Here is a 71,435-nt window from a genome sequence, read left to right as displayed (position 1 = left end):
AAGTGTAACAGTTTTCTTCAGTTTTATGTTTACTTTTTTTAAATGTAGTTTTAGAGTATACTTAATATTATATATGAAATGGCATAAAAATGAATTTTTTAAAGTATTCTGTTTTGGTCAGTGTTTACACATATATTGTCACACTGGACTTATTTTCCAATTGCTCTCCTCAGTCACTGATCTATGATGAAGATATTTTTAGTCCAATATAAGTAGATCTACAATATTGTCTGAAACATCGCGATTTACTCAATGGAGATTATTTTTCAATTTAATTTTTATTTTTTAATTGAAGTTTGGTTGATTTAAAATGTGTTAGTTTCAGGTGTACAGCAAGGTGATTCAGTTATGTATATAGGTATATTTTTTCAGATTATTTGTCATTGTTATTTATTACAAGATATTGGATTTAGTTCCCTGTGCCATACAGTAAATCGTTGTTGCTTATCTATTTTATGTATAATAGTTTGTCTGTTAATCCCATACTCCTAATTTATCCATCTCCCCACTTTCCCCTTTGGTAATCATAAATCTGTTTTCTATGTCTGTGAGTCTTTTTGTTTTATATATAGATTCATTTGTATTATTTTTAGATTCCACATATAAGTGATATCATATAATATTTGTCTTTCTCTGTCTGACTTACTTCACTTAGTATGATATTCTGTGAGTCCATCCATGTTGCTGCAAATGGCAATAATTCACTCTTTTTTATGCCTGAGTAATGTTCCATTGTATATATGCCACATCTTTTTTTAAAATTTTTTTTAACTTTTATTTTTGGCTGTGTTGGGTCTTCATTGCTGCACATGGGCTTTCTCTAGCTGCGACAAGCAGGGGCTACTCTTTGTTGCAGTACGCAGGCTTCTCATTGCGATGGCTTCTCTTGTTGGCAGAGCACAGGCTCTAGGCGCACGGGCTTCAGTAGTTGTGGCTCACAGCCTCAGTAGTTGTGGCGCACGGGCTTAGTTGCTCCGCGGCATGTGGGATTTTCCTGGACCAGGGCTCGAACCCGTGTCCCCTGCGTTGGCAGGCGGATTCTTAACCACTGTGCCACCACGGAAGCCCACCACATCTTCTTAAGCTGGTCGTCTGTTAATGGAAACTTGGGTTGCTTCCATGTCTTGGCTGTTGAAAATAGTGCTGCTGTGTACATTTGGGTGCATGTATCCTTTCTAATTAGAGTTTTCATTTTTTCTGGATATATGCTTCTGAGTGGGATTGCTGGGTCATATGGTAGCTCTATTTTTAATTTTTTAAGGCTCATCCATACGGTCTTCCATAGTGGCTGCACCAGTTTACATTCCCACCAACAGTGTTGGAGATTCCTCTTTTCTCAGTGGAGATTATTAATGAGACATCTTTGTCAAAACACTCCCTGTTTATACGTTTAAAGAGTTGAATGTCAGCTGACACATCATGGGATGTGGATAGTTGGCCGTGTTGCCTTGTACACACATGGATTATCTCGGTGGTTCTGAGGAATGGGACTGCTTCACCACCATGATTCACAATCTCACTGTGGGTGCATAATTGCTAAGTTGCTCTTGCAACTGGCTGTAAAATGTAATACCCTACCATCTATGTACCCACATACTTGCACCTTTCTTTTCTTCTTTTTTTTTTTCCTTTTCTTTTTGCGGTACGTGGGCCTCTCACTGTTGTGGCCTCTCCCGTTGCAGAGCACAGGCTCCGGACGCGCAGGCTCAGCGGCCATGGCTCACGGGCCCAGCTGCTCCGCGGCATGTGGGATCTTCCCGGACCAGGGCACGAACTCGTGTCCCCTGCATCGGCAGGCGGACTATCAACCACTGCGCCACCAGGGAAGCCCCCACCTTTCATTTAATTATCACTTTTCATTTTGAAAAATTTAAACATGTGGAAATTAAAAAATACAGCAGGAAATACAGACCTACAGAACGTTGAACCTACCGCATACTCTTGATCTAGATTCACCAAACATTACTGTTTTTTGCAAACATAACTGTTACCACAAGTTTTTTCACCTGTTTGTTTTTGCTGTTTCATGTGCGAATAATTTGTACACATTTTGACAATTTGCCTCTTGATATCTGAATATTTACCTCCTTATTTCGAGGTCATTCTCTTATCTAACACAATAGAACCATCATGCTTAATAAATCAACGCTATTGTGACACCATCATTGAATAGCTAGTCCATAAACAGATTTCCTGCAGTGAGACAATGATATGTTTTCTATCTGCTTTCATAAATCTAGGATCCAGTCATGGTACGAGGATTGCATTCCATTGTCTTGATTCTTTAGTTTCTTTAATCTAGAATACTTGCAGCTCTTTTTTTCTTCAGGGATACACTTTTGAAGAATACACGCTCACTGTTTTGCAGAACATCCTTCAGTGTAGATTTCTTTGATCATGTGCCTCATCTTGAGACTCAGGTTTAACATTGGAGTAAAACTTCTACACCCAGATGATGGTGGAACCTTCTTGTTGCATCACCTTGGAGGCACAGATTAGGGATATTTTCTGTTATTGGTGATGGGTTCGATTATTTGGTTATGACTGCATACTAGGTTTACTATTTTTAGAGGTGACTTTTCCCTGTGTAAGTGATAATGATCCCTGGAGTGATACCTTGAAGTTGCCTGAACAGCTTAAATACTTTGACCAAATTATTCTAGCATCCACTGTAGATATTTCATCTGAATGCATCATCAGATGATGATTGCAAATCATTTTTTAACATCCTCCCATCTCATATGTATATTAATTGCCATTGCTCGGTAATGAAGAGGTTTTTCTTTTACCTTTTGATAGTGGATTCAAGGATTCCTTTTCATTTGAAGTGTTATAATATTACTATAAGTTTCCTTTTTGGTGCTCAGATTTTCCCAGGTTTTTCCACTGGGAGATTCTTCAGCCTGGCTGTATCCTGTCAGGATTTTTTTGTAAAAATTATTATTGAGTTAAAATACACATAACGTGCAGTTCATCATTCTCAGGGGTACAATTCAGTGACCTAGAGTACAGTCACAGTATTGTGCAACCATCACCACTGTCTCCTTCCAGAACGTTGTCATAACCTCAAAAGGATATCTAGTTCCCTTGAGCCATACACTCACCCGTTTCCTCCGTCACCCTGCCTGTCCTGTCAGACCCACCGTGTTTGATCTGATACACGGTACCCTGAAAGAAAAGAGAAAATACTGTTGAGTGTTGCTCACCCAAAATTTTAGATGCTGTCCTCTCTTGTAGCTTCCATTGAAGGGTACTGAGGGGCATTTTATCTGAGCAAGGTTTTTGCCCATGAGCTGAAATTAAAAACCATAAGAAACGAAAACAGCTTATTGAAGAGGTATCTGCAAGCCCTTGTTTATTACATCATTTTCACAACCTCCAAGATGTGGAAACAACCTAAATGTCTGGCAATGAATGACTGAATATATACTTGTATAGTATACACACAGAATGGAATATTATTCAGTCAGGACAAAGGAGGAAAACCTGCCATTTGAGACAACAAGGATGGATCTTGAGGACCTGCTAAGTGAGATTATTCAGGCAGAGAAAGACAAACACTGTGTGATGTCATTTATATGTGGAATCTAAAGAAGCCAAACTCATAAAAACAGAGTAAAATGGTGGCTACCGGGGTGGGAGGAGGGAGAATAGGGGAGTTGTTGTCTAAGGGTACAAAGTTGAAATTAGTAGGCAACTAGGGCCTGGAGATCCAACACACAGCATAGTGAGCCTAGTCCACGATATTGTGTCTTACTCATCCAATGTAATCATTCTAACGACCTAGAGGAAGTGATCATTATGTGATACAGGTGCTATCGCTCAATGGTGATTAGATTACAATTTATAAAGACATGAAGTCAACACATTGTACACCTTAACTTTACACAATGTTATGTGTCAAATATAGGTCACTAAAAAAAGGAACCAGGACTTCCCTGGTGGTGCAGTGGTTAAGAATCCGCCTGCCAATGCAGGGGACACGGGTTCGAGCCCTGGTCCGGGAAGATCCCACATGCTGCTGAGCAACTAAGCCCACGTGCCACAACTACTGAGCCTGTGCTCTAGAGCCCGCGAGCCACAACTACTGAGCCCAAGAGCCACAACTACTGAAGCCCGTGTGCCTAGAACCTGTGCTCCGCAACAAGAGAAGCCACCGCAATGAGAAGCCTGCTCAATGCAACGAAGAGTAGCCCCCGCTCACCGCAACTAGAGAAAGCCCACGCACAGCAATGAAGACCCAACACAGCCAAAAATAAATTAAAAAAACAAAAAAGGAACCATAGATGACTGCTGTGATTTGATCATAAATGAGGGACTAGATGGAAGGCATCATCAGTTAGAGGCCTCCAGTCTCCCTCTGCCACCTACATCACTCCTGTCTCATCCATGCTCTCACCCTACCTGTCTTCCCCCTGCTACATCCTTCATCTCCACCCTGTGATGTTTAGGCCTCCACTCAACTTCCTCCTGCTCTCCGACCTCCATCCACCTCCTTTAGGGTTCTGTATTGCACTCTGTACCTCCATTCAGGGACCTTTTTGATGTCCACCCCTCCATGACCACTATTCTAGGGACCTCAGTCTAACCCTCCTCAGCTGCATCACCCCAGCAAAGTCCATCGTCCGTGTCCTCCTTCCTCTTGCTGTCCATCTGCGCCCAGTTCAGAGATCTCATCCCATGCCCTGTGCATTCTGTGCGCCTGCACTCTCGTTTGCCTTGGCCCTTACCTCTCATCGTCACCCCCATGGACCCAGTCCACATGCTGCATCCTTTGTCCTCAGCCCTGTAATCCCTGACCCTTTGTCCTGGACTCCTCGATTCACTCAGTGCCCACTGTCCTATCCAGTTCTCTCATGTCCTTTGCCCCTTATTTCCCCTGGGCTCCATCCCCTTTCCCACACTCTATCTCACTGGGACTGTTATCTTCTACCAGGACCTGCCTACCCCATCTGAAGTCACCTTGTCCCTACAAGGGTGACTTCAACGGGGTTTTTGAAACCCATCCCACAACTGACCTTTGCTCACTTTTGCCCATTAACTTCTCATCCCCATTGGAACTTTTGTTCCCATGACTCTGTACCCCTTATCCCGCAGGTCCCCATAGTCCCAGTATCTTCCTTGCCCACTTTGCCCACTTACATTTTCATCCCTGGCCTTGCACTTTAATACTTAACCAACGTTAAAAACTCTGCCTTTTTTCTCTCTGCTTTCTCTCTTCCCCTGCACTCTCTATAATCCCCTGCCCCCAGGCTCTCTTCACCACCCCCTTATCCTATGGCTTCTTTTCCCTGTGGCCTGTTCATAGTCCACTCTATCACATACCCTCACACAGTCACTCCCCCAAAGACTCTACGTTTCCCGGAGTGTGTCTTGACATTAGGTGGCAATGTTCACTGCACATTTTAGGTGCTGTGCGTTATAGTAAATATTGTCCTTGTGATTGTTGCGGGGTTGGAAGAAACGTAAATTGTAGGAAGGCTCCCCCTTTCAGGCGTCCAGAAGTTTGGAGATACAACTATTTTTCTGTGTAAGATCACGTCACTCACACACACGTACATGTTGACTGTGCTTTTATGAAAGAGTATAATTCTGGGTTTCTGTGTATGTGTTTATGAGTATTTGTACATGTGAGAGGGAATTTTCATGTGTTCAGTGTGTGCATTAATGCTTGTGAAAGTGCAGTTGAAACTGTATGAGGACGTGAGTGATTGTGTATGTGCATAAGTATGTGAACGTGTGTGACTATATGTTGGAGTGTGTGAATGACCCTGCATGTGCGTGTAAATGAATTTGTGTGCATGTGCATGTAGGATGGGTTGTCCACCATTATGGCTCTAACAACTGACTTAACTATTGGGAGTGAATGTATAGTGACCCTGGATCAAAGAGTTGAGTTGTGTGTAGGTAAAACCTAAAGAATTAAATTCAACTCATATCAATATTTTTTCCTTGACCCTTCCAGAATGTATTTCTTTTTTTTTAAACTTTTTAAAAAATACATTTATTTATTTATTTATGACTGCATTGGGTGTTCGTTGCTGCGCGCAGTCTTTCTCTACTTGCGGTGAGCGGGGGCTACCCTTCATTGAGGTGTGAGGGCTTTTCATTGCGGTGGCTTCTCTTGTTGCTGAGCATGGGCTCTAGGCGCACCGTCTTTGGTAGTTGTGGCTCGCAGGCTCTAGAGTGCAGGCTCAGTAGTTGTGGCGCACGGGCTTAGTTGCTCCGCGGCACGTGGGATCTTCCCGGACCAGGGCTCGAACCCGTGTTCCCTGCATTGGCAGGTGAATTCTTAACCACTGCACCACCAGGGAAATCCGGAAATGTATTTCTTAATTTAAAAAGCAATCACAATTCCCTAATGAAAATTTTGCACAACAGTAAGTGTGGAGGACCATATTGACCTCTTGATGGTCTTGAATTAAGTGAGTAGCATTGGCTTATCTGACAGATATGGGAATAGTGGAATCTCCCTGGTAAGCCATCTGATGCTGGTGCTTTTATTTGCAAGGGTCTCTTCTGGAACCTTTTCTCTTTCTTCTATGGATATCATCTACTTCTGCTTCTAAAACTACTGTAGTTCAATATCAGTGAAGTTTATTTTCCTAACAATTTACATATTCACTGATATTGAGTTGTGCAAATAAGTGCGGTGATATCTAATGTAGAGTGTTGGCATCGTGCTTCTTGTTACTCGTATCTGTTTTGAAAACCTTCTCAGATATTTGGACAAATTCCATTTCTTTGCTGATATGTTAATTGATGGTGCAGCTAGCTCAGTTGTATGAAATTCGGAAAGAACTCTCTCGGGTAGAATTTCTCAGTGAAGCAGAACCGCCATTGAGACACATACTTGCAGCCAGTCTCTTACCTGTCAATCCTAAGTACTTCCTGCTCCCTACATGTGTGCCCTGTCTGCCTCCAGAGATCATGGAAGAGTAAGTGGCTTGTCACAAATCCTACAACAGCCTCTTAAGACATATTGGCTAGAAACATAATTGTCCTTGGTAATTAGCAACTGGGAAACTGTTTTCAAAAATAATCACAGCTCCCAAGCCTGTTCCTGCCAGTACTGCTCCAGGTGAAGTGATAATTGCAGTTCTGAGGGGAGGGGAGGTCGCAGGATCACAAACTCATCACAGGGTGGAGCTACCCCTCTTGCGCGTGTACTGATTGCTTTGACCTTCGCACTGAGCGCACCATCCAGGCGGCAGGAAGAAGTTGATGGTTTTCTCTGTGTTCGTATGAGAAGTAGCAACTATAAAGGAAGGATTTGTATCAGGAATCTGGTAAGTGAACATATTGGACAAAGGGAATGTCCCGTGTATGAAGCTGGTCCAGCACCAAAGCCATGAAGGAAAGTAAGATAAATCCTGAGGTGTGAACTGAGATAGTAAAGGGAGACGGGGTCCTAGACCTTCACCAATCCCTGGTGGCTCCTAATGTAATGTATGTAATCCTCGCTAACTGATTTTTGTCGTTTAATCCAAGTGATAATGACATCTGATTTTTCATGTGCTTAAGGACTGTATTTCCCCAGTCCATCTGCTGTTTCAGTCTACTTTTCAGGAATCATAGACATAGTTTTTAGGTTGAGAAGTATGGCCATAGTACTCCAGACTTGTAGCAAAGAGTAGGATGAATCTGTAGGAATCATCTGATCTTCTGCAAAAACAATGTGTTTAGCAGCCGTTGCTGTCATATATTATAAACGTTTTCTCTAACTACTGCTGTATGAAGTGCTGAGTAGATTTAATAATTGTGTCTCTATTAATTATGGAGAGGCTCTTCCCACGTAAAGTTAGGGAAGCAGAATTTAAGAGAAGTGGAACTTTATATGTTTCAGATACCAGTTTTAGGCTCTGAAATATCTTGTGATATTTATGCTGCTTTTAAATATTATAATACCGATCAAAAAAATGTATGTCATTTATCCAGTACATAAGTGGCTCACCATAACATTCGATTTTGCATGTGTCTTGTAGTTTCATATCTTTCACAAATCTTGCCATACTGCTAATATTTTTATTTGACTTAGGTATTAATAAATATATATACATATCTGAAATTAATGATAATTTTGTTTCTACCATGCACTTATTTATCAGGTATCAATGTTTCCTTTCCCATAGTTCCTGTGACTTGTGCCATTGTACTTCTGTCCAGGAACGAAAGTAAATGAGTCTTTCAGTTTCCATCCTAATATTGAGCCATTCTTGTATTCATTAAATCCACCTTGTCATGGGGGCAGGTACCTGCAGTTATACTGCAGTCAGTACATTTACATTTAGTTGAATCTCTAAAGCTTTATTCAGAGTTTGTATTTACATATAGAATAAGTCTCTTTCAATACGTGGAAACATGTCACTACCAAAATTTTAAAATAAAATTCTGCCAACATAAATTGAACTGACAAGGTGCAAAAGCAAAACTAAATTTATATCTGGCTTATTGGAGGAACGCAGGTGACCAGTATTTGAGTGTATTCTGGATTAAACACACCCCAGCCAGGGTCAAATCCCCACTAACCATCTGCCCCTAACCAGTGAGTGAATTTAGAGGACACACTTCACCTTTCAGTGCCGAAGTTTGCCTCATCTGTATAAGGAATATAATAGCGTCTGACTCGTGAATTTGTGAGGAATAAAGAAGTTAACGCATGTGTGGTTTCATCCTAGTGATCTGTACATTGCAAGTGTTCTTTAATGGATATACGTTCAACCCTTGGAAGCATTTACATGACAGGAAAACTTTAAGTAATTACTTCAAAGTAAGAATTATTGGTAAGTGGAGAATGTTGGATTTCAGTTGTCCTGGTACCTGTGGTCCACGCCTCATATTTTCAATCAGGATCCTCTAGCTCAGAAGACAAGCATCAGTCATTGACACCTGACAGCACGGCTGCGAGGGATTTGGCAGTAGGAACGACCTTTTTATTACAGGCTATATTTGGAATCCTGGGGAATTTCTGTATTCTTTACCATTATTTCTTGCTTTATTGCACTGGGTATGGGCTGAGGACCATAGATTTTATTGTCAGGAATGTGACGACAGCCAACATCTTGGTTCTGTTTTCTACTGGATCCCACAGTGAGAGATTTTGGGTGGTACCACATGGACAGTGATTTTACTTGCAGATTTTTCCCGTATGTCCGTGCGGTGGGCAGGGGAGTGTCCATTGGCACCACCTGCCTCTTGAGTGTCTTCCAGGCCGTCAGATCAGTCCCCGGACCTCCAGGTGGGCAGAGCTTAAAGTGAACGCTCTCAGGTGCTTTGTTCCTCCAGTTATCCTGTGCTGGATCCTGAACATGTTGGTAAATGTCATTTATCCTATGTACCTGAGTAGAATATTGAGAAACCAGAGCATCACGAACAGAAAAAGTTTCAGACGCTGTTCTGCTGTTTGTCACGACCAAACCAGAGCCGCATTACATGCAGCGTTGCTATCCTTCCCTGATGCCTTATGTTTTGTGCTCATGATCCTGGCCAGTGGCTCCACGGTTTTCATCCTGTACAGGCATAAGCAGAGGGTCCAAAACATTCATAGGATCGGTGTCTCCTCCGTATCCTCCCTTGAGTCCAGGGCCACCAAAACTGTCCTTCTGCTGGTGAGCACCTTATCTATTTCAACACCCTTTCCTTCATCAATAATATTATTTTGTCTTTTCTTTTAACAGTATTGAGTTTTTCTTTTTGAAAACCTCTGCAATAAATAGCTCATGTTTCCCCACTGTCAGCCCTTCTCAGCTCATGAGCTGGGGCTCCAGAATGTCCAGGCTCTGCTCTGCTGGGGTAAAAGGAATAAAGATTCTCCCAATCCCATGAGAAAAAGGTAAAATGTGTGCATTTGGGCTGTATGCCTTTGGTAATTCACTCACTTCTCTCAGGGTCCTTAGTGACATTGTGAGTGGCTTACCAGAGGATGGTAAACAGGACATGGGAGCATCTTCTTCAGAGTAAACAATGTTATAATAGTAATCGTAATTAAATATATAATTATCACGTAAATACTTATGGAAGTTTTACTAGTACTTTTACTGGAGGAGCTCAGAATTTATGCAATAATAAACCTCAGGTCCTGAAACAATCTGGATCTTTTGGAGACATGTAGGAGCGTATATAACGTAAATGTATCACAGTACCTTTCTGAAGAATGTAGTAGACGCGGAATATTAAGAAGACATCTGTGAAAATGGAAGAGCGTGTGGCAGATCATTGCTGAAACTGAAGACAATAGTGCTGGAGGGGAAATTCAGTCCTTGAGTCAAGCTTTTGGGAGCCGGTCATGAGTTTTGGTCCATTATGTCCTTAGATGGCAGTTATGTATTTGAAATGATATGTTATATAGGGAGGTGAGCATGTTTAAACATTCTCAGGTAGAAATGGCCAGATTGAACTGGAGTCAGCAAAGGAGAGCATAACATTGCATTTTACCATATTTTGAAGTAATACCAGGTGATTGTGACAATTTAAAAAGATGTGAATAGCATGGCGTTGGGATCTGTAGAAGGCACATTTTTCTCTTTTGTGAAGATGACTTGGGCAAGTTGCCAAGAAAGAGGTTTATAGGTATTGCTCGTGTCCCTAAAGCGATGAAATTAGTTTCTGCTGGAGACTTCCATTAAATTCAGAGCATTGCAGGAAGAGCCATTTGAAAGGGAAAGACATGGATCCATTTTGTGTATGTGGAATTTGTAGTTTGGGGTTCCTTGATTATTTTTTTCTTGCCCCGCCACTCAGTTTGTGGGATCTTAGTTTCCCGACCAGGGATCAAACCCGGGTTCCCTGTAGCGGACACGCAGAGTCCTAACCATGGGACTGCCACGGAATTCCCTGGGGCTCCTTGATTTTAAATGAGCAATGTGGATATTGCCTCAAAATTAGGAGAGATTTTTATATGGTTTTCTCTGTATTGATATTCTGAAGCCAATGACAGTATTGAGAATTCAACAGGTTGAAAAGCAAAAGAGTTATTTTGACCAAATTGATATATAGATTGAACCTTGTATCACAGAGAGAAATCAGTATTTTTATTTCACATGAGACACTTAAATATTTACCAGAAACTAGATCACAAAGGAAGAAGAAAAATATATAGGTAGACACATACCTACAAATGTGTGTATATGGGTCTGTGATCCATGTATATATATGTATGTATGTGTGTGTATATATATATACACACACATATATACACATATAAAGTCAGTCATGTTTGTTATCCATCAGTCAGTATATTGGAAAGTTGTACATTAAGAAAAATTTAAAATAGTACTAATTACAATGACAAATCTCAAAGTGTATGTTATCTGAGGAGTATATTGCCATGCTAGTTGCTTCTTAACACTCCAGGAAATGTTTTTTCATTTTCCTACTTTAATTCTATTATTTGGCCATATCTCAAAAAAACATTCAAGAATATAATAAAAATTTTTGATTAAAAAATTAGTTTATGCTGGGCTTCCTTGGTGGCGCAGTGGTTAAGAATCCGCCTGCCAATACAGGGGACACGGGTTCAAGCCCTGGTCCGGGAAGATCCCACATGCCGCGGAGCAACTAAGTCCGTGCGCCACAGCTACTGAGCCTGCGCTCTAGAGCCCATGAGCCACAACTACTGAGCCCGCGAGCCAAAACTACTGAAGCCCACATGCCTAGAGCCCGAGCTCCACAACAGGAGAAGCCACCACAATGAGAAGCTTGCGCACCGCAACGAAGAGTAGCCCCCGCTCGCCGCAACTAGAGAAAGCCCGCGCGTAGCAAGGAACACCCAGTGCAGCCAAAAATAAATAAATAAAATAAATAAATAAATAAAATAAATAATAAAATTTTAAAATTAGTTTATGTAAATTTAATACTATAATTGATAGTATAATAATAGAGTATTCTTTTTTTTTTTTTTTTTTTTTTTGTGATACCCGGGCCTCTCACTGCTGTGGACTCTCCCGTTGCGGAGCACAGGCTCCGGAGGCGTAGGCTCAGCGGCCATGGCTCACGGGCCTAGCCGCTCCGCGGCATGTGGGATCTTCCCGGACCGGGGCACGAACCCGTGTCCCCTGCATCGGCAGGCGGACTCTCAACCACTGTGCCACCAGGGAAGCCCCAGAGTATTCTTTTAAATTAATTTATCTTATTTATTTTTGGCTGTGTTGGGTCTCAGTTGCCGCATGCGAGACCTTTGCTGCAGTGCACGAGCTTCACTCTAGTTGTGGCCTGCGGGTTTTCTCTTCTCTAGTGTGGCACGCAGGTTCCAGGGCATGTGGACTCTGTAGTTTGCAGCACGCGGGCTCTAGTTGAGGCTCGCGAGTTCAGTAGTTGTGGCGCACGGGCTTAGTTGCCCTGCAGCATGTGGGATCTTAGTTCCCTGACCAGGGATCGAACCCGCATCCCCTGCATTGGAAGGCAGATTTTCTACCACTGTACCACTAGGGAAGTCCCCCCTAGGGTATTTTCTTAGTTTATCTATGCTAACTTCTTTTCTATTAATTTTTAAATATAATTCTACATTATAACTCATATCTTTTCTTTGAAAAGTTGTATACTCATTATTTGTTAGCTTTACCCCGAAATTACAGCATATATTTAGAAGCTAATCACAGTGCCATTTTTACAATATGAGGATGTTGCAACAATAATCTATTTTCTGTATCTCATCTTTTTTTTCAGAAGGCTCCAAAGAGGAATTTATTTGTTTACTTGTTTATTTGTTTATTTACTTATTAACTGTTGTTTCCACTTTTTATTTTTTAATTTAGTTTTTTTTTAATTGAGGTATATTCTGTAATATTTATGATATTATATAAGTTTCAGATCTACAACATAATGATTCACTGTATTTAAAATTTATACTCCTGTTATTGTTAGTATAAAATATTGGCTGTATTTCCTGTGCTGTACAATATATCCCTGTACCTTATTTATTTTATACATAGTGGTTTGCAACTCTTAATCCCCTACCCTCTGCCCCTTTACCTCTCCCCACTGGTAACCTCTGTATCTTTCAGTCTGTTTCTTTCTTTCTTTTTTTTAATCTATTTGTTTGTTTTATTTTTGGCTGCGTTGGGTCTTTGTTACTGCTCATGGGCTTTCTCTAGTGGTGGTGAGCGGGGGCTCCTCTTTGTTATGGTGCCCGGGCTTCTCCTTGTGGTGGCTTCTCTTGTTGCAGAGCATGGGCTCTCGGCGTGTGGGCTTCAGTAGTTGTGGCACTTGGGCTTCAGTAGTTTTGGCACTTGGGCTCAGTAGTGGTGGCTTGCAGGCTCTAGAGCGCAGGCTCAGTAATTGTGGTGCACGGGCTTAGTTGCTCCATGGCATGTGGGATCTTCCCAGACCAGGGCTCGAACCTGTGTCCCTTGCATTGACAGGCAGATTCTTAAGCACTGTGCCACTAGGGAAGTCCCTGTTTTTTTTTTGTTATATTCACTAGTTTGTTCTATTTTTTAGATTCCACATATAAGTTATATCATGTAGTATTTCTTTTTCTCTGTCTGACATATTTACTAAGCATAATACTCTCCAAGTGCATCCATGTTGTTGCAAATGGCAAAATTTCATTATTTTTTACTGCTGAGTAGTATTCCATTGTGTGTGTGTACATATATATCTCTATATATATCACAATATTCTTGATCCATTCATCTGTTGGTAATTCAATTTGCTTCCGTACCTTGGCTATTTAAATAATACTGCTATGAACATTGAGGTGCATATATCTTTTTGAACTAGTGTTTTTGTTTTCCTCAGATATGTACCCAGGAGTGATTTTTTTTTTTTAATAAATTTTATTTATTTATTTATTTTTGGCTGCGTTGGGTCTTTGTTGCTGCCCACAGGCTTTCTTTAGTTACGGCAAGCAGATGCTACTCTTCGTTGTGGTGTGCGGGCTCCTCACTGTGGTGGCTTCCCTTGTGGAGCACGGGCTCTAGGCCTGGGGGCTTCAGTAGTTGCAGCACACGGGCTCAGTAGTTGTGGCACACGACTTAGTTGCTCTACGGCATGTGGCATCTTCCCGGACTAGGACTCGAACCCATGTCCCCTGCATTGGCAGGCGAATTCTTAACCACTGTGCCACCAGGGAAGCCCAGGAGTGATCTTTTTGATGATAGTCATTCTGACAGTGTATCCTATCTTTTTGATTGGCAATATGTATTTTAAAAATGTAAAGACACATGCACAGTTTATACGTGCAGAGCTCAATGAAAATTCAGAGTGAACACATTTTGGTACTCAGTACCTAGATCTGTAAATCGAATATTGTCAGGCTCCCAGAAGCTCTCTGCTCTTCCTTCCTATTCATTATTCCTCAGGGTAACCACTGCTCTGACATCCAACAGTATACATCACTTTAGATTGTTGGAATTTTATGTAAAATAAGTGATGAAGCATAAACTTTTTTTGTATTTGGCTTTTGTCATTTCTCACGCTGTTTGTGAATTTATTGCTGGGTGTTGTTATTGATCATTCGTTTGCATTGCTGTGTAGGATTCTATTATGTGAATATAAAACAATTACTTCAATCATTCCACCGTTAGTTGGCATATGGGTTGTTTTCAGTTTGGGACTATTAGGAATAGTGCTGCTATGTAAATTGAGAACATGTTTTGATGAGGCGCATACTAATTTCTGTTGGTAATATATGTAATAACAGAATTGTTGGGTGACAGATTTACATCTTTACCTTTTAGAGACAGTGCCAAAGAGGTTTGGAAAATGTTTGGCCCAATTTCCACACTCACCAGCAGTGTAGGAGATTCTTGGTTTACCCACATCGTTGTCAACACTTTCAATTTTTTATTTTCATTTCTTTTTGGACTTCTGATTGGTATGTGATGGTATCAAGTAGTAATTTTATTTCCTTCACTGTTATGGAAGTTGAGCATATTTTCACATATTTATTTCTCTTTACTGGGAAACCTCTTTGAAATGTATGTTTGAGCTTAGTTTATCCATTTTTTTCTATTGTGTTGCCTTCTTCTTATTGATTTGTAGTAGTTCTATATAACTGCTGGACATGATGCCGTTCTTGATTTCCTTTATCTCGTGTTCTCTCTGTCTTCCTGTGTGCGTGTGTGTGTGTGTCAAAGAGGAGAAAGCCTTAATTTTAATGTAACTTAGTATTTCCTCCTTTATAATGTTTATTATTCTGTTTAAGGAATATTTCCCCATTCCAAGACGACAAGAGATGTTTGCCTTTGTTTTACTTTAAAAATTTTATTTAGCTTTAAAATTTAGATCAGCAATCCATCCAGAATTGACTTGTTGTATGTGTGGACAGTGAATCATACATTCTTCTGATAAGCCAGCAAATTTCAGTTTATTCAGAATATGTGACATTATTCTTTCTTTTCATTTGCTCTCACCTCTCACTGCTCACCCAGGTTAATGTCACCTCGTCCACAAAGTCTCCTGATAAATCTGTCTCTTTCTTACTTGTCCAGCCTTTCAACAATCGCACAGCACCACACAACCAAGGTCAGTCTTGGTATCAGAAATCTTCAATGAATCTTTTTACTCACTTCTTCCCAAAAGTTGAAGGGGACGGTGCACCTTATCGGGAGACAGTTCTCCATGAGCCTCTCAATTTTTTTTTTTCATGTCTTATATCAGCTTCTGTTCTGGACTATTTTGAAAGGGTTTTCGTATAACAGCCTTGGAAGATAGCAGTAGTGTCTGTCTTGGAGGCAAGGGCAGATTCATTACCTAACTAATATAATAAAGAGAATGCCTTCCTCAGAGGGAAAGGTTGGTTGGTGTACTTATAATCCACATTAAAAGATAAGGATTTCTTAAGCATAATGTTATCCATCTGTGACACGAAACCCCACTTTATGTGCAGCATCCACTGGGACCTCTTTGCATGGCCCCCATGGGGCTTGTGGGAGCAGTGGGAACAGGTGTGAACTTGAAGCTCTTGCTGCCTGTTGTGCCACAAATAATAATATTCTGTCTCAGTCCCAGGCATCTCACGTCTTGTGCCAGCATCTGTGAACCTGGCAAGTAACTTGGTTTGCAAACCCTTTACATTTCTTGGAAGTCTTGGCAATGAGGATGGGGTAGTGACTGAGCCATACAACGAACAACCTTAGTGCATTATCACAATTGCAGAGGGAAGCTAAAGCGATGAGGTAGTTGGGGGTCTATCTCAGTCTGTTTGGGCTGCTATAAAAAAAACAGTCCACAGACTGGGTGGCTCATAAACATCAATTTATATCTCCTGGAGGCTGGAATTCTGAGATGAAGGTGTCAGCATGGTCAGGTGAGGGCCCTCTTCTGGGTTGCAGACTTCTTGTTGTATCTTCACAAGGCATAAGGGGGCAAGGCTCTCTCAGGCCTCTTTTGAAAGGTCATTATAATCCCATTCATGAGGGCTCTGCCCTCAATGACCTAATCACCTGGCAAAGGCTCCATCTCCTCATACCATCACCTTGGGGGTTAGGTTTCAATATTTGAATTTTGAGTGCACGCAAACAGACAACAGCAGGATCCTTTGGAAAAATTCAACATTCCACATCAGAATATATCAGGAATTGTTGTGTTACATGCTTGTGTTTCCCTATCCCACAAGGGCCAGAGGTGAGTATTCCAGGAAGGGTGAGATGCTGGTAGACAAGTGTTAGTGAGACAAACTACCTTTTTACTTGTCACCAGAGGTAACAGAGGGTGGGTAAGGATTTCAATCAAGTGCCACTAACCTCTGATGTACAAAGTTTTCATTATATAAATGATATTCTCTTTGTTGGCAAGTGAGAGGCCCCAGTCTCCACAGCCCTGTCTAACTTGTCATCACATCTCTGCCAGTTGGGGCAGCTGATATAACCTGACCAAATTCAAGTCCTGTTTTCCAGCGAAAGGTTAATGGGACTCAGTGGGACTCAGATTACAATGCTCAATCCTTCCAGCAGTGAAGGAAAAACTGTTGTCTTTGACACCCTGTTATCCAAAGGAGGCTCAGCCCTTACTAGACTCTTGGGACATGGGAGATAATGTCCTGATGATTTTGTCAGTTACAGCCTCTGGCAAAGGGATGCAGCCTCCACCTAAAAGTCCCCATTGCTTTATGAACTCAGGGCCACTCTGACACTACTAACAGGTGCACTGCTTTTAAAAAGCAGTAATTAGCTTGCTAGTAAATGCGCCTCAAAACTGAAGCCTGATCTGTAGAAGCCTTGTGACTCTCTGGCTTGATATTCCAAATCTGGGGATGAATCAGCTTGGACTCCACTACCAGCAAGGTAGGAAGGGCCCCCAAAGTCCTGCATCTCATGCAACGCACTTATTCAAGAATGAACCCAGACTGGCTCCAGCAACATCCTGGCTTTACAGGAATAAGTGGTACCTATCCCTTTGGGGGAAATTTTAAGCTCTACACTGTACCCAAAACCACTGGCACTACCAACCCTCAGTTCTCTGAGACTCTTCCCTAAATGCATGGTCTGACTATACTGATGGTTTAAGTAAGCTGAAACCTAAAGGTGTCCCCTGGGCCACTGTGGCTGGTTAGTCTTAGTGCGAGCTCTGCAAGAATAGAAAGCAGATGTGATTGTTCTCATCACTGGCCAGGGACCTGGACTGCTGCCACTGTGTCCAAGTGGCACACAGGTGTTTACTGTGCCACTTGGACATCCCTCTTTTAGGATGTGAACTGTAGAAACAAATTGCAGTGCTGAGAGAATTGTCTGGGTCACTCATTTAGATGCTCACGGTCAGGGCCTGCTCTTTGAAGAGTCTGACCAGAATCAAGCTGCTGACTGCATCTGTCCAATGCAGAGACTATCTCTGCAAGGCACACTTGGGACTTTTTTTGGGGGGGGGGAGCTTTACTGAGGTATAACTGACAAATAAAATTCTAAGGTATTTAAAGTGCATCCTTAGCTAAGGAACGTGTAGTCTCAGTGGGCTAGCAGGGTTGGGTTGGGGGAAAGATCCTTGGAATAAGGAGGGCAAGGATTGAAATAGGCAACGTCTCCCCCCACCCCACCCCCTTTTATAGGGAGTAGTTTCCTAACTGGAGTGGGTAAGGGGTCTTTGGAAGAGATGCCTGGACCTGTCCTGGAGTCCTAGCTCAGCTGTGCCCTTGAAGTGACACGATAAGGGGGAAGGTGCATTCCAGGCCTCCCCATCCCCCAACTCTGTTAGCGTGGTTCTAAAATTGCGGGTGAGGGCCTGTGTTGAGTGAGGCAAGGAACAGAGATTCGTCAGCCCCAACGCTGCTCTCACGCTGTGGGAGGCGACAGACTCCAGTGTATGGTCATAGCCCCAGCCAAGGGAAAGGAATTTTGAGAGAGCGAGCGAGCGAGATTATGTGGCTCTGGGGCTTGAGGACCAAGCCTAAAGAGAGGAAGGGAAAGGGAGATATTTACGTAGAGATCGTACAATTTACTAGGAACTGCTCTCCAAATAGAACGTACGGTTTGGGCAAAGACTTGTTGGCATGAAAAAGCATGATATGCTCAGGTAGCTCATTTTCCAGAACCGCTGAAGAGTAAAAAGGGGAGGTGGGAGACGTGCGTTCGGTAAGCAGATCCACATACCAACCTGAGGGGCGTGAGTTTTGTCCAGAGAGTAAGGCAAGTCGCCACCCTTCTCTGGGCCTCGGCATAATAAGGCAGAAATGAAAGACTCACTCCTCCTCCCGCACGAAGGCTCTGGGAGTCCGCCTGCCAACCGGAGGGGGCCGCTGCCTCCCAAGCCGAAACCTGCAGACTGTACTGGTTCCCCCCCGACCATGACGTCAAGCACTCCTAGCGACGCACTAGCAGAAGCTTTCTCCGGGACTCGGAGAACGGGCTTCGCCACCTCCCAATCCTGCCCCTCATTGGCTAGAAACAACTGCTCGTCTAGGCCGTTGTTAGCGGCGACGTAGGCGGGCACAATCTTTGTCGCTAAGATACTACGTACTTCCGTTTCCTCCTCCCCCTCTTCGAGGCTCTGGCAAACTTAATGTCCCTTCGGCCAATGGCAAATAGGCGGTAGGCGGGACTTCATTTGTTCGGACCAAAGAAACGCAGGCTTGGCCCGGTCATTGGGCAATAACTGTGGGGCAGCCCCTGTAAAGTGGCTCGGGCGTCCCCACGCCCTCTTTTCCTCCTCACAGCCCAGCCCCTGCCTAGCCCCGTTTTAGTAAGGCGCTGGCCGCAGTCTGACAGGAACAGGACGGGGCCAAGATGGCGGCGGCCGACGGCGACGACTCGCTCTACCCCATCGCGGTGCTCATAGACGAGCTCCGCAACGAGGATGTTCAGGTCCGGAGGCAACGAGGGACTTGGGGAAGACGAGAAGGGGGACCTGGGAGCACGGGCGTCCCTCGCGGAGAGGGTTCAGTGTTCGCCGAGAGTGGCGGAAGGGGGCGGCGGCCAATCAGCGTTCCACTCTCATCTCTCTCGGTCCCCGGACTCAGTGAGACGGCGCCCGGGATTGGGTGTCGGCCCAGCGGCGCGCGGGGGCGAGGGCAAGCTTGGAGGGTCCCGGGCCTTGGGGGCCGCGGCCCAGCAGGGGCTTGGACGACTGGGTCGGGGAGAGGCGAGGGGAGGGCTCGGTGATTGGCGGCGGCCCTTGAATGGCCCCTTGGGGATGGGGTGGGCGCGTGACTTGCTCCGAGTTGGGGAGGGGCCGCCTGGTTGATGGGGACCCGGGTAGGTTTTCTCCCTGTTGGGGCTCAGCGCTGTGGGGTGTACCCTCCAAATGGGGACTGAGATGTGAAAGCTGACTTTCTAATTCCTGCTCTCCCACCCGCCTCCACTTGTGGTGTAGACCCCCGAAGGGGAGAGGGAGGCGGAAGCCCATTCCTAAGGGAGCAACTAGCTGAATTCAGCAGCAAATTACGAGGTGGAAAGTCGCCCCCCTTCTGGGAGCCTCCCATTGCGTGGGGGGTGGGCAGTGTACTAAACGGGCTAACATTTCTGGGGAGGGGGGAGGGGGCTCAGGGCCCTGAGGCCAGCCGGCGAGGGATTGAGAAGAGGTAGGGTTGTAGGGTTTGCCCATCCCAGCCCCGCCTCTCACCCGCCGAGTGACCTTGTGCCGATTACCTCACGGATCTGGGCCTCTGTTTTCCGTAAACTGGTCTAATAATAGTCCCGGTCTCATTGGGTGGTTGTGAGGGACTGAACGAGTTAATAATACGAGTCACGTAGAATGGCGCCTGGTCTGTTGTAAGGGTCCAATAAATGCTAGCTGTAGTTATGGGGAGTGGTGACTGAAGAGTTCGCATCTGGGCCTCAATTTCCCCGTTTATAAAATTGAGCGGGTTGCACTGGCCCAGCCCCCAGCCTCTGAGGTCCCGGCGCTGTGACGCTAGTTCAGTAGTCAGACAGGCAGAGGGTGAGCTCCTGGCTCTTCCACTTCTTGCTGATTGACATGGGCAAGTTAATCTCTCCAAGCCTCGGTTTCTTCTTCTCTCAAATAGAGGTGATTGTCTAACTCGTAGGGCTGTTGTAGGAATTCATTGGTTCAATAGACATTTGCCACATATCAGCTGTGGTGCTGAGGGTGTGATCGATGGTGATGCCAGTTGTTATACAAGAGACAGATGTGAATCGGAACCGAATACATTGTTCACACGTGTGAGACGTTGGTGGACAGGAAACAGCAGGATGTTGTGATACTGAGTCTGTAAAAATTATTGGGCCTCTGCTCTGTGTTGGGCACTGTTCTAGGCACAGGTATACAACAGGGAAAAAGTCAGACAAAATCTGGCCTTGTGGAGCTTACCTTGTAGTGAGGGGTAAAAGACAATAAACAAGACAATAAGGAAAATACGTATTATGTTAGATGGGGATGAGTACTATGGAAAAAATAAAGGAAGCGGGTGGAGGATGCGGATTCAGAGTGGTCATTGGAGGCCTTGCTGAGAAGGTGGTGTCTGAGCAAAGATCTGAAGGGGGCAGGGGAAGGCGCCTTGAGGCTTTCTGGGCAGAGTACCCAGCAAGCACAGAGTGGGGTGGGGAAGATTCATTTTAAGACGGTCAGTCAGGGAAAACCCCTCCGAGGATGCAGAGTTTAAGACCAGAAGAAGGAGTCACCTCCCAAAAGAAGATGGGGAAGAGCCTTCCAGGAAGAGAGAGGAGACAAATAATGGCACTAGCTCTCAATCCAGGGTGATTTTTGCCTACGAGGGGACATTGGCAACATCTGGAGACATTTTTGCTTGTCACAACTGGGGAAGTGCTACTGGCGTCTAGTGGATAGAGGTCAAGGTTCTGCTAAAAGTACAATGCATAGGACCGCCTCCACCCAAACTGTCCATCGTGATGAGATTGCGAGAAGCCCTCTATGGGAAAGTCCTGAGGTAAATGTAGTGGTTTAAAAGAACACAAATTTATTATCTTACAGTTCTGGAGGTCAGTAGTCTGACACAGGTCTCACTGGGCTAAAGTCACAGTGTTGTCAGGATTACAGCCCTTTCTGGAGGCTCTAGAGGAGAATCCGTGTCTTTACCATTTTCCAGGTTCTGGAGGCTGCCTGCATTTCTTGGCTTGTGGCCCCTTTGTCCATCTCTAAAGCCAGCAGCGTTGCGTCTCTGTGACCGTTCTACTGTAGTCACATCTCCTTCTGACCAGCCGGGAGAGGGTCTCTGATTTTAAGGATCCATGTGATGAGACTGGGCCCACCTGAGTAATCCAGGATTCTCTCCCCATCTCAGGGTCCTTAACCTTGATCACACCTGCCAAGTCCCTGTTGCCATGTAAAGTGACATACAGCTTCTAGGGCTCAAGATATGGACATCTTTGGGAGGCCATTATTCTGCATACCGTAGTCGCTGGGTTGCAAGGTAGAGATTGAGAGGGAGAAGTGGTAGGAGCCTGAGGATGGTGGTGAAGTGCCCTTTTTTTTTTTTAACATTTTCAAGTAATTTAATTTTTCTTTTTGTTACTTTTATTGCACTGAAGGCTGAAAGGGAATTATTTATTCAGGAAATACGTAAGGAGTGCCAGGTGCGTGCTGGCTCCCTGAGATGGGAGGTGCTCAGTGAGCTCAGAGAATGAGGCCAGCGTGGTAGCTGCAGCACAGTGACTGGCAAAGTGGTGGCAGGCGGGGCCTAATCCCGGGCTAGGTCAGGTGAGGCCTGTGGGCCAGTAGGGCAAAGGCTCTGGTGAGGTGGGGGAGCCAGTTCAAGGCTTTGCCTAGAGAAATGACATGTTCTCACTTCTGACTGCCCAGTAGGGGCTGGGCAGGAGCAGATAGACTTACCAGGATGCCATTGCAGAGCAGCCAGGACCAGCGCTGGCAGGCAGGTAGGGGGAAGTGGTGAGATTGGGGATATCTTGAAAAGGAGGGTTGTTGAGATTTGCTGATGGATTGGATGCACCGTGGGGAGTGATGTGGAAGGAGAAGTCAAGGATGACTGAGATTTGAATCCCAGCTCTACCAGTTTGCTCCCTTTGTGCCCTGCACCAGTGCCTTCCCCTTTTTGGGGTCCAGATTCCTCATCTGTAAGGAATAATGATGAGGAAGCAGCATCTACCTGGTTGAGAAGTTGCAGTGGAATTGGCATGTTAAGTGGCTGCCTCAGAGAAGGCGTTCAGTAAGTGATGACCTTGTTCAGTTATCGTGGTAGCTTGTGGTTTTATACTTGGGAAAGTGAGCTGCAAAGAGATCACCTCCCCAGCCAGTAAGAGGCGGTGGCTGGATTGCATTATCTCAGGGGTGTTTGGGGCACCATGTTTCTTAAAATGTGGTCCACTGGTTGAGAGGCCAGGTTTCTATGTTATTAATACTGTCTCTGCCTCAGTTTTCTCATCTATAAAAGGGAATAGGGAATTCCCTGTCGGTCCAGTGGTTGGGACTTGGCACTTTCACTGCTGTGGGCCCAGGGTTCAGTCCCTATTTGGGGAACCAGGATCCTTCAAGCTGCGCAGCTTGGCAAAAAAAAAAGGAAAAGGAAAAAAATGGGAATAACTTTTAATTTAGCAGTTCAGAGGGGTGTTGCGAGGATTAAATAGGTTAGTACGTGGAAAATGCTTAGAACAGTGCTTGATGTATTTTAAGTTTTCATTAAATGTCTGCCGGTGGTGGTGGTGAAATAACAAGGGCCTCAATTGTCCGAGGTGAGGTGCTACAGGCATTTTAAAAGCTATTCTTCTAATGGTTACTCTAGAGCAGCAGTTCTTACCAGGGGACAGATGTCTGGGGATATATTTGGTTGTCACGACTGGTGGGGGGAGTGCTGCAGGCAGCTAGTGGGGGAGAGACCAGGGATGCTGCCCGACATCCCGCGCTGCCCAGGCCCTTCCCCACCGCAGAGGATGGCCCAGGGGTCAGTGGTGCCAAGGTTGAGAAACCCTGCTGTATGCCAGCCTGCTAAGTGTTTTGTGTGCATTCGTTGAGTCTTCACAAAACACATCTGAGATAGGTGCTAGTTTTCTTTCCAGTAAATGTTTTTTGATTGTCAAATTTCAAACAACAGAGAAAATAGTACCAAATCCAGATTCAGCAGTTTTTTAAAAGTTTTACCACATTTTTTCACCTGTCCCTCATCCTTCTCCCCTCCCCCCTTTTTTTTTTTACTGAGTATTTTAAAAATAAATCCCAGGCCCCAGATATTTTCTCCTACGTATTTCATTATGCACCTATAAAGCAACAGACATTTAATAACCACAGTGCCGTTATCACAGCTAACAAAGTTTTTACAGTGATTCTTTGGTATCATCTAGTAGTCGGTTCATAATCAGATTTCTCTGATTGTTCCAGAAATGTTCTTTTACGGTTAGCTTGTTTAAATTAAATCAGATTCTGAATGTGACTATGAATCTTCAGTCTGAAATTCTTCCCTTTTTTTTTTTTTAAAGGGCTTCAAATGCTTGGCTTATTTATGTATTTTTGGCTGTGTTGGGTCTTCATTTCTGTGCGAGGGCTTTCTCTAGTTGTGGCAAGCGGGGGCCACTCTTCATCGCGGTGCACGGGCCTCTCACTATCGCAGCCTCTCTTGTTGCGGACCACAGGCTCCAGATGCGCAGGCTCAGTAATTGTGGCTCACGGGCCCAGTTGCTCCGCGGCATGTGGGATCTTCCCAGACCAGGGCTCGAACGTGTGTCCCCTGCATTAGCAGGCAGATTCTCAACCACTGCACCACCAGGGAAGCCCTCTTCCCATTTTTTACATAAGGCTACTCAGTCATTGTCACACCACCCAGTAAATACCGAAACTAGGACTTAGCCAAGGACACTGGATTTCAGGGCAGCACTCTTCACCACCGAGCTGGGCCCCTGTGGGCACAGCGTGTAGGCCCAGAGGAGACACAGAGGAGGCAGTGCCATGGGTGGACGCATTCCAGGGTTTCAGATCCTGGACTGGCCACTTTACAAGTTACTCAACTCTTCTGGGCCTTGATTTTCTTGTTAAATGAGGAAAAGGGTGGAAGACACACCTGGCAGGGCTGTTGTGAGGATTAAGTGAGATAAAATGTAAGGACAGCAGGTATTCACCATGGTCAAAGACATCGTGGCAGCATGCCCGTGTCCTCATCTTAGAAATATGACAGCACAGGCTCCGACTTCTTTTCAAGGAGTACATGGGGATTTGAAGCAGAACTTAGGAATAAGGCTGCCCTCTGAGAGTTTAAAAAGAAGTTGGTATAGGGTGATGGTGAAGAACATGGGTTCAAGTTTCAGGCTCTGCCATGCCTTCACTGGGGGACCTGCATTTTTAAAAACTTGAAAAATATTTATATTTTTGCTTTTTGATGTGCCCAGCCCAGTACTAGGTTCAGGAATCACCAGTTGGTAGTAGTCGTGTCCCTTCTTCATCCCAGAGGCAAGTCACCTTCCAAAAGGGGGAACAGGCACATCCATAAATAATTATAACACCAGGCAAACTGCTAGGGAAGTATTTGTTTGTGCTGCAGTTTCCAAGGAGGTGGTGAGATTACTTTTTCTGTTTCAATTTACCTTTTTCTTTACCCTGCTCAAGAAATACAAATATGTGAGAAATAACGATGAGAATAATGGTTAACACTTGGGTGCTTGCTACGTGCCGGGCTCTGTCTCTGTGTCTTCCCTATTTGATTGTCCCAGCAATCCTGTGAGGCAGGCATTGTTGTAATAACCATCTTACAGTGAGGAAACTCAAGCTTTGAGGTGCCTGGGATTTATCTGGAGACCCTTAGCTGATTGGTGAAGCCAGAGTACTGGCTCCTTCGTTACTTTAAAAAAGAAAAAAAAAGCTCCAGAAAAAGAGATTGTGGGGCCCATTTCACTCTTGGGTGATGCAGAACTTTTCACACCCATCCACCCACACATACCCACACACATTATGTTCATTTAAAAACATGATTCTTCATGGAATGAGGTGGAAGGATGTTCAGGACTTTTTTTTTTTTTTTTTTTTTTGGCTCTGTTGGGTCTTCATTGCTGTGTGCAGCCTTTCTCTAGTTGTGGCCAGTGGGGGCTACTCTTTGTTGTGGTGCATGAGCTTCTTATTGCGGTGGCTTCTCGTTGCAGAGCACGGGCTCTAGGCGCATGGGCTCTAGAGCGCAGGCTCAGTAGTTGTGGCACACAGGCTTAGTTACTCTGCAGCATGTGGGATCTTCCTGGACCAGGGATCGAACCCGTGTCCTTTGCATTGGCAGGCGGATTCTTAACCATTGTGCCACCAGGGAAGTCCCGATGTTTAGGACTTGATAGGAGGTGAAGAGGCACTTGTGTGGCCCACTGAGCATTTTCCTGGGCTTAGGGTCACTGTTAAAGCACCCGTGTTGCAGACCCCTCCACACTGCTCATTATCAGCCACCAGCTCTACCAAACAGTAACAGTTCGGAGCATATTCCTCCAGATTCTTTTGGACTCTTAACTCTTTGCCAGGCGCTCTCCTGGGATTTTGGGGCACAGAGTACAGAAGACAGAGTCCCTGCCCTTGTGAAGCCCACATTCTAGTGGGGAAGGATAAACAGTGAACAAAGAAGAACAGTTGACCCTTGAACAACACGGATTTGAACTGTGCAGGTCCACTTATGTGGGTTGTTTTCAGTAGTAAATACTACAGTGATACATGATCTACACTTGGTTGAATCCACAGATGGGAGACTTCAGATACGGAGGGACCACTGTAAGTTATACTCAGGTTTTCAGCTGCGGAGAGGGTGGGCACCCCTAACCCTCATGTTCAAGGATCAGCTGCATATGTCGGAAGTGATGAGTTAAGATGTATAGAGAGTGACGGGGGCGTGCTGGTTTACCCAGGGTAGTCATTGGTGAGGATTAAGCAGGGGCATGAATGCAGTGAGAGGGCCCTGGGCTGTCTGTGGGGAAGGGTGTCTCAGGCTGAGGAAGCAGCAAGTCAGCAAGTGTGAAGACCTGGGCTAACAATACGTTTGCATTTTAGTTACTGTCAAGGGAACCACTGTGACAGGAACCCAGGGAGCAAGAGGAGGGCGTGGGAAGTGAGAGTGGATCCGTGGACAGGGACCACGTCATGTTGGGCCTTGTAGTCCATAGGAGGGCCTTCGGGCTTTACTCGGCTTGTGGAGGGAATATGTACTACCTGTGGGCTCATACTGTACGTGGTCATGTCAGGGAAGCTCCATGGCTTGAACGTGACGTGGGTTTTAAAAAGTGAGTAGTGTTTCTATGTGGATGTAGTGGTGGGAAGGGAGATTTTATTTATTATGTCTCATGTACTAGCCTGAGGACTGCTGGGGATGCAGGCATCCCCAGCCCATGGTGATAAGCTTGGCCATGGAACCATAGATGACCAGTGTGGTAGGTCTTGGTGGGGACATGCTTGGGGACAGTGCACAGTGAACTCTTATGGCTACAACTGGATGAAGGGACAGTGAAGGTTTCTTATTGATTTTAATAGCTGCTCTCTCAGGAACGTTCCAGAGAACTCAACCAACAGTCATTTAAATAAGGGTTCACTTTTGCCTCATATAACAAGTTCAGCAGCTCAAGGATATCACAGAATTGGGTTAGAGCATGCAGTTCTTTTGACCTGCTTCGTGTGGTCACGAGATTGCTGCATCAGCTGCTGTCTTACGTCCTCGTGGAACCACACTGAAAGCAGGGGCCGACTGGGGCAAGGAGCCGGTTCTTGTCCTCCTCCCTTTTGTCAAAGAGGAAAATCTTTCCTGGAAGCTCCTTGGCCAATTTGTCCTTATGTCTTTGTGTCCAGAACTAGGTCATTGACTGGGTTAGTTGGGATTAAGGTTGGCTGTAAATGACAGGAAAATTCTATAAATATGTGAGACTTAAATGAGCTTGAAGTTTATTTCTGACTCACAGTCAAAAAGTCTGGTGGCAATCCAAGCTGGTGTGTCACTCTAGGTGTTAGGGTCCCAGGCTCTTACACCTTGTTCTCTGTTTGGTCTCCATCCTGCCCTCCCCATTCTCAGGTTATCTCAAGACCCCAAGATGGCTGCTGAAGCCCCAGCCATCATAGCCCCATTCTAAACAGGAAGGAAGGATGAAGGATATGACCCCGTCTCCCCATAAGGACACTTCTAGAAGTCACACACACCATTCCCACTGGCCAGACATTAGTCTCATGGTCATATCCAAATGCACAGGTGATTCAGAAATATCTTTGCCGAGGGTTCATGTGCACAGGTGAAAACCAGAGGTTATGAGTGGCAGTATAGCCCAGTGCAGGAGCTCTTAACATGGGGCCCATCTGGCATTCAGGTCCAAGAATTTGGATGAGAAAAATAACATCTTTATTTTCACCAGTCCCTAACTCAAATTTAACTTCTATTATGAATTACATTTATACGTACTAGTATATTATAGCGTATTAGAAATAGTGTTAGCAAAACCTATGACTCTGTCACCAGTGGTAATCATGACTCTTCAGAGCTCATTTCAGCTGTTGCAGATACTTCTAGTGCTGTTTATGCTCACCTCTGTTTCAAAATTGTGATCATTTAAAAACCTGCTAAGGGGTTCATAGTGCACCCCCCAACTGAAAAACACCAGAAAACAGAAATACGAATTGATAGTATTGGCTCAGAGCCAAGTGGCTGGGGTTCAAATCTTGCCACCTGAGAGCTGTGTGAGGTTTTGTTTTCTCTGCCCCAAAATGGGTGATCCTGTGTTTACCTCACAGTTGTGAGGATCAAATGAGTGAAAACATTGGCACCTAGAACACTGCCTGGCACATAGTGAGTACCAAGGAAATGTTTGTAATTATTACTCTGTCACTGTGAGAGAAGGGAAACGAGACGTCGGTGGACAGCTAGCCAGCTGCTGCATGTGTCCTTGATACGTGGACGAAAATCAGGGTGCCGTCAATCGAGCAAGGTTGCCATAGCTGCCATTACTCATCTTCCTCTGGTGCGAGGCTGTTCCCAGTATCATGTCACTTTGTACTCACAAAGTACAAAGGATAGGTATTATTACAGTCCCCCATTTCACAGATGAGAAAATTGAGACTCAAAAAGGTACAAAGAGTGGCCCAAGTTCCCACAGCTAATGTGAAAAGCAGCTTAGCCTTGAACCCAGATAGTGTATCTAAAGCCCGCCCTGTTGCTGCCTTTCTTGAGCGTTCACGGTGCCATTTATGCCGAAGAAACCAGCAGCTATTCTTAAAACCAAAAGCAGAATCTCCAGAGACGGCAGTGGAAGGAAGGGGGCTGTCCACCATGGAAGAGTTGGCCTGATTCTCCTGGGCCGGTTCCCTGGGCATCGTTCCTAAATGACAGTGTGATGTTGAGATTAATAAGAGTCAGGGCGTCTGGCTTCTGGACACGGCTCTGCACCCTTCCACCAAGTGACAGCTTCTCTGCACATCAGCGTGCTTACCTTTAAAAGGGAGGATTCTAGTAACAATACCCACCTCAGAGCACAGTTCTAAGGAGTGAATGTATTAATTATCCACGCCAAGCACATAGTAAGCAATCAGTAAATGCTAGCGGCTATTGTTACTGTCATTATGATTATCCCCTGCCAGCATCCTGTGTCCTGGACCACGTGTGCTTTTCCATGTAGCCCAGCTGAGAGAAGAACACAGAGATTCAACTTGGAGGTGACAGAGAAACAGGCAACTAAGTCAATACTTACTCTGATATATTCTTGAGGACAATTTCAAACGTACAGAACATCGAAGGACTAGTACAAGGGCCAGAAAACTACAGCGTGTGGGCCAGATTCTGCCCCGCAGCCTTGCAGGTGTAGTTTTATTGGAATGCAGTCATGCCCACTTGCTTACATATTGTCTGGGTCTTTGGCTGTTTTTGTGCTACAGAGACACAGTTGAGTGGTTGAGATAGAGACCGAGTGGCCTGCAAAGCTGAAAATACTTCCTGGCAATTTACAGAAAGTCTGCCCACCTCTAGACCGGTACAGTGAGCACCGGTGTGCTTACCACTCAGATTCAGTGAGTGTTCGTGTTCACCATCTTGAGTCGTTTATCTGTTTCTGTAGGTCTGTCTTTATATACATTTAATTTTGGGCTAAAAATAAGATGCAGGCCTTGTAGTACTTAATCTGAAGATCCTTTTACTGCCAGGATGGTGAGTGCTTGGACTACCTCAAGCCCAGGTGGTCCAAAAACCCAGTGACGTGGTATGAAAAGTGCGGTGTGTGTGTTTTTCTGAGGTGAGGCCACCATAGCATTTCTTGAGGTTCTCATCATTGTGATTCCCAAAGAGAGTCTTAAACCCCTTAAAGCAGAGGGGATGCAGGACGCCAGTCACTTGCAGACCTGTTCGCAGCTGCGTGGGGCCTGGGAAAGAATAGGCTGCGGGAGCCCTTGCTGCTCTCCTTGACCTGGTCCCTCCTCATTCTTTCCTTCCTTCCGGGAGGAGGATTCCCGCTTGACCTGGCCTGGCGCGGCTTACTCACCCTTGAGGGCGTCGCCTTCCACTCACACACATGAGCTCACTGCCTTCCGGCTGCAGCCGAGCAGCCCTGTTGTCAGGATGGAGACACAGGAAGAGAGGTTTCCCAGTCAGATGGCAGCAGCTAGGGCTGGGTCTCAGTGCTCGCTCAGGCAGCTTTCTGCGCCTCCATGGTGGTGGAGAGGTGGCTAGTCATGCCCCCGGGGATGAGAGGATCAAATGCGGTCCTAACACCAACAGGCTGAGCCTGGGACCCGCTGTGTGTCAGCGGAGTGTGTGAGATTCCGAGGGTCACCACAGCAAAGCATCACATCTTTGGTAGCTTCAAACAGCCACGAGTGTTCTCTCTCAGTTCTGGAAGCCAGAAGTCTGAGATCAAGGTGTCAGTAGCGTTGGTTCCTTCGAGAGGCTGTGAGAAGACCTGTCACCCCGAGCTTCTGGTGGCTGCCCGCCATTATAGTATTGTTTGTTCTGTTATCACTGTTAGCCAACAGTCCTGGTTACAATCCCGCTCTACACCATCTGAGCTGTGTGACCCTTGCAAGGGACTTTCATTCCCTGAGCCCGTTTCCTCTTCTCTGGGGCAGGGCTTGTAACCCTCTGCTTGTCGTGAGAGTTAAATGAGACAGTGCAAGTGAGTGCTTGGGCTGGGACTGGGCCCAGAGTAAGCTGGGAACGTGGCTACCGCTGTTAGAATCCAAGGCTCAGTGTGTTAGCCTTGCTGAGCGCAGGAGGGGGCAAAAGCAGGAGGGTGGGGACGGTGGGGAGGCGGGTGCAGTGTCGGACAGGGTGGTCCTCGAAAGTGCCACGAGGGGTGTTGGCTCAGTGAGACCCACCGGGTGCTTTTGCTGAGGCTGCTGCTGCCATTGTAATTTAATGACCCAGGGTCACAGAGTGACTTGGTAGACTTGCCAAGTTATTACTCAGCACCCCACACATGCTTAGCAAGGCTTCCAGGGGCTGACTGGGTCCAGAGGTGTCAGACTCCCTTAAGTCTGGACTTGCTAACATTCTCCCTTCCTTTTCTCGTTCTGTCATTAGCTTCGCCTCAACAGCATCAAGAAGCTGTCCACCATCGCCTTGGCCCTCGGGGTTGAAAGGACCCGCAGTGAGCTTCTGCCCTTCCTTACAGGTACGGGTCCTCCTGGGGCCCAGGTCAATTGGGGGCTCCCGGGGGTGGTTCCTGCCAGGTAAGAGAAGCCCCTCTGGATTTAACAAGCTGTTTGTAAGTGCCGTGTGCCGGGTGCTGGGGCTGGGGCAGGGACTGGTGAAAAGCGCTCTGGAGGCAGATAGAGCCAGGTTTGAATCGAAGCTCCAGTGACTTTAGGCGAGTTACCTCACTGTTCCATAGAGTTCTTATGTGTAAAATGGGCATAGTCGACATGTGATGTAGCATGTTGTGAACATTAAATAATAACAATAACAGCCTACAGTTACTATATATATACCTAATGTGCCAGGTGGTGTTCTAAACCCTTGCTTGTGAGGATTGAGTTCGTTCACATAGAGCTGTGCTCAGTAAATGTACACCACCATTGTTGTCCGAGTTAATCTCACAGTAACTCCTTAAGGTAGGTAAGACTGCTGCCCCCATTTCATAGATGAGGAAACCGAGGCATGGAGAGATGAGGTAACTTATTTGGTCCTACAGTTAGGAGGTGCTCCAGAGGGGATATTTATCAAGTCACGCTGGCTCCAAACTCGACAGTGTTGGTTAATGACTCATAGCACAGACTTGGGTCCCAACTACCTGGGCTCAAATCCTAGCTCTACCACTTTCTAGCTGTGTGACCTTGGGCGAGATACTTCATATCTGCCCGCCTCCGATCCTTCATGTGTGAGAAGGGCATTAATAGTTCAACCTAATATGAAGATGAAATAAGATCCCACGTGAAGTGCTCAGCATGTGGTAAGTGCTGCTGAGGTGTTAGCGATTAGACCGTTCCTGTGCTCTCCTGTCTGTGAAGATGTACTTAAAGCGCTTGACACAATATCTAATACAGACTGGATCACCAGTTAATGGTAAATCCTCTGTTCCCATCATTCTTATTATGACTTCGTAGTTCATACTAATTAAAATCGCCAGTAAAGGCTCAGAGTTAGCTGTGCTTTGTCCCTAGTGAAACTCTTTCATCTCTGATCCTCTCACTTGGGCCTAGTGATGGTGCTGGGAGGCGGGAGGGAGGCAGGGACTCTCACCCCCTCATCATTTCACACTGGGGGAGTTGAGGCTTGAGGGGATGTGCAGGGACTTGCCCACAGTCACAGCTGATGACTGAGGAGCTCAGGGGTATCTGCCTCTGAACACCACATGGGGAGGAGGCATCTGCACACGTGACATTGAGCAGATGACCTCAAACCAGTGGCTTCCACTGGTGAACTGTTGGAGAGACTTGAAGGCTTTAGAACGCTGAGACCCGGACGGCCTCGGGGGCAAGGGGTACAGGGAGTGTGGTATGGCAGTGTAAAGCAGTGGCTAAAATGTTGTAGAGAAAAGAGTTGGAAGGACCTGGGTTTGAAACCCAGCTGTGCCACCAACCTGCTGGGCACACCTGGCTAAGCCATTCCACCGCTCCCAACCTCAGCTCCCCTCTCTGCAGAGGGGGTAAAGCAGGCCCTAACTCACAGGATGGCTGGCGGATCCGGTGCTCCACGCAGCACGTGCTGCGGGCAGTTTCTTGGTGGAGGTGGCAGGGAGGCTGCCTGGAGGGAAGCCGGCAGGAGTGAAGGGCGGACGGGGCCAGGATTGAACGTGGCGCTTTGCATGGTGAGGGCTGCAGGGAGAGACGCAGGGGCAACGTTAACGTGGGGTTGACGGGTCTGGGCCAGAGAGGCTGGGAGGGCAGTTGTGTGGAGGTGGGAAGGGTGGAGATCTGAGGTGCTGGCAGCTCCCGTATGTTTAGCTTCCAGGGATGCAGCTTGGCCAAGGAGTCTGGACTGGAGGTAGAGTTGAGTATGAGTTGAGGATGTCCTTAAGGTCTCCAGGAAAGGAACAGAACAGGGAGGGTGATCTGAACTGTCCACAGTGGGAGCCGGCGAAACCGAGGCTGGGAGGGAGCCTGAGAGCAGGACACGCCAGAGCCACGCCGGCCAGAGTTCAGTAAAGCACTAACTCTCGTGCTGGGCCCAAGCTGAGCTCTTCACAGAAAGCAGTTATTTCCCTTCAGGCTCAGAACAACGCTGTTGTTGTGATTTGGGGGATGAGAAAAGAGTCTCAGGCCAAGTGAGTTGCCACACACCCAGCCAACAAGAGAGCAGGATTTGAACCTACCACAGGATGGGCATATGCCTCACGTACACTCAGGGAGCTGAGATGCCAGCCTAGATGCTAGGGATGCTAGCGTCTTCTGCCATAGTCATTCCCATCGCCTCAGCAAAGGGAGGATGGAGCTTGAGAAGGGCCTTTGGATTTAGGTGTTAGGACAGAGCAGTTCTCTTCGCGCACAATCGTCCCTTCTTTCAGCAAAGTTGAGCAGATTGAGTGCCCACTGTGCTCATCTCTGGCAGAAGCTGGGGCACAGAGGAGCCAGTCCTGGACTCGGGTGGTCATAGCCCGCAGTGAGGTCTGATAAGGGTGGCCTGGTTGGGCAGTGAGCCTAGAGAAGGGACCTGACCTGTCAGGGTGGCATCCTGGAAATCTTCCAGGAAGCGGTAGCTAAACCAAGTGTCGAAGGACAGAGCAGACTTTCTCAGGCTGAAGAGAACGAAGTTCCTGGCAGAGGAACAGTGCTGAGGGTAGAAGCAAAAAGAGCTCCCGTTTCCCAGGCTCTGTGCTCATACACGTGGTCGCGTTTGCTCCTCACTCTGGCCGTCGCTGCAGTGGAAGGATTGGCACCATTTTACAGGTGTGGAGACTGGGATGCAGCGAGGTGGTCTCGCTCCCCCAGTGTCCCGCACCTAGCCACGGGCACTCTGTCAGCTGCCCCCAGCCTCTGCCTTCATCTCTGCCCACCCAGGTGGAGGGTGGCTGCCAGTTTGAGGAAGCAGAGTGGAGCCTGCTTGTTCCCAGCTTGGGTTACTGAAGGGTGGGGTCATACTTGGGGTGGAACTGTAAGCCAGTCTGTCTTGTCCCACAGACACCATCTACGATGAGGATGAGGTCCTCTTGGCCCTGGCGGAACAGCTGGGCACCTTCACCACTCTGGTCGGAGGCCCTGAGTACGTGCACTGCCTGCTGGTGAGTCTGGAAGGTGGGGAAGGCCCCTGCCTGGCCCTGGCGGGGTCAGACCCATGGTCCTGGCAGCCAGGGCGGGGAGGGGAGAGTGCAGGAGAGGCTGGGGTCATTTTCTCGGAACAGCTGGGCCTTGGACATTCACTTTAATCCGGCAAGTCAGCAGTGACATTTAATACATCAGCACGAAAACGCGGGTGTCCTCCTTACCGTTGACTGGGCGTGCCTGGCCAGCACCAGGCCCCACCGGCACTCGACGCGTGAGGCTTTCAGTTTGGAGTTAGGCTGGGTTCTTCCACTGCTTGCTGTGTGACTTGTAAGTTACTTAACCTCGAGTCATTAAAACTTACCTTGAGAATCGACTCAAGAAGCCCTTAGCACAGTACTTGGCATGTAGTAAGTACTCACAGATCGTAGCTCCGTTGTCATTAATGCCATATGTTGTGAGGTCGTGTCCACCCTTTGGGGTAGAGACAGCCACCTGGAGCAACAAGAGGTTCAGTGTCGAAGGTCACACGGCTAGTGAGTGGCAGAGCTGGGATTCCAGGTGTGTCCGGTTGACTCTCCCCCAGGCCCCACCCACTTCCTGCCTGTGAGACCCTGTGCTAGGTGATGTCTGGGGACAGAGATGGTCAGATACTGATAGCAACTGCTGTTTGGGAGAAGAGAAGGGAGGAAGTGCTCCAGTCCTGTGACCTGGGTTGAAAGACCCTTGGAGGTTGCTCACTGTTCTTCAGAGCCGTGGAACAGCTCTGCCTCCTTTTTTTTCCTCCCAATAATTCTTTCATGGTTCCTGAAGACATGTTAGCATACTGTGGCATCTGCACTTGATGGTGTTTTACAGTTACTGTCAGCAGGCCTTGTTCCTTTTAGTGGTCTGTGAAATAATGTGCTGCTTATTGGGGTCTTGGATTTGAGCACATATGGTCATTTATTTTCTTCCAAACATGCATTAAGCATTAACTCTAAGAAACTGTGATAATTATCATTAGATTCTGGTATCCTGTCTCTCACCTGAGTGCACATGTATAATTGTATATGAACACACAGAAAATTGTATGTGAATGAGGTCATTTCATACATTTTATACAGAGCAGGACTGCTTAACACCAGGAACGTGATGAGGTCCCTGGACCTACCTGAAAGGGGTCCCTTGAACTCCATGGAACTATCTGCAGCCCCTAGTGTTTATCAGTCTTTCTGAGGAGAGAATTAATAGCTTTCAGCAGCTTCTCAGAGGATTCAGGAGCAGAGAACACTGTTGAGTACCCCACAGCTTCAGCCAGAGCCACAGGCCTGCAGACAAACGGCTGGAACCCGGCTTCCTTCCCCTGCCGAGTCAGGGTCTTCCACTGATCATTCCCAATGAGGGAAACCCCTGTCATCCCATGCTTCTCTTTGGGGAGCAGTCATGTGTGACCTTTGGGACTGGTATCCGTGAGGATCCTCTGGGCCAGGCAACACTGGGAACCCGCAGGCAAGTCAGGTCAGAATAGCTTCAGCTCACTCAGCACCTGCAGCGTGTGTTCTGAGTGCCTTATGTACAGTAATCCATTGTGTCCTGCAGCGACCCTGTGAGACTCGTGCTGGTGTCATTTCACAGATGAGGAAACCGAGGCACAAGCTGGGAAGAGGCAGAGCCAGGATTTGAACCCAGGCCCCCAACTCGTTGCCACTACCACTCTTCTGTACTGTCTTCAGAGGGCTCCTGGTTGCCCCACAGGCTGATCCGAGCTGGAATAAAGGGAAACCAGGGACCCTTAGAACCCAGAAGAGGCGGCTAATCTGGGTTAGATGGGATGGGGGAGCTGTCGAGGAGGAGCTCCTGGAGGAGGTGGATTTTGACAAGTTACAGGAAATGGCTCTTTTGCAACCTGTTCATTCCATGAACATGAGCAAGGACTTGTGGGCTCCGGGAACCCAGAGGTGTGTCAGACCCGATCCCGGCCCTCGTTCTCTGCGGTGTGAGTGAGATGGAATTTCACAGAGATCCGTGTAGGTATAGTGTGAGGATTATTTCTGTATCAGCAGCTCTTAACCCTTTTGGAATCATGGGTCCCTTAGATGAAAATGAAAACTCCAGACCCTCTCCTCAAACGAGTAGAGATGATTTTAGGAGGTTCACGCCTTTCCCCCTCCCCAGGTTTGAGAACCCCACCCTCCATTGCACAGAGGCCTCATGGCAATGGGTCTTTGTTATGCAAAAGCATCATTTGGGGTTTCCTCAATGTGCACCTTCCTGGGCCCTGCCCCCAGAGTCTGATTCTTTAGGTCTGTGCTGGGAGAGGCCTCCTGGGTGATCCAGCCGTGGGTGGTCTGGGAACCACAGTGTGAGAACCTCTCCCTGCAGTAACCCACTGGGGCAGAGATCCTTGGGTGATGTAACTACTGCTTAGCCTTGGTCCCCAGGCCTCTGTTATCGTGGCAGGTTACCATAAGTTTCACTTACAGTCACTTGCTAAGTGTTAATCAATTATTACTCAATATTTACTGAGGGGCTCTAAATGGAAGATTGAGTGCCTCCTGTGTGCCAGCCTGGGTAGTGGGAGAACAAGGAAATAAGAGGAACCCGGTCCCTGCAGTACTGTGACACCACGTCTGCAACCACACCTCTGTGAGCCAGTCCTGCACCCAGAACCCTACGAGAGCGTGTCCCTGTGACACAGGCCGCACACTGAGGGTCCCCAGGCAGGCATGGCATTACGTTTTCCTTGTGAATCATTGCCCCCTCCCTCCCTCCCTCCCGTGGCTGTGTTGGGTCCCCGCAACTGCACGGAGGCCCTCTTCAGCTGCGGAGAACGCGAGCCACTCTGCGCCGTGGTGCACAGGCCTCATTGTGGTGGCCTCTCCTGTTGCGGAACATGGGCTCTAGGCACGCGGCCTTCAGTAGTTGTGGCACGTGGGCTCAGTAGTTGTGGCTCACCGGCTCTAGAGCACAGGCTCAGTAGTTGTGGCGCATGGGCTTAGTTACTCCGCGGCATGTGGGATCTTCCCGGACCAGGGCTTGAACCCTTGTCCCCTGCATTGGCAGGCGGATTCTCAACCACTGCGCCACCAGGGAAGCCCCCATTGCCACCTTTTTTTTGTGTGTGTTATGCGGGCCTCTCACTGTTGCGGCCTCTCCCGATGCAGAGCACAGGCTCCGGATGCGCAGGCCCAGCGGCCATGGCTCACGGGCCCAGCTGCTCCGCGGCATGTGGGATCTTCCCGGACCGGGTCACGAACCTGCGTCCCCTGCATCGGCAGGCGGACTCTCAACCACTGCGCCACCAGCGAAGCCCCTATTGCCACCTTTTTAAAATGAGTTTTTAAAAATTCTGTTTTTGATTTTTTTTATCATGGTAAATTATAAATAATATTTACCATTTTAACCATTTTTAAGTGTACTCTTCCGTGATGTTAAGTACATTCACGTTGTGGTGCAGCCATCACTACCATTCATCTCCAGAACTTTCTCATCTTCCCCAAAGAAACTCTGTACTCATTAACCAGTGACCCCCAAGCTCCTTACCCCAGCCCCCAGCAACCATCATTCTACTTTCTGTCTCTGTGAATCTGACTACAGACATACCTCAGAGATATTGTAGGTTTGGTCCCAGGCTACCATAGTAAAGTGAATATTGCAATAAAACGAGTCACATGAATTTTTTTGTTTCCTAGTATATATAAAAGTTATGGTTACACTTTACTGTAGTCTATCAAATGTGCAATAGCATTCTGTCAAAAAAAGGTACATAGACCTTAGTTAATACTTTCTTGCTAAAAAATACTAACCATCATCTGAGCCTTCAGCGAGTTGTAGTCTTTTTGCAATAGTAACATCAAAGGTCACTGATCGCAGGTCACCATAACAAATACACTAATAATGAAAAAGTTTGAAATATTGAGAGAATTACCAGAATGTGACACAGACTTGAAGTGAGCAAATGCTGTTGGAAAAATGACATTGATAGAGTTGGTAGACGCCACAAACCTTCATTTTTTAAAACAGTGCAGTATTTGCAAAGTGCAGTAAAGTGAAGCGCAATAAAACAAGGTGTGCCTGTGCTCTGGACACCTCACGTAAAGGAGTCATTCAATATGGAGTCTTTTGCGACTGGCTAATTTCATTTAGCATAATGTCTTCAAGGTTTATCCATGTTGGAGCATGTGTTAAATGAGGTTTTTTTCACAGATAAAAACCTGCCCCTTTTGGCTGCTTTTGGGAAACCAGCTTTGCTTTTACCGGCCATGTTTCCCCGTGGTGACAGCTGACAGAGCTGGAAAGCAGCTGTACTCCCTAGACTGTATGCTCTCCAGTTTGCCCCAGTCTCTGCCTCGGTTGTCCGCACCTGTCACCTTTGCCCATTGCTTCAATTCTGTTTCCTGCATGGGCCCTGGAAGCATTTCCATTTATCATTTCTTTCTACTTTCTTTACCTGTCAGGGCAGGTTGGACTTCAGACCACAGACCTCCACATCTTTTTTGAACAGATTAGGGTAAATTGAGTCTCCCTTCATTAGGTCAGTAATTCCCGAGTTCCTGCCCTGTGCCAAGAGGTCTGCTGGGCTCGGGGGACACGGTGGTGAGCCAGTCAAATGTCCGTAAAGGAACGTGATCACTCCAGGCCTCACAGTAACAAACCAGTGAGAGTCGCGAGCCTCAAAGTCCCCCGTATTGTGAGATCCTGATGCAATTGCCTGTCAGCCCTTTGCAGGTTCTGGAGCCAGCTGGCCCGGTTTAGATCCTGGCTTGTGGCTGTTATGCTCGGGCAAGTTACTTAGCCTGTCTGTGCCTCAGTTTCCTCTTCATGGGACCTGCTTCGTAGGATTCAGTGAGTTAGAACCAGTGCCCCCCTAGAGTTGTGGCCCTGCTCAGAACATGTAGTAAATAGATGTTCCAGTCAACATCAGTGATGATTCCTGCACTTTGAGAAGCTGATGACAGTTGCGGCCCTCTCCTCAGAAAGCGACGTGTATAATTGTGAGGTGTGTGGACCCCACTGAAGCGCCTTCAGGGTCCTGTGAAAGAGGTTCTTCAGGGAAGGCAGGCTGGCTTGGGGGGGTCAGGGAAGGCCTGTTGGAGGAGCTGAGCAGTGTGGGGCGGGGGGAGGGAGCTGGGCGGTGACCTCGTGTTCTGCCCCCCAGCCACCCCTGGAGTCGCTGGCCACGGTGGAGGAAACCGTGGTGCGGGACAAGGCGGTGGAGTCCCTGCGGGCCATCTCGCACGAGCACTCGCCCTCCGACCTTGAGGCCCACTTCGTGCCGCTCGTGAAGCGGCTGGCGGGCGGCGACTGGTTCACCTCCCGCACGTCGGCCTGCGGCCTCTTCTCCGTCTGCTACCCCCGCGTGTCCAGTGCCGTCAAGGCGGAACTTCGACAGTGAGTCCCCTGGCAAGACCCAGCCTCTTCCCTCTGCTTGGTCCCCTTCTCTCAAACCTCGGTCCCCTCTAGGCCCATCCAGGGCCCAAAGGCCCCAGAGCTCTTCCAGCCCCCACTCCCCTCTGCCCACCCCTCAGAGACGTGGTGTCTGGACACAGCTGGGTGTGAACCCAGGCGCTGCCTCTTGGTCATTTAGGAAGTGGAGATAATGATGGTTCTTCCTCCCATTGGTTATTGTGAGGATTTAAAAGAATTACTACATACAAAATGCCTAGAACAGAATCTGGTACACAGAAGCACTCGACAAGTGATGTGTGATGCTATCTTAGGCCTGTTTGTGGTTGGCAGATAGGAGGCCTCCTCCTCCACTACCCTTCTCCCCTTTGGCTTGATACCCCAGGGAATTGCTTGCATGTAAGACTTGGCTTCCAGAAGAACCAGTGAAAATATTTTTAATTGGATTAAAATTTTCTATTAATGTGTGTTTCCCCTCCCTCTGGACTTCTGTCCATCCACCATCTTTATGAACCACTGAGCAGCAAACCCGGGCCCTGAGCCATCACTCCTGCCAGAATACTGGTTTACAGCTGCCTGCAGGCACGTAGAGGGCCGCATGTGCCCCCGTGCATCTCCAACTGGAGCAGTCACTGCTGGAAGGGAAAACCTTTGAGTAGCCCCAGCCCAGCACCTTAGCCAAGCAATTTTATGTGGTCATAATAATATAATCAGTACCTGCCATTCACTATGGACTTACTGCAGAAAGGCTGCTGATTGTTTCATGCACATTGTCTCATTTAACCCTCATAACGACCCTGTAGGGTAGGTACTGTTATCAGCTCCATTGTGTAGGGCTGGGAAGATTCAGAGGCCATCACTTGCCTAGGGTCACCCAGGCAAAGCCAGGAACTGCGTGACTACAGCGTCTGTGCTCGCCCTCCATGGTGTTGCCTGCTGCCTTGGGATCCCAGGGGTCCCTCCTGAGCCCCATCCCAACCCCCAGGTACTTCCGGAACCTGTGCTCAGATGACACCCCCATGGTGCGGCGGGCCGCAGCCTCCAAGCTGGGGGAGTTCGCCAAGGTGCTGGAGCTGGACAACGTCAAGAGCGAGATCATCCCCATGTTCTCCAACCTGGCCTCTGACGAGCAGGTGGGGTCTGCTCCACGCCCCTCTCCTCTGTCTCCCTCCAGTGGACCCTGAGTCTGAAAGGGCGTCCCAGGGCTGATGGGGCCTCTGCTGCACCCTCCTTGTTCCCATCCTCTCCTCAGGACTCGGTGCGGCTGCTAGCGGTGGAGGCGTGTGTGAACATCGCCCAGCTCCTACCCCAGGAGGATCTGGAGGCCCTGGTGATGCCCACCCTGCGCCAGGCTGCTGAGGACAAGTCCTGGCGCGTCCGATACATGGTGGCCGACAAGTTCACAGAGGTACGTGAGGGGGCTGTTGGCACTGTCTCACAGATGTGGAGACTGAGGCCTCAGGCAAAGGGGAGGGGCCGCATATAGGAGCTGGGGTTTAGTGAAGCCCAGGGGAATCGTCGGGTGTTTAAGCGGTAAGATCTCGGTAATCATCCATTTGGATCTCACTTCACTTGCCAATCCTGATTGAAGGGTTCTGAGGCCAACTTAAGGTTCTGTGGGAGAGAACCACGGGAGCAGAGAAAGGGTAGCATGTATGTGGTCCTGACCTAATCGAACTTTATCTCCTTTTACAAAAGGGAAGACGGTCTGTTTGCTGGGGCTGCTGTGGCAGAGTGCCACAGACTGGGTGGTACTTTATTTCCCCACCGTTCTGGAGGCTAGAAGTCCAAAATCAAAGTGTCCGCAGGGGTGGTTTTTCTGAGACTTCTTTCCTTGGTTGTAGATGGCTGTCTTCTCCCCGTGTCTTTAATTGTGTGTCTGTGTTCTCATCTCGTCTTCTTATGAGGACTTTAGTCATTTTGGATTGGCTTACCCTAATGACCTTGTTTTACCTTATGACCTCTTTTAAAGACCCTGTCTGTCTTCAAGTACAGTCACATTCTGAGGTTCCAGGGAGGTGTGGGGTGTGTTAGGACTTCAGTGGGAGATACAGTTCAGCCCCATAACACAACCCAGAGGTTAGACTGGTCAGAGTGACACCATCAGGCGGGCAGAACAGGGACAAGATGCCACGTGTCCCAGGACAGTGCTCTTTCCACAGAAATCTCAGTTTGCTTATCGCAAAAGTAGGTTTATTGAGCACCAGCTCTTTGCTGGGCATTGGGGTACGGTGAGTTCAGTACATCCCTGGCCATCAGGGAACAGACAGCCTGAAGAGGGAGGCCAGCTGAGACAGAGGGAAATGTAATGTTAAAGTGTGACAGGTGTGGGGCTGGCGGGTGTTCCTGGGCCTGGAAGCACTGAGGCAGGTTCTGGAAGATGAGTGGGTGAGGGCTGGGGTAGGGACTGTGTCTGGCGTGGGCAGCGGACACTGGGCGGTGAGGGCAAGTACGAGCAAGGACATTTGGGACTGGCTTTGGGGCGAGGGGACACTGGAGAGATGGGCACCAGGCCCCTGGGGTCCTCACCTCTCCCCTTGGTCAGGAACTGCCCTGTCTCCCCCCAGGCCTCCAGAAGCGGCACGCCAGCAGGACCTGTGCACCCCTTCTGGCCTGGTGTCATGAGATGCGGAGGGCCTAGCATGCCTGCTTCCCTCTTGACCCTTAGTATTTCATCTTAATTACAAAAGTCACACGGACTCTGGTAACCAGTCTTAGAAAACACAGAAATATTTAAATCAAAAAGTGAGAGCCAGCACACATCATTAGACTGTTTTTGGATCACATAACAGAAAACCCAACCCTGAACAGGAAGGAGATCTGTAGTTATTTCTAATGCAGACAACAGTACTGTGCAGTAAGTACCCTCGTGGTACGGCTCAGAGACGTACGGGGACTCATCCAGGGTCACACAGGTGCTAAGTAAGAGTAAGAATTTGAGCCAGGCAGATGGACTCCAGAGCCATGCTCGTGACCACTGCACTACCCAGCCCAACTCGGCACCATACAACAAGGAAACCAAGGCTCAGAGAGGCTCCGAGACTTGGCCAAGGTCACCCCCGTGGCCCTGGCATTACATCTCAGCAGTGATTCCAAGGACTGTTTTTACCCCATTCCTGGTGCCTTTATCTTTGATTTTGTTCTCATTCATTTAGAATACCTGCCAAGCCCTTTGACCCCCCCCTGACCTTCCCTTTCTGCAGCTCCAGAAAGCGGTGGGGCCTGAGATCACCAAGACGGACCTGGTCCCTGCCTTCCAGAACCTGATGAAAGACTGTGAGGCCGAGGTGAGGGCCGCAGCCTCCCACAAGGTCAAAGGTTGGTGCTGGCGACCAGGACACAGTAAGCGGGTGGGTGTCCGGGAGGCTGAAGGCAAAACTAGGACATCGGGTCTTACCTCCCGCCGCCTCCATTTCCCTGCCCACAGAATTCTGTGAAAATCTCTCAGCTGACTGTCGGGAGAATGTGATCATGACCCAGATCTTGCCCTGCATCAAGGTAACAGGGAATTTGGTGGGAGGAATAGAGCAGATCTGAGCCTTCTGGAAAGAAGGGATGGAGATTGGGCATTAGGGGCAGCCAGATGCAAACCGAGTTCCCAGCCTTCCAGGGCCAGGCGGTCTTGCGTTTGGAGCAGTTAGGAGCCCTGAGTGCAGGCAAAGTCCGAGGCTCGGGGCTGAACGTGGAGGCGGGGAGTGCTTCCCCCTCGAAGCTCACTGGATCTCCTCATCCGGAGAGCTTTGGGATTGGGGTGAAAGCTGCTGGGAACAGGGGTCGTTGAACTCCAGGCAGGCCGGACATGTATGGATCTGCAATTCCCCGTGCACACTAAGCCTGCCCTGGATTGAGATGGCGAGAGTAGGCTGTGTCTCAGGGCTTCTTAGGAGTTGGAGTCTTCTTGGCCACTGACCCTGTGGCTCCCCCATTCCTTCTCCCTCCCAGGAGCTGGTGTCAGACGCCAACCAACATGTCAAGTCAGCCCTGGCCTCAGTCATCATGGGCCTCTCTCCCATCTTGGGCAAAGACAACACCATCGAGCACCTCCTGCCCCTCTTCCTGGCTCAGCTGAAGGATGAGGTAAGGGCACCTGGAAGGCTCTGTGCTCTGGCTGGGACAGGTGGGGCGGCTGCTTTCCCAGTTCGCCAGGATCTTCAACAAACACCCAGGTTGCCAAGGAGTTGAATGTTTGTGGGCATGATGGACTGCACGTTAGCTTATTTGTTTATTAGGCATTTGTTTTGCATGCCCTTATTCTGTACTAGTCGTTTTCTCCTGGGCACTGGGGATTCCAAGAAAAAAAAAAACGAGACACTTTTGTTCCTCAAGGACCTTCAGAGACTGGCAGTGGAGAGGGACAGATAGGCAGTCCCATGATGCCCTGATCATACAGGTGCTGTGATACATTCATGATGATCAGAGTTCAGGCTAAGATGCTGTAATAGAGACCCCAAAATACAGCGGCTTAAATAAGGTAGAGAATTATTTCTCTCACAACAGTCCAGAGGTGGGGTGGACCTACACTGGGGGATTGGCCCTGCTGACCTTGGCACTCTGTGGGTCTGAGGTGGCTGAAGGGAGAGGGCACCGACCAGCAGCGGGCCCCGCCCTCTCAACAGTAAGACCCCGAAGGGGCACCCATCCTGTCTGTTCACACCCCATTGGCCAGAGCCAGTCATGGGACCAACCTCAGCTAGCTGTTTATTTGGCTTGGAGCACAAAAGATGAGAGAGAGCACCGCGCGATGGCTGGAGAGGCCATGGGGTGACAGCCAGGGAAGCAGTGTGGACTTGTACCTGGGGTGGAGGAGGCGGAGCAGATCTGGGTGTTGGGAAGGAGCCCTGAGACGTGTCGAAGGGAGATGCAAGTGCTGCAGCCGAAGAGGTGCAGGGAGACCAGACCGGAGGCTGCTGCTGGAGTCTGGGAGGGGGGCGCGGCTGGTTTCAAGAGGTAGGGGGGGCCGTGCTGGGGCCTGGGGCTCGCAGGCCCCCTGCTGTTTGCCTTGGTGGGGACTGGGCAGATGGTGATACCACAGGCTGGTGTGAGACCTGTTAGTGTAACTTCTGTGTTTGCAGAGGCCTCGCCCTGACATACATGCACATGCACACGAACGTACGTACACCACACACACACACACACACACACAAGGCACACGTATGCGGTGCACTAGGAAGTTGGAGGGAACATTGTAGCAGTTCATTTCTTCACATAGGAGTCCCCTGCTGTGCACACCCCTCCGCCATTTATGACAGTTGAGGCTTTTATAATCATTGGATATAATATACTTTTAAGAAAAGAAGTAAACTTAAAATTAAATCATTTATGTTATTTATGTAAACAGTGTTTCATGAACATTTGCAGCAGCTCTATCTAGTAGAAGATTCAAAGGAATATAACAGAAAAAGAGTGAAACTAACAAGTTGATGAGCCCTGGGACATTCCTTCCCTCTCCCTGTCTCCCTGAGTATCCTTGGCTTTAGGAAGAAACACATTAATCCAGTGAAGGGGAGGGGGAAGTTGTGTTGGCTCTGAGAGTCTTCTTCAGTTCTCAGACTAGGTAGTAGGAAATTGGCTGTCTTTCATTCCTAAAGGGGACTCTATTATTTTTGAAAAGCAGGACTTAGGTGCTTTTCTCAAAGGATTTGTTGGAGAGGCCTTTTGGGCAATCTCACTTTGGAGCCAGCAGCTGAGGCTGTCTTGTCTTTTCAGCGGCTGCCATTGCTCTTCTTCATTGCTTGCTGAGTCTTAGTCCCCATGGCCACCCTTAGCTCCAGTGATTTGCCTGAACAGCCTTCGGAACTCAGAAGAGCTGTTATACTCATGGTCACTGTTGATTACAGTGAAAGGATACAGATTAGTATCAGCAAAGGAAGAAGGTGCATGAGACCAGGCGCCAGTTTCCAGTTATCCTCTCCCAATGGAGTTATACATAGTGCATTTAATTCTCCCAGTACCAACATGTGACAGCACATGAGGAGACTGCCAGCTAGGGAAGCTCGCTGAGCCTTGGTTTCCAGGGTTTTTATTGGGGATTGGTCACATAGGCATGGAATGGAGCCGTTCGCGTGGCTGACCTTAGGTTACTGTGTCTCCAGCCTCTGTAGAGGTCAAGTTGATGCCACATGACCCAAGGTCCTCACCATAAATCACATTATTAGCATACTCTATCTGGCATGGCCCAAGGCCCCCAGGTAAACAAAGACCCTTTGATCAGTTTGGATATTCCAGGTGCTTAGAGATCATCTCCCAGGAGCTGGTCAAGGGCCAGTCCTTTGGAATGTGCCAAGTTTGAACAGCCTAGACCTGTCCAGTTAACCCCTTACTGCACACTTGCTCATTTGGTTCACGGATTCATTTCAATGCTTGCTTCCTTACCCCACAGCTCCCAGAGGGAGATGTAGAAAAAATTAACTGTGGTGTCTGCCCCAGGAATATATGATGTTGGACAAGGAGTTAATTGTGTTTATGTGCCTTTTCTTAAAAGTTGCTTCAAAGGTTTTTAGAAGCAGATGGGGGCACAGATTTCCCTGCTCTCCTAAGGTAGAGCGTTCTTATGAACCTGTCATAAGTTGAAATGGTGTAGAGCAAAGAAGCAATTTTTTTCTCTCGTAAAAGCAAAAACCCTCTTTGGGTTTCTTTTGGTTAGCAAAAGCAGACACCAGTGTAGGTCTTTCATAAACTCAAAGTGGTGTAAAGCGAACTTTGGAAAAGTGCACATACCTGCATATGTGCACATGTTGTAAGTCAGAGCTCATAATATTGGTAGTCACCTAGTGGTTCAAAAATATTTCTTTATTCCTTCGTTTTTTTCTTTCAGCTGATGTATTGAGCACCTACTATGGTCCAGAAACTCTGCTGGGTACTGGAGACATAAGGATATATGAGACGTGCTCCTTACAGAGCTCAAAGACTAGCAGAAAGAGTAAAAGTAACAGAAATGATAAAAGTAATAAACTCCCACATGCCAAGCCCTTTGTGGATCAGGCAGTTCAGTAGCCTCAACCACCCTTTGGGATTAGATGGACGTTTCTGTGTCACACATTGATATCCAGAAATGTTAAGTCCCTTGCCAAAGGGCTCCCAGCTAGCAACTGGCAGAGCTGGGATTATTATCTTGTCTGTTTTTCCCAGGGTACCATGTTTTTGCACTGTGATTCCTGCAGATTCTTCAAAAGGGCTAAACATTTTTTGTGCTTCTATGATGAGATTTGAAAAGCTGTCCCATTTAATAATCCATGTTGCTTGCTTTGTGTGTGCTTTTAACGTGTCCCCAGGGCCGGGAGCTGGCCTTGGGCAGTGGTAGTCTGCCCTGCAGAGATGTTTATTATACGAGGTTGGTGTGGTTGAGCTCTTTTCACCCTGCCCTGGGTTCTGTGTGCATTGGCCTTCTCTCAGAACCCTTCTATCCTCTCCTCAGTGCCCGGAGGTGCGGCTGAACATCATCTCCAACCTGGACTGCGTAAACGAGGTGATTGGCATCCGGCAGCTGTCCCAGTCCCTGCTTCCCGCCATTGTGGAGCTGGCTGAGGATGCCAAGTGGCGAGTGCGGCTGGCCATCATTGAGTACATGCCTCTGCTGGCTGGACAGCTGGTGAGTGCGGAGGCCTGGTGCCAGGCACGCTGCCCTGGGAGAGGTGCACGGTGGAGTCTAGTCACAGTGCAGTGTGTCCCGGGCTGTGCCGGTGGACCTGGGGGCCGTGAGGGCTCAGTGGAAGGTGTGAGGACTGTCCGGGGAGTCGGAGGAAGGTACACAGGAAATAGGGCCTTTATAAGACGGATAGAATTAAATGAGAGAGAGGAGAGAGAAAAAGCCCCTCAGGTGAAGCTGAGCAGTGTCCCAGCTTCTTGGGGTGGGTGTGGTTTCCCTGAGGTTTGCTGGAAACTACCCAGTCTCCCGTGATCCCTTACTTCCTTGTCTTCTGCAGGGGGTGGAGTTCTTCGATGAGAAGCTCAACTCCTTGTGCATGGCCTGGCTTGTAGATCATGGTGAGTACTTCTGGTGTCTCTGGGAGGAGATTGGGGCTCCAGGAGGGATGCAGGGGCGGATTGTCTGGGGCAGGTGGGGAGAGTGGGGGAGGCTAGAGTCACTCTCCCATGCTGTCAGATGCTCACGCGGACCAGCTCCTTGCTTTTTGGAGTCCCAGAGAAGCGCAGGGGTCACCCAGGGGCTGCCTGCTACAGTCGAGAGTCCTAGGGCTACCAAGCAGACAGCCTGGGTTTGAATCCCACCTCCTGGCTGTCGAAGCTTAAGCAAGTCACTTGCCATCTTTCAGCCCACGCTCATTCTGTGAAACATGGGACTTCTCATCCCAGCCTTTCAAGGCCATTGTGAGAACTGCTCATTGTTTTCACTAAGAGTGGCAAAAATAAAAGTTAACATTTTTCTGTAACAGGCAGGCTCCATTCCATGTACTAAGTACTAAATCATTTGCTTGGGCAAATCACTTCTCAGAGCCTCGGTGTGCCCGTCTGTATCTTGGAGCTCTTGAGGAGGTACTGCGTGGAAAGAAAACCCTACATTTAGCACACAGCAAGCCCTTTCTTTCTCTTGGAGTTTATTCGTTCGTGTGTGGCCTGGTACCTAGGGCTGCTCGGTAGGCAGTAGTGAGTGTGACTGTGACTCCCCACCCGAGTCAGTCCTTCACCTCTGAATCACCGCCCCCTGTCCCTCATCCTTCTGCAGTCTATGCCATCCGCGAGGCGGCCACCAGCAACCTGAAGAAACTGGTGGAGAAGTTTGGGAAGGAGTGGGCCCATGCTACTATCATCCCCAAGGTCTTGGCCATGTCTGGGGACCCCAACTACCTGCACCGCATGACTACGCTCTTCTGCATCAATGTGAGCACGCCCACCTGCCTCTGGCCTGTCCCTGAGGGGTGGGGGAGTACCTAGGAGAGGAGGAATGGCAGAGGGTCCGCAGGGGAGAAACCTGGCTTGGGGGTGGGCAAGTGATGGGATCTGGGGTTGCAGGGGTGAGTCCTTGGGGAACTGCAGGCCAGAGGTTGGGGCTCCCCAGTCAGAGTCACAGGGCCTCTGGGGGTGGGGACCTGGCGTTGTGGGAGGCCCAGGACTAGGGAGACTTGGCCTCTCGGAACAGTGATTGCCAGACGTTTCTGGTAGGAGAGGAAGCACCCTCTTCTTCCTCACAAAATGTGTATATATCTATTTATGATATAATAGTTAAATGTGCAGTTTATAGAATCAGACCTTTTTAATTCTAGCTCTGTCATATATTAGCTATATTTAATCACTTAAATAAGCCATACACATAACTAGAAATTAAAGGATAGGATTTCAAAACTAACATAACGAAGTGTTCTGATAATTTCTTCCCATGCCTCACTTTGGAGACCACTGTACTAAGGAAGGGATCCCAGGGGTCAGGAATCAAGTCCCATCCCAAGAGGATGAAGGGAAGTCTGAGGGTGGGGAGACAGGATGGGACAATGTGGGCTGGGAGTTTGCAGGGCAGGAAGACAGTGGTGTTAGGAGGGTGTTAGGGGAAATGGGAGCTTCCAGAGAATAAACTACCCTCAGGGTGGGCGAATCTGGGCTCAGAGCTCCCCCAGTTGCTCAGCTTCACCCTCTGGCCTGACAATCACCAGAGTGGCCTTGGTCAGAAAGGGAGAGAAATGGGAGTTAGCCGTGAACTTCGGGTAGTCACCCTCTGCTACTCACTGACCTCCAGGTACTGTCTGAGGTCTGTGGGCAGGACATCACCACCAAGCACATGCTGCCCACAGTGCTGCGTATGGCTGGGGACCCCGTCGCCAATGTCCGCTTCAACGTGGCCAAGTCCCTACAGAAGATAGGGCCCATCCTGGACAACAGGTGAGGCCTGGACCCTCCTTCACACACCAGTAGCACTGGTTTTGGGCATCTTAATCTTTGACTTTTGAAGGTAGAGCTTAGGGTTTGAGGCCCAGGACTGCTGTTTGCTTGCTCTGTGACCTCGAGGTCTTAGTTTCTTCAAATGTACAATGAGAATTCACATGACCTGCCTCACATAGTGGGAGGGGGTGAGAAGGTGGCAGTTCTATATAATAGCAACAAATCATTAGAAAATAAAATTAACAAATGTGTGTGTGTGTGTGTGTGTGTGTGTGTGTGTGTGTGTGTAATTTACAATTGCTCCAAAACCATCAAATACCAAGTAATAAATTTAATGAAAGATGTATAATACCTCTAGTGAAAACTATGGAATGTTGCTTTGGGAAATTAAAGGAGACGTACATAATATTCATGGATGGGATGGTTCCCCAGACTCATAAGTTTAGTATAATCTCAGTTAATCTCAGCAGGTCCTTTCTTGAAAAATTGACAAGTAGATTCTGGAATTAACATGAAAATGCAAAGATCTGGAATAAGCAAATTGATCCTAAAGAAAAACAGAGTTGGAAGACTTATCCTACCAGATACCAAGACTTAATTGTGATGCCACAGTAATTAAAAAGTGAGGTGTTGGCACAATAATATTCAAATAGCTCAATGGCACAGAATTGAGGGCACAGAAGCAGACCCTCGTGTATACCAGTTCAGTGGGGGAAGTGGATCGCTATGTCAGAATGACTAAACTGAAAAAGCTCAGTGGCACAAGTGTTGGTGAAGGTAGACAGCTGGAACTCTCATATCTTTTTTTTTTTTTATATATTTTTTTTGCGGTACGCGGGCCTCTCACCATTGTGGCCTCTCCCGTTGCGGAGCACAGGCTCCGGACGCGCAGGCTCAGTGACCACGGCTCACGGGCCCAGCCGCTCCGCGGCATGTGGGATCTTCCCGGACCGGGGCACGAACCCATGTCCCCTGATCGGCAGGCGGACTCTCAACCACTGCACCACCAGGGAAGCCCTGGAACTCTCATATCTTGCCGGTGGGGCTGTAAATAATAAATGGGCCTAATCATTGAAAATTGGTAGAGTTGAGTGAAGCTAATTAGACATACACTCCATGAGCTGGTGTGTTCTCTCCCGGCTGTATCCTCTCGCGGGTGTATATCCGAGAGAAAGGAGTGCTTGTTTCTAACAAAAGAACGTTCATGGTAGCTTTATTCATTTTAGCCATGAAGTGGAAACAGCGCAAGTGCCCATCGACAGTATAGTGGATAAGTTGTGGTTTATTCATATGGTAGGAGACTGTATTTAGCAATAAAAAGACTCCTTCCTGCTGTGTGCAGCAACCTAGGTGACTCTCAGAGACTCACCTACGTGAGAAGCCAGGCCCAAGAAAACCTATCCTGGGATTCCATTCATATCAACTTCAAAAATGGATCAAGGGGCATGTAGGTGATGGAAATGAGAATAGTGGTTATATTGGGGGGGAGGGGGAGCTCTGTCAACTGGAAGGGGACATGTGACACCTGCACGTCTGACTTCTGTCTCTGTCCACGACACAGCTTCATACCTTTAGTTTCTCTCTGAATTCCACCTTCGTTTCCCCAGACAGCTGAGTGTCGGTGCAGATGCATTTCCCTGGGCCCCTTGCCTCCCTGGGCTCCTGTAGGGCCAAGTCCCTCCGTTTTTGCGCTTGCCTCTTCTGTTACTCATCATCAGTTTGGTCTGTGTCTTCCTCCCAACCCAAGCTCCACGTGAGTGAGAATCAAGAGGGTTGGATTTTCCACTGTGTTCACACCTAATACGCAGTAGGCCTCAATAAGTATGTTAAATGAATGGAAGGTACTGACTTCCAAGGCTCAGAGACTTGTGGGTTCTGGATTCCACTTTTCCACACTGTCTGACATCCCTGTACCTCTTCTGGGCCCCAGAGGCCTCTGTCCTGGTTTGTCAGACTTCCAACCTTCAAAGTAACTGTTTCTCTGGCCCCTGAGACTCTTAATTCAGTTGTGTGTCTGTCTGTGCGCACCTTGTGCCCCCGGCCCCACCTGGCTGACCCCTTGCCCTCCTCTTTTCTTCCCAGCACACTGCAGAGTGAAGTCAAGCCCATCCTAGAGAAGCTGACCCAGGACCAGGACGTGGACGTCAAGTACTTTGCCCAGGAGGCTCTGACTGGTAAGGCATTGAGAGCTCCGAGACCCCAGCGGCAAGGTGGTCTGCAAAGATGGCGCTAGGCCTGGGAGCAGCCGCTCCAGGCGGGGAGACGCAGGAGCAGCTGTGGGCAGAGGGCTAGCTGCTGTTCTGACTCCCAACTGTTCCTGTTCCCCCAGTTCTGTCTCTCGCCTGATGCTGGAAGAGGAGCCAACGCCGGCCTCTGGTGTCCACCCTCCCCCCCAGTCCCTCCCTCAGGGAGACATTGGGGGGCCTTTGGCTGTCACTCCCTGTGCATGGTCTGACCCCAGGCCCCTCCCCCAGCACGGGTCCTCCCCTCCCCAGCCCGGGAATCCGACTTCTCACCGTCCACCTCCCAAGGGGCTGAGGGGAGCGCAAGGTGGGACAGGGCAGAGACCTTGGGAGGAAGGGGCCACTGCCGCCCACGCTGGGGGAGAGATGTGAGCATCCCAGGTCACTGGCTCCTGCTGCTGTAATGGGGACCCCCTCCGCCATCTACTTCTCCACCTCCCTTCCTTCCCCTCAGTGGTTTTCTTTGTGTCAACTGTGTCGTTTTTATTTTATTCCTTTCTTTCCCCTTTTCACAGAGAAATAAAGGTCTAGAAATAGCTGGTCCTCTGGTCTTAGTCGCTAGCATGGGGAAGAGGGCACCACGTCAGCGCCGCAGTCTTGCCCTTCTCTCTGGGGAGGACGTAATTACTGGGCTCGCACACCCCTGTGTCCTGCGAGTGAGGAGGTTCTCTGGGAAGCTGATGGGAGTGCAGCTGGCCCACTGGGTAGCGGGTCCACGAGGTGTCTCTGGCCAGCACAGTCCTGAGGTGCAGTTCAGTTTCACAGACGTTGGCTGAGTATGTGGTGGTTAAGAGCAGGTGCCTTGCAGCCAGACTGCTTGCATCCAAATCCCAGTTCCTTCACTTAATAGCTGTGTGGCCTTGAGTAGGTTGCCCAGTCTTTCTGAACTCAGATTACAAGAGTGTGTAAAATGGGGATAACAGTAGAACCAGATTGAGGGGCCGGGTGTGAAGACTCGGTGAGTTAATGCACATAAGGTGGGTACTGACTCGGCCATGAGAGGAGTCGGTCAGGGGAGCTGTAACTTGCTGGAGAACCCCCTGTGGTTGGGAGGCCCCAGGATAGTCAAGGCTGTGACAGGGAGCAGGCCGGGGACTGTGGCTAGACAGAACCAATTATCCCACAACATCTGTCCGCCTGTTTCTTTACTAAGGTAGACACCCTGATTTTTAGCTGGGCACATGACTGCCTGGATTCAAGGCAGTTTCCCAGGGTCTCTTGAAATTTGGTGTGGCATTGCGACTAAGTTCTGGCCAGTAATATGTGAACAAAGTGGTATGTGCAGCTCTTAGGAAGTGTTCCTAAGCGGGGAGGAGATACGCTCCCCCTCCTTTCCTCCTTCCTGTGCTCTGGAATGTGGAACAGGTGGCTGGAATGGGAGCAGCCATCCCAGGCCAGGAAGTGATCTTAGACGTGTAGGCCCAGCAAGGCAGCAGAACAAGATAGGCGGAGCCTGGGTTCCTGATGCTGCCGAGACCCACACAAGTTACCAGTCGCCTGGGAGAGTTAAACTGTTTGACTGCTTGTTTGGGGTTTCATCACTTGCAGGTCACCTGAGTTCTAACTGATGCAGGGGCCAAAGAGCCCCAGAGAGGAGCAGAAGACGTAGTGGATGGTGGTGCGTGTAAGGTTTCACAGAGGACATGATACCTGAGTGAAATCTGGCTCTGCAGGGTGGAGGGGAAGTTGGCGATGGGTGGCAAGGTGCTTTCACCAGCTCAGTCCTCATGTTACTGAGTCCCTACTGTTTGTTAGACCAAATCGAACCCTGTGGGGTGAGGGAGAAAGGGACTCTGTTCCTCCTGTTATTAGCTCACCTTCATTTCCTAAGGGCAGGGCCTGTGGTTTAAACTCAGTCCCCCCACCCCACCCAACCCAAAGGTACCTTTCCTGGGTTATAAATATTTGAAGGACTGAACGAGTGAAGAATTCATGAGGTGGGGAGGCAGGCAGTGTAATAATCACTTGCAGCATGATGTTGAGTGTTCAAGCTTAGTCATCAACCTGCCAGTAATTGTTGGAGGAATGTTCAAATGAATGACTGTGGTGTCCCACTTAACATTTTACTGCATGACAACCCAACCCCCCCAAACTTAGTGACTTAAAACAATGAAATGTGTTATTCCTCCTAACTCTGTGGCCTGGGCTTGGCTCAGTTGGGAGGTTCTTCTGCTCCGTGTGATGTCTACTGGGGCTGCGATGTTCAAGATGACTTCTTCATTGCCAAAACCCCTGTGGTTGCTTCTGCCTTCCAGGATAAAGCTGCAGCCTTCAGCTTGCTCCAAAATACTCTATATGCCCTGGAGTCAGCCTCATCTCTTTACACTGTTGATGCGTCCGCATGTCAGCAGCAGAGCTAAGATGTCTCTGGACCACACGTGGTAGGACTGTTACATTGGCGGCCTCCAGTGGACCACACTCCAGGGCTCACATCTTGAGTGGTCCCCTCCCACACTGGCTCTGGGCTTGGCCACATGACTTGTTTTGGCAAAGGAGTGACAGCATCAGAATTGAAGGGGGGAGACTTGAGGCTAAGAGATCCAGGAGGATTCTGGTCTAAGTGGGCTGGAGCAGGTGGAGTTGGGGAGGCGGCAGGTAAGGAGGGTAACAGGAAGATTCCCAAGGAGACAGATTGGGACTTGGTGGCACCTGCATTAGGGGAGTAAGGGGAAGGTTGCTGTCACCTTGGCACCCAGGATGCAGATCTTCCCAGTCTCGCCACCCACCACTCCCTGGCAAACATTCTTGGCTCCTGCAAACCCACACATGCTTCAGCATCTCCAGCCTTTTGCCTGTAACATGAACCTCTACCTGGAAAGCTTTCCCTCCTCCTCCCTCATCAGGGAAACAAGTATTAGTATGGAGAGTGGGGAAGTGAGACGGAGTTACCCAGGGAGCATGGAGGAGTAGGTAGGGGCCAGATCCCGAGGAGCCTCTAAATAGCAGGGCACAGGGCTTGAACTTGGCCCTGAGGGACGGGGTCCAGTAAGACTTGGGGAGATCCTTCTGGGGTCAAAAAGGCCAGGAGGCCAGGGAAGAGGCTGGCATGGTGGTCTGGAGGGTGAGGACCTCAGCTGGGCTGTGGTTGAGGACAGAGGGCAGAGAGATTGAGGAGGTGGACCTGATGCCACTTCTCCTTTTCAAGCCCACAAGAAATTACACAAGGAGCAGCCGGAAGGAAGGCCTGGTCTCTCTCCTGTCCTTGGTTCTCATCAGAATATCTGAAGTCTCAGCACATACCTGTCATCAGCCCTCCTGTGTGGAGGAAATCCCCACTCCAGCCACTCCCTTCAGTTCTTCCCTGTCCAGCTGTGTTTCCCAGATGGGGGAACAGACCCAGAGTGTGTTGGGTGTGTGATGTGGGCCCTTACGGACTGACCAGAACTCCACAAATCTCCCAGAAGAAAGAAAATGCCTTGATTTCCTCTTGTAGCTTGAGATCCTCTTCAGCCCAGCCAAAGAAGGAAGCTGGCTTGACAAGCTAGACGAGGAGGGACACGGCATGGCTGGCTTAGTACTACAGGAATACGAGTCCTGATGTCTTATTAGCCATGACGCACGTTGTGGAAATCCTTTTTAATGAGTCAGGGCAAAACCTGATCTGACCTGAGCTGCTCTAGTGACAAAACCTGACTTAGACTGTTAGGTAGAGTTTTATCCCTTTTCTATGGAATATAAAGCACAACAGAAATGTTCTTGTGTTTGGAATATATGGAATATACTGAATTAGTAATCAGAGAAACTATCCACAAAGAGAAGCCCAGACCCAAATGGCTTTACTGAATTCTACCAAAACATTTAAGTAATTAATACCAGTTCTTCACAAACTCTTCCAAAAAATAGAAGGGGAGGAAACACTTCCCAGCTTATTCTGAGGCCAGTATTGCCCTGATACCTAAAACCAGACAAAAACACCAAATGAAAGAGATCTACTAGACCATTAACTCTTAAGAACAAAGATGCAAAAATGCTCAAAAATACTGACAACCTGAATTCAGCAACACATTACAAAAAATTATACACCATGACCAAATGGAATTTATCCCAAGCATTCAAGGTTTAACATCAGAAAAATCAACGTAATACACCATTAGTAGAATAAAACGCAGAACCACATAATCATCTCAGTTGATGCAGAAAAAGCATTTGACAAAATCCAACACCTTTTTGCGATAAAAACACTCAACAAACTAGGAATAGAGGGGAACCTCCTTAACGTGATAAAAGACGTCTCCAAAACCCCACAGCTAACATAATACTTAACGGTGAAAGACGGTGCTTTCCACATAAGATCAGGAACAAGACACTCCTGTCCCTTCTACTCAACATTGTACTGGAAGTTCTAGCCAGAATATTTAGTCAAGAAAAAGCAAAGGCTTGCAGATTGGAAAGGAAGAAGTGAAACTGATTGCAGATGACATGATCTTATATATAGGAAATCCTAAGGAGCCCACTAAAGAAAAAAATTGAGCTACTAAACATGTTTAGCAAGATGGCAGGATACAAGATCACAGAAATCATTTGTTGTATTGCAGACAATAACAAGTGTTCGGTGAGGATGTGGAGGTAATTGGAACCCTCACGCACTGCTGCTGAGAATGTAAAATGGCGGACCCACTCTGGAAAACATTACCAAGCACTTGCACTGATAGGTATATACCCAAGAGAATTGAAAACATGGCCACAGGAGATCTGGTACACGAATGCTGCTAACAGCATTGTTCACAAGAGCCAAAATGTGGAACCCACTCAAATGTTTATCAGCTGATGAATGGACAAATAAAATGTGGTTTTTGCATATAATGGATACTACTTAGCTATAAAAATGACTGAAGTACTGACATGTGCTACAACATGGGTGAACCTGGGGGAAAAAAAATATTACGCTAAGCGAAAGGAGCCAGACACAAGCGGCCATATATTGTGAACTTTCATTTACATGAAATGTCCAGATAGGCAGATTTATAGAGACAAAGTAGATAAGTGGCTGAGGTCGAGGGGTCGGGGTAGGGGGTGGTGGGCAATGGAAAGTGACTCCTTAATGAGTATCAGGCTTCTTTTGGGGGTGATGAAACGTCCTGGAACTAGTGGAGATGGTTTCACAACTTTGTAAATATACTAAAAGCCATGTAATTGTACACTATAAGAGGGTAAATTTGATGATACATGAATTAACATCTCAGTGAAGAACAGTCACCACTAAGCCCTATCTGGCTACCCCGGTCTAGGTAAGTAGGTTTGTAAGAATAAAACAATTTTCTTCTGTCCTCTCCACAAAGTTATTTATACTCCAGTTGGTCCTCTGCACCCTCGGGTTGAAAATATTTGGGGGGGAAAAAATTCCAGAAAGTTTCAAACGCCAAAACTTGAACTCGCTGTATGCTGGCAAGTATTTACATAGCGTTTACATTGCAGTAGGTATTATAAGTAATCTAGAGATGATTTAAAGTATATAAGAGGGTGTGTGTTGGTTATGTGCAATTACTACGGCATTTTATTTATTTTTTTGCGATACGCGGGCCTCTCACTGTTGTGGCCTCTCCCGTTGCGGAGCACAGGCTCCGGACGCGCAGGCTCAGCATCCATGGCTCACGGGCCCAGCCACTCGGCGGCATGTGGGATCTTCCCGGACCGGGGCACGAACCCGCGTCCCTTGCATCGTCAGGCGGACTCTCAACCACTGCGCCACCAAGGAAGCCCTACTGTGGCATTTTATGTAAGGGGCTTGAGCATACATGGATTTTGGTATCCATGGCGGGTTCTGGGGTTAACCCACATATACCAAGGGATGACTATTTTTTTCAGGTGCTGTTTAGAAGAGGCCTTTCCTAATATTTGCTATCGATTTCTATCTTCTTTGCAGTATAGTTAGAGAATATGTTTGATATTTTTAAAATCCTTTGATAATAGCTGAGACTTAACTTACGGGGCCCAGTGTATGGTCAAGTGTTGTAACTCTCTTTGTGTCATTGAGTAGAGTCAGCAGATGTGAGCAACATTCTACAAGGTCCAAAAGACCAAGTTTATTTGTGGTAGGCAGATCTGCTATTCATTTCTAAATTTAGCTTTTAACAAATTAATACTAAGAAAATTGCTAAACTCCCATTTTAATTGTAGAATTGCCTGCTCTGTTTTGTAAATTTCTGCTTTATGTATTTTGAAGCCATGTTTATAGAGGCATTTTAAAATGAAGACTATATTTTGGTGAATTCAGTCTTTTATCATTATGAGATTACTTCTTTACATCGAGCAGGACCTTTTCATGTCAAGTCTTAATTCTTTGATACTAATATAGATCCATCAGCTTTCTTTTGATTAGTATTTGCACGGTATGCTTTTCCCATCCTTTTGTTTTCAAACTTTCTGCAGCCTTAGGTTATATATATAGTGATCGTAAATGGCATATTTTTAGAAAATCCAGTCTGATGATCTTTGTTAACTGATATTTAATTCCAATTATATTTAATGTACTTAACTAATATATTTGCACCTAAGTCTGCCACTTCCCTTTATGCTTTCTATTTCTTCTACTCTTCTGTTTTTCTTTTTCTCATTGCCTCTCTGTGGATTGACTTAGGATTTGTTTTACCAATTCTTTTCTCCTCTCTTCCTGGTTTGGAATCCACAGACTCTGTTTTTATTGTTTTAGTGGTTCCTCTAGAACAGTGTTTCCCCACCTGAGTACTGTTGATATTGTCAGCCTGATAATTTCTTGTAGGGGCTGTGCTGTAGTAAACTTATCGGCATCCCCAGTTTCCACTAGTTAGCAGTAACACCTCCCACCTCCTCCATAGCCAGAAATGTCTCCAAGGTGGCATTTATGCACTAGGAGGCAAAATCCCTCCCACCTGAGACCACTGCCCTAGAAATTAGCACACACATAACCAACATATCAAAGTCTAACAATCAAAACCTTTATCCTCCTCGTGTTAATACAAGAACCTTAGAATCTTTTTTAAAAAATAAATTTATTTTTATTTTACTTTTGGCTGAGTTGGGTCTTCGTTGCTGCACGTGGGCTTTCTCTAGTTGTGGCGAGTGGGGGCTACTCTGTTGTGGAGCACAGGCTCTAGGTGTGTGGGCTTCAGTAGTTGTGGCATGTGGGCTCAGTAGTTGTGACTCACAGGCTCTAGAACACAGGCTCAGTAGTTGTGGCGCACGGGCTTAGTTGCTCCGCGGCATGTGGGATCTTCCCGGACCAGGGCTCAACCTGTGTCCCCTGCACTGGCAGGTGGATTCTTAGCCACTGTGCCACCAGAGAAGCCCAGAACCTTAGAATCTTGATACTCAGAATGCGGAATGGACCAACAGCCTTGGCATCCCCTGGGAACTTGTTAGAAATGCAGAATGTCGGATCACAACCCAGATCTGTTTTATTTTATATTTATGGTACTTCTTTTGTCTTTTATGCTGAAAATCTTAGTTTTTAATTACATTGACATAATCATTTGTTTTATTCACATTGCAGGATATGTATGTAATTATATAATACTTATAATTAATTACATTTTAGGATATTTGGAAACATTAAATATAATATATAAAATATATAAGTATCATAGAGTATGTTATATAATTACACATTCCATATATCAGAAAGGCACATAAAATATTTGTAATAGTTCCACAATAACTAACAGATTTACTAATAGTCTGATGAGTATAGCTTAACTTTTCTTTTTTCAATTTTATTTATTTATTTTAGCTTAATGTTTCTTTATGCCTCTTTTTTTCTTTTTGTTTTTTTTTTTGAAGAAATTTCCCACTCAATGTGACCTGAGGTCAGTCACACGGCCCTTCTAATCCACCCACTCTCACTTGTTGAGAAGCGCCTCAGCCATGGAGTACATGGAAAAGGTCACTGGCCCTGGGGGCCCATTCTCTGAATTCTCCAGTCCTATCTTTTCCACCTAGAGGGTGACTTGGCTTTTATGAACTTCAAGTTGGGAGAATGAAATAAAATGATGAATGATGATACTGTGTCTCCTCGGAGGAGAAATACCATGGCTGCCCAAGCAGATAAGGGCCACAAGGGGGTGCTTTGTTCCTTATGTGCAAACTGTTCACAAGAAGGACAAGATTCTAAATATTGTCATCAAGTATGGATGGAAGGAAGGCACCGGGATCATCTTCCCAAATGGGTGATGACAGGCCTGAAAACATCTCTCAGACGTCTTTGTGCTTAAAGACAAGTTCCATGCACATTTCTTCAGGGATGCATCAGTGTGGCCTAGAGTTCATCCTTGAGCCACAGGGACATGGGACCTGGATCTGTTTGTGTGTATGCGTGGGTAGTGAAGATGAAGATGATGGGGGTGTTTTCATTCATTCCCACCAGCCTGGCTATTCTTTTCCCCCTTCATTCATTTCCTACTCATTCTATCTCAGCTGCTTTCTTACTCTCTGCCTCATTTTCACTACGGCACCATGTGGTTACCTCATGAACACTCCCACCATTACTGGAGGATTTCTTTACACTGCAAGGAAGTCATCAAGACAGACATGTAATCTCCATAGGGAAGGTCTCCTATTTCCCATAGTGCCACTGGGGGCGAGGTGTCAGTGTCAAGTTCATTTTGTTTCCAGACGGAGTAACATCGTAAGACAGACCCTGACATGTTTCTGGGCCTTACCTGCTCTTCCCAGGATCCATATATTAAAAAAAAAAATCTTCAAATAGATACCTCCACTCAGTACCCTTCCAGAATTACTTCTGTTGGACACTGATTATATTTTCTAAACTGCAACAACAACAATGCCACTGATTCTAGGAAAATGTTCCTGTCCCTGAACATCTTTGGAGTGGTGCTGCCTTGTAAAGGGAGGGAATGGGGAGAACTTGCCCAAGTCAGGGGTCAATTTCTGTGTCCCTAGCTTGGAAGCCATTTCCATCCAGTGGCTGGAGAGAGACTTGAGTGCTGCTTGAAAATATGAAAAGATTTCTTGCCCAAACCTGCAAATAGCATGTCTTCTTTCCTTTACAGTTTTTTAAGGCCTGTCCTCTGCTCATTCTTCTTCTGGCCAGTGTTCAACAGTAAAATAGCTGGGGCTACTACAGACGTATTCATGCATCATTACCCTTCTCACAGAACTGTTTGCCCAGACTCTAGGTTGAGATATTAAGGGAAGGGCAGTAACCTCTCAACACTTTTCATTTGGGGCAGGGGACTGAACAAGGCCCACACCAGGGTTCCTAATAGCTCCCCTGCTTCCCCACACTTGGAGCTGGAAGGTCTATTTTTCCTAATACTCTAGAGTATATCCACACGGTAGAGGAACAGCAGAATGGGAAACTCTCTTCATTTTCATTAAGGCTAAACTACAGGGTGGGGGGTAGATTCCAGCTCCTCAGCCTCCATTGAGAAAGTAAGGAGCTCTTGGGGGCAGGGGGCAGCCACTCACCATGAAGAGTATCAGGGTCACATGTTTCTCTCCATCCATCTAAAATCAGAGTCTAGCCAACTCAAACTTCTAGTTTCTGATTTTGTGACATGTGGAGCTACTTTTCTTTTACCTTCCTGGAGGCTGAGTGGGGAAAATCCAGCTCTACCAGGCCTGTAACCCCACTCACCCACAGGTATGTGATGTTTAAAACATTGAGGGAGAAGGGCTGCTTGAGCCAGGTCCTGGGGTTGGGTCTTTATTAGATTTTCTCATTTGAACAAGTCCCTGGATTTTTTTTCCAGTTTTTAAAACTGTAGCAAAAATACTCATAAAATTTACCATCTTAACCATTAAAATGTATACAGATCAGTGGTATTAAATACATCCATAATGTTGTGCAGCCATCACCACCATTCAGCTCTGTAACTCATTTCATCTTGTAAAATTGAAACTCTATACCGATTAAACAGTAACTCCTCATTTCCCCCTTCCCCCGGTCCCTGGAAACCACCACTCATACTTTCTGCCTCCCATGATTTTGTATCTCACATTGTGGAATCTATAAGTATAAGTATCTCACATAGTGGAATCATACAGTATTTGTCTTTTTGTGACTGGTTTATTTCACTTAGCATAATGCCCTTGTTAACCTAAAACAGCCAGTTATTTTACCAGCAAAATGGGTTTATGCAGGAGCTGCAAAGAATTACAATTTGGGACGTGCACCTGAGAGGAAACATGTAAGTCCAGTAAAGCAAAGAAGAGGAAAATTTTATAGAGGAGAAAGGGCAGTTGGGAGGGGCTGTTATAAACAAAAAATCCGTTGGCGGAAACTGGGAGTTCAAAGTACAGTGGCTTTTCATTGAGTTGTGACAGTCTCTCATTGGCTGAACTGTTGCTAGGCAATGAGAAAATCTTGCTTCCTCTTGCTGGTGGTAGTAAAGTAGCGTCACTTCCTGCCAGAGATGCAAGGTAACATCTCTTCCTGGAATCTGTATTGAGATCCAGTGGTACGCGTGTGAGAGCTCCCCCTGCTGGTCTCCCGACACCGTCTTGGTGAGGGTTCCCTTTATTAATGTTAACTTCCTCAAGGTTCATGTTGTATTATATCGCAGAATTCCTTTCTTTTAAGACTGAGTAATATTGCATTTTATGTATATACCGCACTTGTCTGTTCATTTGTTGATGGACAGTTGGGTTGCTTCCATGTTTTAGCTATCAAATATCTCTTTGAGACCCTGCTTTCAATTCTTTTGTATAGGTACCCAAAAGTGGAATTGCTGGATCATATTGTAATTTTATTTTTAATTTTCTGAGGAGCTACCATCCTGTTTTCCAGCAGCTGTGCCATCTTACATTCCTACGAACAGTGCACAGGGTTCCAGTTTCTCCACATTCTTGCCATCACGTATTGTTTTCTATTATTTTGATAGTAGCCATCCTAATGGCTGTAAGATAGTATTTCATTGTAGTTTTGATTTTTTGATTTGCATTCACCTAATGAATAGTGATGTTGAGCATCTTTTCATGTGCTTATTTGTCATTTGTATATCTTCTATGGAAAAATGTCTATTCACGTCCTTTGCCAATTTTTAAATTGGGTTATTTCTGGTTTTTTTGTGTTGTTGTTTTGAGTTTTAAGAGTTCTCTCTGTATTTTGGATATTAATCTCTTATCAGGTATATGACTTGCAAATATTTTCTCCTATTTGGTGGATTGTCTTTTTACTCTGATGATTCTGTCTTTTGATGCACGAAAGCTTTTTAAATTTTGTGAAGTTCAGTTTGTGTTACCTGTGCCTTTGGTGTCAAATCCAAAGAAATCAGTGCCAAGTCTTATGTCACGAACCTTTTGCCCTTTGTTTTCTTCTAAGAGTTTTATTGTTTTAGGTCTTACATTTAGGTCTTTGATCCATTTTGAGTTAATTTTTGTATGAGGTGTTAAGGGTCCAACCTCCTTCTTCTGCATGTGGATATCCAATTTTCCCAGCATGATTTGTTGAAAAGGACTGTCCTTTTCTCACGTTGCCCAGAACTTGGGTGAGAAAATTTCCACTTGTTCTAGGAAGCATTCTCCTATCCTTTAACTGGGATTCTGAAGGATCTTTGTAAGTTTCTCTCTGAGAAAAATCTTTTCTCTCTCGGCATCACATCCTCCTCATCATGACTCTTAAGGAATGTGAGGAAATGTCTTAGATTTTACCCTACTGGCAGGATAACAAATTATCCTGTCAATTTCATGGATGCTGTCAGAAGGCATGAGACTCTGGGGTCTGAGAAAGAAGATTTTATTATTCATGACATAGTAAACAGCAGAAGCTTCATGTTTGCATTTATTCTTCTTGTCCACCTCAAGTTCCTCAGAGGTGATACAAAGAGGCCCAGGATGCATCACAAGTGAGGATGTTGTCAAGGTTAAGAAATCCAAATATTTAAAAGTTGGTCCTCAACAAACCTGCCGAAATTTTGCCTCAGAGGAAGGCACTATTTTTATTATGTTGGTCCAGTAATTAATCTGTCCTTTTCCCTGGAGGAGGTACTGCAGACATTATCTGAAACTGATTGTTATACAAAAAATCCTTGAAAAGATAATTGAGGACAGAAGCTGATACAAGCTGTGAAAAAACATAAGAGACCAAAAATTGTCTCTCAACATGGTGCAGTTTTCCCTTCAAAACATGAGAATAATCAATGCTCTAAACAAAAATTTCCACTGAAGATTTCTGGTACTAAGACTAACCTTGATTGTGTGGCACACTGGGGTTGTAAAGATTGAAAGAGACAAGAAAAGCCTGAATCACCAGGAGACTTGACAGAAAATCAGCTCCAAGGGTGAGGTGATGTTAAACTGGATGAGGCCATGATAGATGACAGCAAATAAAAAGAAAGGCAAACACAACATTTTCAGAATAAATGGGAGTGTGTTATCTTGATGGATAAAAAGACTTAAGTCACTACTAACACATATAACAAATTACTCTGAATAGATTGCTGATGTAAAATTTAAAGGTATAAAATGATTTTTCTAGAAGAAAACAAAGAACATTTTTGAGATCTTATAATAGAAAAAGACTCCTTAAACAGAACAAAAATATTGACTATAAAGGAGAACATGACAAATGATGTTGTACTGAAGTTAAGAGCTTCTACTCATCAAAAGACAACAAGATAGAAAAAGCGATAAAGAGAGAGAGCCAAGAAAGGCCTCCTATTTAGTGTATATAGAGAACTTTTTAAAATTCAGTAAGAAAAGGACAGAAAACACACAAAAAATGACAAAGCAACAGACTCTTCAAGAAGAAAGTACTCAATCCTCTTGATCAAGATGGCGGAGTAAGAGGACGCAGAGCTCACCTCCCCCACAAACACATCAAAAATACATCTACTTGTGGAACAATTCTCACTGGAAAGTAACTGGAAGCTGGGAGAAGGACTCCTGTACAGCCAAGGCTGTAAGAAAGATACACATGTAATGAGGTAGGAAGGGAAGAAAAGCAATTGGGTCAGGACCTGTGTCCCACAGTGCACTTTAAACACACTGCACTCTTCAACCCCTGTGTACATTTTAACCCTCTACAGTCTCTCTCTTCCTGAACTTTATCCCCCAACCTCCATGCTCCATGAATCTCCACAATCTTGCTCTTATATCCCCCTTTCCCTGTGCCGTCTTCCTTCCCACCTCACTTTATCACGCCTATTCTCAGTCATACCCCACTAACTCCAACTTTCTCATCAAACTCTCCCCCGCCCTCACCTCTTGTGGCAGTGCTCAAAGACTTTTTTTTTCTATTTTTTATTATGATAAATAAAATATAAAATACAATTCTACAGTCTTAACTCTTTAACTGTTTAGTGGTTAAATATATTCATATTTTTGTCCAACCTAATTACCACTATCCGTCTCCAGAACTCTTTTCATCTTGCAAAACTGAAACAGTAACTCCCCATCTCTCCTTCTGCAATACCCTGACAACCACCTTTCTACCTTTATTGCTGTGATTTTTATTGCTGTGATTTTTACTTCTGTAAATATATCGTAAAAGTGGAATGGTACAGTATTTGTCTTTTTTGCAAAAAGTTCATCCATGTTGTGGCACATGTCTTTATTTCCTCCCCTTTAAGCCTAAGTAATATTCCATTGTAGGGACTTCCTTCATGGTCCAGTGGTTGAGAATCTGCCTACCAATGCAGGGGACACAGGTTCAAGCCCTGGTCTGGGAAGATCCCACATGCTGTGGAGTAGCTAAGCCCATGTGCCACAACTACTGAGCCCACGTGCCATAACTACTGAAGCCCGTGCGCCTATAGCCTGTGCTCTGCAACAAGAGAAGTCACCACAATGAGAAGCCCATGCACCACAGCAAAGAGTGGCCCCTGCTCGCCGCAACTAGAGACAACCCACACGCAGCAATGAAGACCCAACGCAGCCAAAAATAAAAATATATATAATAATTTTTAAATTAATTAATTATCAAATAAATAAATAATATTCCATTGTATGTATATACCAGTTTATTTTTTTATATGGTGTGAGAAATTATTCCAGTTTGATTGATTTGCGTGTAGCTGTCCAGTTCCCCAACACCATTTATTTGTGGAAGAGGCTGTCTTTGTCCTATTGTATCTGCTTGCCTCCTTTGTCATAGATTAATTGACCATGTAGGCATGGGTTTATTTCTGTTCTATCTATTCTGTTTCATTGATCTATGTGTCCATTGATCTTTTGCCAGTACCACACTGTTTTGATGCCTGAAGCTTTGTAGTATAGTTTGAAATCAGGGAGCATGACACCTCCAGCTTTGTTCTGCCTTCTCAAGATTATTTTGGCTATTCAGGGTCTTCAGTGTTTCCATACAAACTTTATAATTACTTGCTCTAGTCTGTGAAAAATGCCATTGGTATTTTGACAGGGATTCCATTGAACCTGTACCTTGTCTTGGGGACTATGATCATTTAATAACACTAATGCCTCCAATCCATGAATATGGTATTTCTTTCCATTTATTTGTGTTGTCTTCAATTTGTTTCATCAGGCTTATAGGTTTTGTTTTGTTTTTTTTGTGGTACGTGGGCCTCTCCCTGCCATGGCCTCTCCCGTTGCGGAGCACAGGCTCCGGATGTGCAGGCTCAGCGGCCATGGCTCACGGGCCCAGCCGCTCTGAGGCATGTGGGATCCTCCCGGACCGGGGCACAAACCCGTGTCCCCTGCATCGGCAGGCAGACTCTCAACCACTGCGCCACCATGGAAGCCCAGGCTTATAGTTTTTAAAGTATAGGTCTTTTACCTCCTTGGTTAGATGATTTCTTGGGTATCGTATTGTTTTCAGTGCAGTTTTAGGTGGTATTACTTTCTTAATTTTACTTTTTGATAGTTTATTGCTAATGTAACTCATGAATAATTTTATTGCTTAACTATTTTATCATTAAAGTTCCTATGTTTTTTACTTTTATATTACCACAAACATTTACCAAAAACTTAAGCATCCTATTTATTTTATTTTTTATTGAAGTATAGTTGATTTACAATGTTGTGTTAGTTTCTGGTGTACAGCAAAGTGAGTTAGTTTTATATATATACACATATATATATATTCTTTTTCATTATAAGTTATTACAAGATATTGATTATAGTTTCCTGTGCTATATAGTAGGACCTTGTTTTTTTATCTATTTTATATATAGTAGTTTGTATCTGATAACCCCAAACTCCTAATTTATTCTTCCCCCCACCTTCACCTTTGGTAACCATAGATTTGTTTTCTATGTCTGAGTCTGTTTCTATTTTGTAAATAAGTTCATTTGTATCATATTTTAGATTCCACATACAAGCGATATCATATGATACTTGTCTTTCTCTGTCTGACTTACTTCACTTAGTATGATAATCTCTAGGTCCAACCATGTTGCTGCAAATGGCATTATTTTGTTCTTTTTTATGGCTGAGTGGTATTCCATTGTGTATATATACCACATCTTTATCCATTCATCAGCTGATGGACATTTAGGTTGCTTCCATGTCTTGGCTATTGTAAATAGTGCTGCTGTAAATACTGGGGTGCATATATCTTTTCAAATTAGGGTTTTCTCCAGATATATCCCATGGAGTAGGATTGCTAGATCCTATGGGAACTCTATTTTTAGTTTTTTAAGGAACCTATATACTGTCTTCTGCAGTGGCTGCACCAATTTACATTCCCACCAACAGTGTAGGAGGGTTCCCTTTTCTCCACACCCTCTCCAGCATTTATTTTTTGTGGATTTTAAAATAATGGCCATTCTATACAGTGTCAGGTGATAGCTCATTGTAGTTTGGATTTGCATGTCTCTGATAATTAGAGATTGTGTGCATCTTTTCATGTGCCTGTTGCCCATCTGTATGTCTTCTTTGGAGGAATGGATCTTCTGCCCATTTTCTGATTGGTTTTTTTTTAATATTGAGATGTTTATACCTTTTGGAAATTAAGCCCTTGTCAGTCGCATCATTTGCAAATATTTTCACCCAGTCTGTAGATTGTCTTTTCAATTTCTTATGGCTTCCTTTGCTGTGCAAAAGCTTATAAGTTTGATTAGGTTCCATTTGTTTATTTTTGCTTCTATTTCTTTTGCCTTGGGAGACTGATCTAAGAAAACATTGCTACAATTTACGTCAGAGAATGTTTTGCCTATGTTCTCGTCTAGGAGTTTTATGGTATCCTATCTTATATTTAAGTCTTTAAGCCATTTTGAGTTTATTTTTGTATATGGTGTGAGGGAGTTTTCTAACTTCATTGATTTACATGAGGCTAATAAACAGCCTCTTTTGCATGACCTATGGAAGTCACATCCTTTACGTGGTTTCCCAAATGCAGAGTGAAATGCTATTGTGTTATTTACCCCAAAAGTTAGCTTCCATCCTACATTGTATGTTCTATTTAAGTGGTTTTGGGGCCATTTTATATAAGCAAGATTTTTGCTCCCCTGAGCTGAAATTAGAAACTATCCATGACTGTTGTGATTTGACCATAAATTGGAGAATTAATGTATGGGAAATCAAATAGTGGCCTCCAATCTGCCCATTGCCACTTCCGTCTTTCCCAGTTCCATTCCTCCCCTCTTCGTTTGTGTATTTCCCCTCCCTCAGATACATCTTCTGTGCCTCCACCCCTGTGAGCTGTAGCCATGCACCAAACTCCATTCACTCCTCAACTTCACTCAACTTTTTCAGACTCCTATATTGCATCCTCGACCTCCCTCCTGTCACTTTTTGGACATCCATTCCTATGTGGTTCTAGCCTGGCCCTCCTCACCTTCCATCCCCCCCTGCAAACCACATCATTTGAGCCTTTATTTTCTTATCCTGCATCTACTTCCAAGCCAGATATCTCAGCCCATTCCCCGTGTACTCTACAACCACACCATCAAGGACCCCAGCCCCAACTCTCAGGCATCCTCAACTAATTCATAAACCAAATCCACAACCCACAGCCCTCTTATCCCTGACCCTTTCTCCTGGGCTCCTTGGCTCCTCATGCCCAACGTTCTCCCACCTTCCTCATTGTCATGTGCCCATTTTTTTTTCTCTTCTCTTGGTCATTATCTTCACCAGGCTTCATGTCCTCTTTCAATTTCTACCTTGGGCCACACTATATTTCCAGCATCTGCCTACCCCACACGTATTCCCCTTCCTCCTCTCACTGTCTTCTTGTTTCTTTTTTTTTTGGCTGTGTTGGGTCTTTGTTGCTGCGCTCGGGCTTTCTCTAATTGCAGCGAGCGGGGGCTGCTCTTCCTTGTGGTGAGCGGTCTTCTCACTGCGGTGGCTTCTCTTGTTGCGGAGCATGGGCTCTAGGCATGTGGGTTTCAGTAGTTGTGGCACGTGGGCTCAGTAGCTGTGGCTCGCGGGCTCCAGAGCACAGGCCCAGCAGCTGTGGCATGCGGGCCCAGCTGCTCTGCGGCATGTGGGATCCTGGACCAGGGATCAAGCCCGCGTTCCTGCATCGGCAGATGGACTCTCAACCACTGCGCCATCAGGGAAGCCCTCACTATCGTTTTAATCCCTCAAAGACAATAAGTCTCTTGGGAGTTTTATCAACCACTGACCTTTACCATTTTTGCCCCCAAACTCCTCATATCCTTATTTCCTTCATGCCCATGGAATCCCGCACCTATTTCCCTAGAACATGGTACGCCTCATACTCTTCACTTTGCCGCACACTTTAACTCATTGTACCCTCAAAACCGGCAATGCCCTTTCACCACCTTGGGATTTTTCGTATTTCTTTTTCTTTATCCTTCTGCCTTTTCTCTTTCCCTGTACTCTCTCCCACACTCCAGGCTTCCTTCATCGTGGTCTTATCTGCGTGCCCCTTTTTCTATGCCCTCTCTCTCATACTGATCTATCACATACCCATTCACTGCCATGCCTCTGAGCACTCTACCTTTCTTACCCTCTGACCCACCCAAGGAGGTAATACGCATAGCAATTTTAAGGCTGCCTATAGCAACTATTGTCTGTTGGTTGTTGCAGCGTTGAAAGGATTACAAACAATGGAAAGGACCCCTTTTTCCTGCATCCAGAAGTCTGGAGATACAACTATTCTTCTGTATGTGAACGTGTCGTCCACAGATACACAGGGACTGTGTAAGTTAATTTTATGAAAGTGAATGCTTTCATATGAATGCGTCATGTGTGTTTATGAATATGATGCGAGTTTATATGTGCTGAGCATGTGCGTGAATGTTTGTGAGTTTGCACCTGTAGTTGTGTGAGTATGTGACTCACGTATATGTATGTGAGTATATATGAGTACGTGAGTGTGAATGCACATGTGTGTTTGCTTCTGCCTGTAAGTGTTTCAATGAGTTCGTGTTTGTGTGCAGACATGGTTGACCACCACTATGGCTCCAACTCCTGACTTGAAAATTGACAATGATCGCATCATGACTGTGCATCAAATGTGGATTTATTTGTAGGGAAAACTGAAAGATTACTTTCAACTCCTAATTTATATTTCTTAGTTATCAAAGCATCGAGTGCTCATTACTGGAAAATAGCACAATTAATTAATTAATGCAGAGCACTCGTAACAATTTGATCCCCTTGAATTAAGTAATTGAGCATCGGTTCACCTGATATTTACAAGAATAGTAAAATCTCTGTTGAGCCATCAGAACTAGATGCTAATTTGTGAGACACTCTTTTTGAACCTTCTCCTTTTTTTCTATGCATATTGTTCTGTGTATAAGTCTAATCACTAATGGAGGTCAGTAATTGTAAAGTGTATTTTCCTACAACATCTCCATATTGATTGGCATTGATTTATGCAAATGAGTCCAATTAATTGGCTTTGATTTGTGCAGACATTTTCTATAATGAGTGATTTATCATATTCTTCCTTTTACTTGTGTCTCTTTGAATATACTTCTCAGGTATTTTGTCTCATTCCATTTCTCTACCAATACTTTAACTGGTGGTTCAGTTCAGTGGTCTGAAGATTAGGAAAGTACTAGTTTCAGGGAGAGAAACGTCTCAGGAAAGTGAAGAATCTAGAGGAACACACATCTTTTATGCCAGTCTTTATTTGAGTGACTTAAGAATTTCCAACTCTCCTCCATGTGAGACCCTGTCCGCCTTCAGGGATCATGGAAAAGAAAATGCCTCTTGAAAACACTCCAGTTGTTTCCTAAGGGGGCTAACTAGAAACTTGTAATTGTTTTTAGTAATTAACAACTGAGAGAAAAGTTTTCAGAAATGTTCCCAGATCCCAAGCCTACACTCCCATTGCTGCTTCAGGTGAAATGATTTTGCAGTTCTGTTGGGAGGGGTGGGGAGGACCCAGAATCTCAAACCCATACATCAGGCTCCGGCTAGCTCCCTCCCACACAGGTACTGGCTATAAAAACCATCACTCTGAGCCCATTGTCCTGGCATCAGGAAGGAGTCAGGTAAGGATGTTCTATTTCATTCTGAGCAGCAGAGTCTGTAAGAGAAAGGCAGATCAAGAGTCTGGGTAAGGGCTTCCCTGGTGGCGCAGTGGTTGAGAGTCCACCTGCTGATGCAGGGGACATGGGTTCGTGCCCCGGTCCGGGAGGATCTCACATGCCGCAGAGCGGCTGGACCCATGAGCCATGGCCGCTGAGCCTGCGCGTCCGGAGCCTGTGCTCCACAATGGGAGAGGCCACAACAGTGAGAGGCCCGCGTACGGCAAAAAAAAAAAAAAAAAAAAGAGTCTGGGTAAGAGATCATATCAGAAAAAGGCAGTCTTCTGTGTAGTAACCTGATTCGGTGCCAACATCGTGCAGGAAGGTGGAATAAGTCTGAGGCATGAGCTAGTAAAGAGAGAGGGGGTCCTAGAATCTACACCAATCTCTAAAGACTCCTCATGCAATTTAATGTAAACCTCTGACAGGGATTGTTGTGACTCATTCCAAGATATAACAAAACCTGCTTTCTAAGGTGCTTAAAAATATTTGTATTTTAAGTTGTAAAATCAATCTGCTGTTGAGTCTACCTTATAGGAATCAGGATGACTTAGAGGTGCACCAATAATCCCTCCAGGTTTGCAATAAAGAGTATGATGAATCTGCAATAATCATCCAGTTCTCTGCAGAAAGTGTATGCAAATGGAAATGGCTTGAATAGAAAGGTTTTTTCCTAACTCTGGATGTCTGATGCAATTAATGGAGACAGTAACTCTGTCTC

At 46.4% G+C, this 71,435-nt stretch overlaps 1 protein-coding gene across 3 annotated transcripts; it reads left to right on the top strand.

Annotated features, from left to right (window-relative positions):
• The first annotated feature begins 19,047 nt into the window (after positions 1 to 19,047).
• On the top strand, positions 19,048 to 56,652 carry PPP2R1A (protein phosphatase 2 scaffold subunit Aalpha). Of its 3 annotated transcripts, none has more exons than XM_060131193.1 (15): positions 19,048 to 19,235; positions 30,800 to 30,890; positions 33,835 to 33,935; positions 39,056 to 39,288; positions 40,289 to 40,436; positions 40,556 to 40,711; positions 42,507 to 42,621; positions 42,731 to 42,801; positions 43,246 to 43,380; positions 46,718 to 46,891; positions 47,226 to 47,286; positions 47,984 to 48,138; positions 48,989 to 49,131; positions 51,214 to 51,305; positions 55,910 to 56,652. In XM_060131193.1, the coding sequence occupies exons 1-15, from the start codon at positions 19,158 to 19,160 to the stop codon at positions 55,942 to 55,944; spliced, it is 1,788 nt and encodes a 595-aa protein (XP_059987176.1). In that variant the 5' UTR covers positions 19,048 to 19,157; the 3' UTR covers positions 55,945 to 56,652. The 3 variants fall into 3 exon arrangements, with proteins under 3 accessions (XP_059987176.1, XP_059987177.1, XP_059987178.1); XM_060131194.1 differs by lacking the exon at positions 55,910 to 56,652 and adding an exon at positions 51,461 to 51,910 and having other exon boundaries at positions 19,058 to 19,235; XM_060131195.1 differs by lacking the exon at positions 33,835 to 33,935 and having other exon boundaries at positions 19,074 to 19,235.
• Positions 56,653 to 71,435: the final 14,783 nt, after the last annotated feature.

Source organism: Lagenorhynchus albirostris, chromosome 19, assembly GCF_949774975.1.
Source record: "Lagenorhynchus albirostris chromosome 19, mLagAlb1.1, whole genome shotgun sequence".
Taxonomy (NCBI): domain Eukaryota; kingdom Metazoa; phylum Chordata; class Mammalia; order Artiodactyla; family Delphinidae; genus Lagenorhynchus; species Lagenorhynchus albirostris.
Note: the sequence above shows the minus strand (reverse complement) of the source record. Positions and strands in the feature narration are given on the sequence as shown.

Bases quoted from the DNA above. Each gene is read 5' to 3' on its own strand.
- PPP2R1A (XM_060131193.1), top strand. From the start codon at position 19,158: ATGGCGGCGGCCGACGGCGACGACTCGCTCTACCCCATCGCGGTGCTC. The intron at 46,892-47,225 runs GTGAGTGCGGAG...TGTCTTCTGCAG, and splicing joins CTCTGCTGGCTGGACAGCTG to GGGGTGGAGTTCTTCGATGA. The intron at 47,287-47,983 runs GTGAGTACTTCT...ATCCTTCTGCAG, and splicing joins GGCCTGGCTTGTAGATCATG to TCTATGCCATCCGCGAGGCG.